We start from the raw sequence: 60,713 nt of genomic DNA, 5'->3' as shown, positions 1-60,713 counted from the left end.
GGTTTGATAGAAATGATACTTAAGCGCCGAGTTTGTGTCTGGTGAAACATCTGGCTACATTCTTAATAGAACAATTGTATAACAGTGCTATTGTTTCACTTTCATGGGATCTGAAAAAAGTATGGCGCTCAGTGACATCTGTAATCATCTGTGAAATGATCTTCACGGGTTATTACTCTGTGAGAACATCAGAACATGAGAATTACGGAAAATGCAGAAAGCCTATATTGGCGTGGAAGGATGAATGGAAGAGAAGGATGTGGCGGAGGCAGACTCCATACACAGTTTCAAATGTAGGTTTGATAGAGCCCAGTTGACTCAAGAATCTGTACACCGGTAGATTGACAGTCGAGAGGCGGGACCGAAGAGCCAAAGCTCAACCCCCACAAGCATAAATAGGTGAGTACACACAAAAACACTCTCTCTCACTCACCCCCATACACACACACACACACACACACACACACACACACACACACACACACACACACACACACACACACACACACACACTCTCTCTCACTCATACACACACACACACACACACACACACACACACACACACACACACACACACACACACACACACACACACACACACACACACACACTCTCTCTCACTCATACACACACACACACACACACACACACACACACACACACACACACACACACACACACACACACACACACACACACACACACACACACACACAGCCAATTCAATAACACCGTCGTCCATTTGAGGAAGTTAAATAATGTTTCCTCACCTGCTCGTTGACAACTGGGCGCAGAGTTACGTTTTTGCTGTCAATGAAAACTTTAGACGAACACATTGTCTCCTGGAACTTGTTTTTACTGCATGACGCGTTAAGGCAGCGCCAGGCTATCATACCTAGAGATTACTTTATTATACACGGGACTGGACAAGAAGCAAAGTGGTTGTAGTGTGATGGTTGTCGCATGATGATTACAGTATGATGGTGGCTTCGTGATGACTGCAGTGTGATGGTCGCTTCATGATGACTGCAGTGTGATGGTTGCCTCATGATGACTGCAGTGTGATGGTTGCCTCATGATGACTGCAGTGTGATGGTTGCCTCATGATGACTGCAGTGTGATGGTTGCCTCATGATGACTGTAATGTGATGGTTGCCTCATTATGACTGTAGTGTGATGGTTGCCTCATGATGACTGTAGTGTGATGGTTGCCTCATGATGACTGTAGTGTGATGGTCGCTTCATGATGACTGTAGTGTGATGGTTGCCTCATGATGACTGCAGTGTGATGGTTGCCTCATGATGACTGTAGTGTGATGGTTGCCTCATGATGACTGTAGTGTGATGGTCGCTTCATGATGACTGTAGTGTGATGGTTGCCTCATGATGACTGCAGTGTGATGGTTGCCTCATGATGACTGTAGTGTGATGGTCGCTTCATGATGACTGTAGTGTGATGGTTGCCTCATGATGACTGCAGTGTGATGGTTGCCTCATGATGACTGCAGTGTGATGGTCGCCTCATGATGACTGTAGTGTGATGGTTGCCTCATGATGACTGTAATGTGATGGTTGCCTCATTATGACTGTAGTGTGATGGTCGCTTCATGATGACTGTAGTGTGATGGTTGCCTCATGATGACTGCAGTGTGATGGTTGCCTCATGATGACTGCAGTGTGATGGTCGCCTCATGATGACTGTAGTGTGATGGTTGCCTCATGATGACTGTAGTGTGATGGTCGCTTCATGATGACTGTAGTGTGATGGTTGCCTCATGATGACTGTAGTGTGATGGTCGCCTCATGATGACTGTAGTGTGATGGTTGCCTCATGATGACTGTAGTGTGATGGTTGCCTCATGATGACTGCAGTGTGATAATATTCATATGAGTAATAATCTTCCGTCAGCAAGTTCTGCCAAGTTGGATTGACCTTTATATATGCCGGAATAGAAATTCTGAACCAGGAGGGTTCTAGACCAGACACTAGACCAGGAGGGTTCTAGATCACAGACACTAGACCAGGGAGGGTTTAGACCACAGACACTAGACCAGGAGGGTTCTAGACCACAGACACTAGACCAGGGAGGGTTTAGACCACAGACACTAGACCAAAGAGGTTCTAGACCACAGAGACACTAGATGACAGGCTCTAGACCTGGGTGTCTCTGGGGATTATAATTCAGTATTTGCAAAAAAAAAAGGTATTGACCAGAAACTCTTGATTTACTTGGGATTCTAGACCAAAAGGACTCTGACCTGAAAGGTTTTGATAAGTCAGACGTATTTTGATGAGGAGGGGGGGGGGGGGCTGAGAGGCTTTTGATCGTGGGGAGGGGTGGTCTTGGGGCTTTAATGTGGGGGGATCTGCAGGCTTTTGACCAGGGCCCGGCACTGGACTTGACCAGAGCCCGGCACTGGACTTTACCAGGGCCCGGCACTGGACTTGACCAGGGCCCGGCACTGGACTTGACCAGGGCCCGGCACTGGACTTGACCAGGGCCCGGCACTGGACTTGACCAGGCCCCGGCACTGGACTTGACCAGGGCCCGGCACTGGACTTGACCAGGGCCCGGCACTGGACTTGACCAGGGCCCGGCACTGGACTTGACCAGGGCCCGGCACTGGACTTGACCAGGGCCCGGCACTGGACTTGACCAGGGCCCGGCACTGGACTTGACCAGGGCCCGGCACTGGACTTGACCAGGCCCCGGCACTGGACTTGACCAGGCCCCGGCATTGGACTTTTAACTTCCAGGAAGGTTTGTTCTTGGCAACTCTGGACAAAATAATAATTATTTATTATAAAAGATAATTATTAAAGATATCTTTCCCAAGACTCTTGAGAGAAAGATGTTTGAGAGTATGTGGTTGTGTATGTAAGGCGCTCCATCAAAGTGGGGTTATATGTGGTTGTATATTTAAGGCTCTCAATCAGAGTAGAGTTCTTAACCTTACGAACTCCTCACGTTGTGGATTCAGAATACATCATCATAAGTTACAAGGAATGGTAACTTTACATTCTGTATCGCAAACCACCCTGTAATAAAATTAATACGAAGTGCCAACTCGACTGGAATACTAATGCCATTTTGAGAAGGAGAGACAAGCTATTGAAAATTAGTCCTGATGAGTTCAAAGAAGAAAATTGTTGTTAAAGTTCAAATGAAAATGAGTTAAAGATGGAAAATGTTCTTGGGCGAATCTTCGGTATTTTGTTACTTTGATGTTAAAGTATTTTATTTGTATTTCGGTAATATTAGTGAACTAAGGTTATATATGTTAATACTTACGGAGTTTGGAAGATTATACACCGAATAGCCGGAGCAGTTATTATATCTTTATTGACAAAATTAATATATAATTTAGCTTAATCTGGAACAGTCACCTCAACATGCTTGCAATGAAAGTTGTCAGAGAAAACGAAGAGAAAATATGACACAGAGAAAGCGGGGTACTTAGAGGGCGGACCCATTTAAACTGGGTAAGAGTGAACCAAGCGTACGTAAATATTATTATTATTATTATTTATAAATATACAAGAGTTTTTACATTCTTATAAAGCCACATAGCGTTTCAGCCAGGTCCTTAGTCTTGCTTTTCCCCATGAATACGATCCGCCAAATCGTTTTAACACCCATTCACTACAGGGTGAACAGAGACGTTCAGTTAAGGATTGGCACCTATTCAATCCTCCCCCGGCCAGGATGCGAACCCTGGCCAAATCGCTCGCGAAGCGCGTGTCTTACCACTGCGAGAACCATCTCTAGACAGATGCTTTGCGTCAGGAAACTATTTCCTATTGCCTTAACTGATATTTGTGATATATAAACGGTATACAGTATATCACAAGATTTAAATATAGCCCACCGTACAGAATCGATGAGACACGAATCGATAACATTGGCTTATATTGGTCATACGTGAGCCTATGGCACTGTTGTTGCTGCCCAGACCACACACTAGAAGGTGAAGGGACGACGACATTTCAGGCCGTCCTGGACAGAAACGATTGTCAATCGATTGACATCGATTGTCAATCAATCGACTTGAGAATGGTCCAGGACGGACCGAAACGTCGTCGTCCCTTCACCTTCTAATGTGTGGTCTGGTCAACTTACTTTAGCCGCGTTATTGTGACTCATCGCCTGCACTGTTGTTGTTTTTGGGTCACGATGGTACAAGTGCCAGACGTGTCCCGGCGTTCCCATGTAGAGTAAACGGTAAAGCATTTCCGCTGTAGACACGTCGCCTGTCGCCGGAAAGCAACTTCGCCTTTGGGCAAATAAACACACTGTTAGGCGTTGGGTAACCCTGGAGTCCTCTCGGGAAGGTGAGTGCCAAACACACTTTCGCACGAAGCCAGCAGGAAGACGAACAAATCCACAAGGGCCATGACGAGGATTCGAACCTGCGACCGAGAGCATCCCAGACGCTGCCTTAATTGACTGAGCTACGACATGGTAAAAGAATTGCAACCAGAAATTTAACTTAATTTACTTGGATCCTGCTTTCAGTTGAATTTCTGGTTGCAATTCTTTTACCATGTCGTAGTTCAGTCGATTAAGGCAGCGTCTGGGATGCTCTCGGTCGCAGGTTCGAATCCTCGTCACGGCCCTTGTGGAGTTGTTCATTTGATGCATCACGCTATTGTGATTTATGTGTGCAGCAGGAAGACTATATCGACACACAGTGACCAGCAGTAAGGCGTCAGGCATCCTGTGAATTTCTGAGTATCGAGCAAAGTCGCAACCAAACGGCAGAATCGCAATGGCCCCTTAAAAATGTTGATCCTAATTGGGCAAAAACTTAAAAATGTCTTCCAGTGACCTCCAGCAGAGGAAGAGCCACATGCCCACCATGCTCCGAGGGCACACCAGAAGGGCCACCAAGATCCGGCAACTCTTGGCATCTCTTTGTCAAGCCGGCGCCGGACACCGTCTTTCCGCCCGAAGTCCCAGAGGAAATCTATCCACTTCCCCCAGTGACCCCCAGACGACAGGGGCACCAGACGTCGTCGTATCAATCCGGGCCGTTGAAGTGGAACGCCTGACGTCAGTATCGAGGCTAAATGGTCACACACTCACATCACGCGGTCCGGGCCGGGCAAGTTTAGACTTCCGTCCAGTCGTCGTCATCAAGACTGGGCCCTGCACAAGTCCGCCAACCCTGCTAATGTTTACCATAGTCGGGAGACAGAGGCCTGTGAAAGGTTTATCAAGTTCCTCCTAGGCCATTTATCGTCCTGGTCTCTATTTCTTGCTAGATGAACAGAGGAATGTGGTGTGAGTGAACATTCCCAAGTGTCACGTCCTTCCCAAGGATCGAACTCTGTATTCGTTGCCTTGTTGGGTTGAATGTTATACACAGTAGGCACTTCTGTAGTTTTATTGATTAAGACAACAAGGTGTATAACTGGCCAACCGAGGTCCTAACCTACTCTGGGTCTGAGAGAGAACTGAGTCTGCTGCAAGCATGGCTGGTGCTCCTCTGCCTGGCGTGACGTCAGAGGCCTACTCCCCTGTGATTGGTTATGTCTCAACCGCCATATTATTTGAGTATAACATCTGGCTCAGTCGGTTGTGAGAAGATTGTGTTGACTGACTGTTGTTGTTTCAGATTTAGCTACTCAGAACGAAGTGTCTATGTAGCACGGACTATGGTGAGCCCGTAAATTGACTGACTGAAATGTATGGTGTATATCGGCCTCACCCTTGACGGTGTTCACAGTCAAGGTGGTGTAGGGGCCGGCCGGCCGAGTGGACAGCACGCTGTACATGTGATCCTGTGGTCCCTGGTTCGATCCCGGCGCCGGCGAGAAACAATGGGCAGAGTTTCTTTCACCCTACGCCCCTGTTACCTAGCAGTAAATAGATACCTGGGAGTTAGTCAGCTGTCACGGGCTGCTGCTGGGGTGTGTGTGTGTGTGAAATGTGAAAAAAATAGTAGTAGTAGTAGTTAGAAGCAGTTGATTGACAGTTGAGAGACGGGCCGAAAGAGCAGAGCTCAACCCCCGCAAGTACAACTAGTTGAATACAGTCCACGGCCTTGACGGTGACCCCAAAGATGGTGACCCAATAGTTCAACTCTAACCACAGCCAAACAACCGGCCTTAACCGCAGCTGTAAAATAATCAAGGAAAAGAACACTTACCATAACAAGCGAGGAAGCTGCCTGTTGTAACTTGTAGTGCTGGGAAGTGTTGCAGTGCACATCATCTTATCCACAATAATAGTACCACAACTTTCCGCAGTAATAGTACCACAACTTTCCGCAGTAATAGTACCACAACTTTCCACAGTAATAATACCACAACTTTCCACTGTAATAGCGCCACAACCGAGCTTTATACAACACACATTTAGCATGATAATCTCTCAGCAGTAACCTGGGGATTAATTAGGAGTCCCACACCGGGTCTCCTCACCCCTGAAGCTCCCCCAGGAAGATATCTACGGGTACACACCTGGGGCCAGATTCACGAAAGCACTTACGAACCTGTACATCTTTTCTCAATCTTTGTCGGCTTTGTTTCCAATTATTAAACAGTTAATGAGCTCCGAAGCACCAGGAGGCTGTTTATAACAATAACAACAGTTGAATGGGAAGTTTTCATGCTTGTAAACTGTTTAATAAATGTAACAAAAGCCGTCAAAGATTGAGGAAAGATGTACACGTTCGTAAGTGCTTGCGTAACTGCTTCGTGAATCTGGCCCCTGACCCCTTAACGCCTCCCTGGCCCCAGGGTGAGGGAGGGGGGGGGGGGGGTAGAACAAGAGGGGGGGTTCTGGGGGTTATAAGGGGTTGTTGTATAGTCTTTACCTGACTCTTATAGTTACCCCTGACGTTATGCACTCTTATACACAGAGGCGCGACCTGTCCACTCTTTCCAGTCGTAATATATTTGTTACTTTTAGTATATATTTTGTACTTTTAAGAAGAACAAAGTTTAGGGAACAGTTTAATGGTTTAATGGTCCCCGGCGGAGGTCTCGTCTCGCCCTCCAGCACCATTGTTTACATACTTCTAATTGTCGTTGGTTTATGCATCAATATTTGAATTGGGGGAAGTTATTGGAACATGGGATTTCCAACAGAAGTAGTAGGCTTAGTTGATCGTGTAAGATTTTAGCATTTCTCAAGGCGCATCCTGAAGTATTGCAAATAGTATAGTGTAACTGTGGTGTAGTGGCGTAGAGGTAGAGGAGATCAAGGGCGTGTGGTGGCGTGGAGGTAGAGGAGATCAAGGGCGTGTGGTGGCGTGGAGGTAGAGGAGATCAAGGGCGTGTGGTGGCGTGGAGGTAGAGGAGATCAAGGGCGTGTGGTGGCGTGGAGGTAGAGGAGATCAAGGGCGTGTGGTGGCGTAGAGGTAGAGGAGATCAAGGGCGTGTGGTGGCGTGGAGGTAGAGGAGATCAAGGGCGTGTGGTGGCGTGGAGGTAGAGGAGATCAAGGGCGTGTGGTGGCGTGGAGGTAGAGGAGATCAAGGGCGTGTGGTGGCGTGGAGGTAGAGGAGATCAAGGGCGTGTGGTGGCGTGGAGGTAGAGGAGATCAAGGGCGTGTGGTGGCGTGGAGGTAGAGGAGATCAAGGGCGTGTGGTGGCGTGGAGGTAGAGGAGATCAAGGGCGTGTGGTGGCGTGGAGGTAGAGGAGATCAAGGGCGTGTGGTGGCTTGGAGGTAGAGGAGATCAAGGGCGTGTGGTGGCGTGGAGGTAGAAGAGATCAAGGGCGTGTGGTGGCGTGGAGGTAGAGGAGATCAAGGGCGTGTGGTGGCGTGGAGGTAGAGGAGATCAAGGGCGTGTGGTGGCGTGGAGGTAGAGGAGATCAAGGGCGTGTGGTGGCGTGGAGGTAGAGGAGATCAAGGGCGTGTGGTGGCTTGGAGGTAGAGGAGATCAAGGGCGTGTGGTGGCGTGGAGGTAGAAGAGATCAAGGGCGTGTGGTGGCGTGGAGGTAGAGGAGATCAAGGGCGTGTGGTGGCGTGGAGGTAGAAGAGATCAAGGGCGTGTGGTGGCTTGGAGGTAGAGGAGATCAAGGGCGTGTGGTGGCGTGGAGGTAGAGGAGATCAAGGGCGTGTGGTGGCGTGGAGGTAGAGGAGATCAAGGGCGTGTGGTGGCGTGGAGGTAGAGGAGATCAAGGGCGTGTGGTGGCGTGGAGGTAGAGGAGATCAAGGGCGTGTGGTGGCGTGGAGGTAGAGGAGATCAAGGGCGTGTGGTGGCGTGGAGGTAGAGGAGATCAAGGGCGTGTGGTGGCGTGGAGGTAGAGGAGATCAAGGGCGTGTGGTGGCGTGGAGGTAGAGGAGATCAAGGGCGTGTGGTGGCGTGGAGGTAGAGGAGATCAAGGGCGTGTGGTGGCGTGGAGGTAGAGGAGATCAAGGGCGTGTGGTGGCTTGGAGGTAGAGGAGATCAAGGGCGTGTGGTGGCGTGGAGGTAGAGGAGATCAAGGGCGTGTGGTGGCGTGGAGGTAGAGGAGATCAAGGGCGTGTGGTGGCGTGGAGGTAGAGGAGATCAAGGGCGTGTGGTGGCGTGGAGGTAGAGGAGATCAAGGGCGTGTAGTTGCGAGGAAGATCGGAGCCAGCATCACATCACCCACCATGACCTTGACTCTTCTACATATATATATATATATATATGCACTAGTAATCTGGAGAGTTTATACATATGAATAGCGACAATCTTATATATACCTCTTTTCATCACTTCCTATACAATCGTCATGGAATTCAAAAAGTAATACAATACAGGCAATACACAACACATTGCAAATACGTACAATACACCAATGCTGTATAATTCACATGTATTCCTGTATAAATCACGCGCTAAGGAGAACTATATATAACTTTCATCAATAACAACTAATTGACAGAGGTTACTGTACGTCATAACTCTGTTTCCATTACTCAGAGCAGTTGTTATGAATATGTAAATATCGCGTATATAAACTGTTTTTTTTATGTCTCTTGTACCGTCAGGGGATGGTGAACACTGTCAGGGGATGGTGAACACCGTCAGGGGATGGTGAACACCGTCAGGGGATGGTGAACACTGTCAGGGGATGGTGAACACCGTCAGGGGATGGTGAACACCGTCAGGGGATGGTGAACACCGTCAGGGGATGGTGAACACTGTCAGGGGATGGTGAACACCGTCAGGGGATGGTGAACACCGTCAGGGGATGGTGAACACCGTCAGGGGATGGTGAACACCGTCAGGGGATGGTGAACACCGTCAGGGGATGATGAACACCGTCAGGGGATGGTGAACACTGTCAGGGGATGGTGAACACTGTCAGGGGATGGTGAACACCGTCAGGGGATGGTGAATACTGTCAAGGGATGGTGAACACCGTCAGGGGATGGTGAACACCGTCAGGGGATAGTGAACACCGTCAGGGGATGGTGAACACTGTCATGGGATGGTGAACACTGTCAGGGGATGGTGAGGGAGGCGTTAAGGGGTCATGTGTGTACCCGTAGATATCTTCCTGGGGGAGCTTCAGGGGTGAGGAGACCCGGTGTGGGACGCCTAATTAATCCCCAGGTTACTGCTGAGAGATTATCATGCTAAATGTGTGTTGTATAAGGCTCGGTTGTGGTGCTATTACTGTGGAAAGTTGTGGTACTATTACTGCGGAAAGTTGTGGTATTATTACTGTGGATAAGATGATGTGCAGCGCAACACTTCCCAGCACTACAAGTTACAACAGGCAGCTTCCTCGCTTGTTATGGTAAGTGTTCTTTTCCTTGATTATTTTACAGCCGCGGTTAAGGCCGGTTGTTTGGCTGTGGTCTCTTGTCATCAACAGCTGGAGTCTCAACACTCATCACCATATGAGTACAGCGGTGTCATTATCGAGGTCACAGTCGTCACCCTCGTGGGGGGGGGGGGAAGGGTTCACAGTCGTCACAGTTGCTCCTGCACAGTCCCAAGGTCATTCAGGGTAAACGACATAACTGTACTGAGCTGGTGTGAGGCTTCGAGACTGAGAGCAGAATGTGTTGTCTCTCGTCATTGTTGACACTTGAAGGAAGTGTTCAGATACTCTTGAGAGGGTGTGTAGGTGGACAGTCACCCCCCCCCCCCCCTCCCTCCTTGGATAGGTGGGTGTTGTACCTATTTCGTCCCTTCCCTCTGGACGGAGGTGTTTCTCTCCTCTTTTGTTGTTTAAGATTCAGCTATTAGGAACAAAAAGTTCCAAGTAGCACGGGCTATGGTGACCCCGTAGCGGGCTTACCTGGCACAGGAGCAGGGATGTCTCCCCTCTCTCCTCACCTCTTGTTAGAGAGATCAGGGCTCCTCCACTTCCCCCCCCCCGTGTGTATTGGGCATTCTGTATTTGTCTAGCTTTGCAACAAATGTTAATATCACAGTGGTGCTCCTGTGGTGTCAGCGTGGTGCTCCTGTGGTGTCAGCGTGGCGCTCCTGTGGTGTCAGCGTGGTGCTCCTGTGGTGTCAGCGTGGTGCTCCTGTGGTGTCAGCGTGGTGCTCCTGTGGTGTCAGCGTGGTGCTCCTGTGGTGTCAGCGTGGCGCTCCTGTGGTGTCAGCGTGGTGCTCCTGTGGTGTCAGCGTGGCGCTCCTGTGGTGTCAGCGTGGTGCTCCTGTGGTGTCAGCGTGGTGCTCCTGTGGTGTCAGCGTGGTGCTCCTGTGGTGTCAGCGCGGGCCGCTCCTGTGGTGTCACACCAGAGGAAGACCAGCCATTGTTCTCGTACATCAACGTTCTGGAGTTTCTTTTGATATAGTATCCGTTTGTGGTGTTTCAATTGTGTGGTATGTTGTTAGTTAGAGCCAGGATGGTCTGATGCCACAGTGTGGGCGGGGTGAGGGGGAGCCAGCTGCCACAGTGTGGGCGGGGTGAGGGGGAGCCAGTTGCCACAGTGTGGGCGGGGTGAGGGCGAGCCAGCTGCCACAGTGTGGGCGGGGTGAGGGGGAGCCAGTTGCCACAGTGTGGGCGGGGTGAGGGCGAGCCAGCTGCCACAGTGTGGGCGGGGTGAGGGGGAGCCAGTTGCCACAGTGTGGGCGGGGTGAGGGCGAGCCAGCTGCCACAGTGTGGGCGGGGTGAGGAGGAGCCAGCTGCCACAGTGTGGACGGGGTGAGGGGGAGCCAGCTGCCATAGTGCAGACGGGGTGAGGGGGAGCCAAGGCAGCCGCCAAGGCAGTGTATTGTGGAGGTAAACATACTCTTCCAGTGAGAGAAACTAACACAAACCTGTACATACAGTGAGGGGCTGAGTAAACATACTCAAGTTAGTTCCAAAAAATTCTTTATTATCTTAGTTTCAACTATATATACATATATGAGAGAGAGAGAGAAGATACACGTGGAAACACACAAAATATTCTAAAAATATATTATATGTGACTGAAAAAATTCACAAGAGACAGGCACCAACATATCATGGTTCCCGGTCATAAATAAGATCAAAGTCTATTAATAACATTAACTGCAACCCGTAAAGAGGCGAAGATGACATGAAAAGCTCACCTTAATTGAGAAATGACTGATAGTTCCTAAGTGCCATTGGAAAGTGACCCTAATGCAACATTTGCAACAGTATCGTAATCCCTCCCCCCCCCAGCCACAGTTGTTGCAGTCTCTCCTAACAACGTTGTCCATCTAGCCGCTACAGTTGAACGCTAGTTTAAGTTATGTCCAACACCACAATTGCACTCATTCGCACCATTGGTTTCATGAAGCCTCTATCCCTGCACTGCATAACATCAAATTGTATTATACATCGATACAGTCCCGACTTCAGAATCTGTTCTTCTAACAGAACAATTTATCTTGATTATTGCAATGTTCCCTGCATAACTGCTAAATATACAGCGACATCTAGTTGATAATTACAAGTATTATCTAGGACTGGAAGTGTTTTCACCGTAGACTAAACTGGCACAGGTGGCGGCCCGTCAACTGTTTTATCACCCATGGACGAGGCCCATCCTAAGCACTAGCACAGAGGTGAGAAAGCTCGCAGGGTTTACAAAAATACCAAAAACTAAGATAACGAACAATGTACATCCTATTTACACCCATCAGACATCTTGTACTTCACCGGAAGATACCACCAGAGCGCCGTCTTGGTCCACTACCAGCTGTTACGCATCAACAGCTTCTAATATACCCTTCGCTGCGGGAGGAGACTGCAACACTACCTGTTGACAGGTGTGTTGCGCCGTCCTTCGACGCCAAATAACCAAGGAACCACCAGCTCTTTGGTCTCTTACTCCAGAGCCCCAGACATCAGGCTGAGGATTTCCAGATCTTGGTTCCAGATCCTGGGTTTTAGCTGTAGGTGGTGAGGGTCTCAGCTCTGAGGTAAATATCATTGGTTGGTGGTTATTGTAAATATAAAATATATATAATATATATGTATATGTATCACTTACAATTTGGAGCACCATTCATATCTAATGCCCACAAGTTACATTTAGAGATCATCACAACATACTTGAACACAGCAGCTTGCTTTATTTTTTTTTTAATTTTAAAATAATTTTACAAGTCCAAAATTAAGACAAAAGTTTGGTGGTAAAGTATGAAGGAAGGAGAGAGGAGGTGGACAGCACTTATACCGAAGCATCACGTAAGTGCAGGACAAGTCATTGGTTCAGCAATATCTTAACATCTATATTGCAACGAATCCACATATATTCTGAGCGCTTGTAGCGCCATATAGTAATTATGTCATATAACTGCCCTTATCGCCAGCATATTCTGCTTCATACAGCCTGCGCACATGCTTGACTTCACAATAAATCTTATCATATGCACACGAATTGCATATTTAAGAACACTATAATCTTTTTCTATTATGGAAATATATATTTTATATACTTAAAATATAATGCCTTTAATTTTTATATTTAGCTAAGTATAAAAATACGTAACACACGTAAGCTAACGAGGTCAATCTGTGTTTGCGTGGTGTAGAGCCGGGACCAGGAACTGGTCCACACGGCAGCCATGAGCAGTGCCAGGTTCATCTCTCGCACTGGTGACAGTGACAAGCGCGAGCGCACTGCACAGGGTACCGGTGACCAAGGCGGCTCCGTGCAGGGCAGCCCACACCGTAACAACAGAAATCGCAGGACTTCACCATCGTCTTACAACGTACAGCTAGCAAGGACATCTTCGTCCGTTATTAGCGCACATCTCTACGTTTGACTCATGAGAAGAACGTTCGTGAAATTGGAGTTGTTGAACTTGAAATGCCTCTTGTCGTAGAATTTGAGTAGTGCGGGGCTGTAAGGGTGGTTGTCCTTGAGGTGAAGATAGTGGCACTCGGGCTCCCCAGTGGTGTGGCCACACTCCTCGCACACATACACCTTGGACCTGCGCTCCTTGTAGGCGTAGCTATGCTGAACGCCGTGCACCTTCAGACAGTGGGACTCTAGGGAACAACGTTGGGTGAACGACTTCTCACACAGGTTGCATTTGTACGGCCGCACACCTGCCAACAATGAACACTTTGCATTAGAACTTTCATATAACCTAATTGATTATTTGTAAACATTGTTTTTGTTTATATTAATGTGTAGTGCCTCCGCAAGCGAGGGCAAACACTGGTAAGTTTTATAATGACTTTAAACACATTAGACATAATTTAGACGAAAATAATCTTAGGCTAGCGTTGAGGTGAAGGCCGGGACCTTACCTGTATGTGTACGAGTGTGGCGCTTGAGATCAAAGGTGTCATTAAATCCTTTTCCGCAGAAGGTGCAAAGGTATCGCTTGACGTCCGAGTGGCACTTCATGTGGCGATTAAGAAGTCGCTGCAGACTGAAAGCTTTGGAACAGACGCGACATACGAACTTGCTGCTGTCGTCTTCCATAACTGCAATACCGACAAGATCACTAATGAGTTGGTTGTAGAATAGTGATAATGACATTCAAGTTCAAGTTCAAGTAAGTTTATTGAGACAAGAAAAAAAAATACATCTCAAAGGGATAGAGTAGCTTTGGCTATTTCTACCCCTCTAAATGACATGCAGGCGTCGGAACGCATGATAATATTTCGCCCTACATGCTCTTCAAATAATTTCAATAGATCACCACAAAGTTATGTACAGTTAACCGTTACAAAAAAACACGAATAAAAAGTTTCCGGAGAAAGGACCCACCTGGAGGCGGCGCCTGCAACTTCTCGGAAACCTCCGGGCGCGGCGAGTCAAGGTTCGGGGCCAGCGGGTTCTTGATGCCGTGACCACCATTGACGAATTCCAGGGGCGTGTCCTCGGGTAGGCCCAGCCGCTGCTGCAGGATGGACACCCGCACTTGTAGGGGCACCTCGCGCTGCCAAAGACAGGGATGCTTAATTAAAACTCACGTTGACCCATCAAATATTATGAAATAAACATTAACAAATTTTAACGTCTGGATATCTACTTAAAAATTATGAACCTACTCAGACTGATAAATTCATAAGCAGATTGAGGTCATATTTTATAATCTTGTATTCAGGCCCAGCGATGTCATTAAATATTGACAGACTATATTGAAGTTATTATTACGAGAACAAAACGTCAGTCGTACCTGGAGATCGTGCAACGGCGGGGAAGAGGCGTCCATTATAGAGCTGCCCCCAGGAGAGGGCCTGCTGGGGTAGCTGGTCTGCATGTACTGAGGAGACATGGGCGAGCGCTCACACCACCCAGTCTGTAGGTCAGTGGACGACACCAGAGGAACCTGCACCACATAAACCTGGTTAGTAACTGCTACAGCTTCGGCAAGACACAGCAAGGAGTGCGATGCTGCCACATGATCAGGAATTATAAGATATTCAATATTGTATAAATTATAACAGTTGTAATTTACGAGTTTTGTCTCTGTTGTAAAGACTGGTGACTGACCTGTGTTTGAGTAGTGAGGGGCTCGAAGGTCTGTGCCTCTGGTGGGGACCTGAGGATGGTGGTGCCGCTGGTGAGAGGCGAGGAAGAGCAGCTGAGCGGCGGCGACACAGGTAGCGGTGAGGGCGACAGTGGCGGTATTGTGTACTGAGGCTGTGTTTGCTGCTGCTGGAGCTGCTGCGTCTGGAAGTGGGTTTGGTGCGTCTGCTGTGGTTGCTGGAGTTGGTGTTGTGGCTGTATGTGTTGAAGGTGTTTCTCCCTGAAGTGCGCGGGTGCTGGGAATGCCTGAGAGGTGTCACTGGCAGTGAGGGGGATGCTGCGGCAGTGTTCGGGGAGGGAATATACATGGGGCTCAATGGGTGCTGGGATTGGCGGTGGCAGTGACGTCGTCTCCACGTTAGGCATCCCTCCGGAGGGGTTCTGACCCCCTCCCCCACCTCCGTCAGCGCCACCAACTCCGCCTTTGTCACCACCAAGGCCAATTGAACCAAAGAATGAGAGGGATGTCTGCGACGAGTCAACGTAGCCGCCATTGTTGCTGCTGCCGTGTTGACTGGGAGGTGGGCCGCCGCCGTTGCCTTGACCACCACCGTCCTCGGCGCTGGTGACCTGCGTTAGATGCATTGAGGCAAGCACCGGTGGCAGCGACTGTGGCGACACGCTGCGGGGAGACCGTGCACGACGAGTTGTCAAGTCGTAAGGCAATATGGAGTCGTCATGGTAGCGGGATGGTCGATGTTCGTAGTCCATTGGTGATGGTGCTCGTTGGTGTCGTCGCACGTCACAGAAGGGCGGCAGACGCGGGGATGCAGCCCGTCGGGGTACATGGCAGTCTAGTGGCGTTTCCTGCGGCGGCAGCAACATGTCTGCAGGAGGCAGGGCTGGGGAGCGGGAGCGGACCAGGAGGGCTGGGCGGGGCAGCAGGCGACTGATGGGCGGCAGGCTGCGGCGGGTGCGGTCTGAGGGGTCGAGGCGGCTTGGGCTGCGGGCACGGGCATCCTCCCGCCAATACCCACTGTCGTCATCTGCAGGATACAACAATAAGCCTTTAGAGTCCGTGTTCGTCCACACAGTGTAAGGATTCTAAGATTAACGAGCATAATGCATTATTAAATATTGCAGTCTAATTTTACATGACAAAAATAATGAGACTGCAACAGACCTTTGGGCCTATGCTACACACTTTTTTTACCCCATAAGTCGTTATCAGTATTTAGTAAAATAAAAATTGGAATCAAAATTGTTGTAATGTTTAGTTCTAAGACGATTTAGATTTTTTGATAAATTTTTTAGCCTATTTAGAATTTCAGGATTTAATATTATAACTAATATATTACTTGTTCGTCAAGACTCTAGTAATACCGCTCCTTACTAAAGGCTTTCAGAAAGAATATATTTAGAAACATTTTAGGAAATCTTCAACAAATGGTATGAACATTTGGTGATTATAATTTGTTGCCATTTACAAGACATTGTACGTCGTTTATAATCCCCGATGACCAATACCGGAGACTGCAAGAGGCGGTCCCAGGCCAGGATTAATTATCACAGGATCATTGTATTACTAAATTACAGCGTTAATTATTACTAAATTACTGGGTTAATTATTAGTTACAGGATTAATAACTGGATTAAGTATTACTAAATAACAGGATTAAATATTACTAAATTACAGGATTAAGTATTTTACTAAATTACAGGATTAATGTATTACTAACGCTTCTGTTGAAATCCTAGTAGCCTGTGTATTGTTTTTTTGCTTCAAGATCAAGTAAGTATATTGAGATGTTAAGGTATATCGCAAGAGGTTAGAAATCTCCCGCTTGGACCATCTGTCTGTCACTGTTGGACTTCGTATTTTATGTTGTTCAGGGCGGTGTTAGGCTTAGAGGCGGAGCTCTAGGGGTGCTAGGCTTACAGGCAGAGCTCTGGGGGCGCTAGGCTTGCGACTGTTGTACACTTAGTCTGTTTAAATTCAGCTATGTTAAATTCGCCTATGGTGCTGCAACTATGCCCTGAGTCAGTGTAAGATAACACATTTTAACACACAATAACACACACGTCTATATTGACTTTGATGAGGAACACCACCAAAAAACTAGCCTACTGTTGTCGAGTAAATGATATCGTATTCTACACCATTGTTTATAACTCTCTTTTGTCCGTTTTAAACATAACTTATCAGTTATTCATTACTCCTTTGAATTGCCGTGTTGTGAGCAGTGTATAGAAATTTATGAGTACGTAACAAATGCTTTTTGTACACGACTTAGTTTGTTAGTTTTAAACCCGTGATCTATCCGAGGCTTTTTAAGAATGGTCCTTAATTCTTCACAAATCTGGCATTCTGATCAATCTGATCATTGATTAAATTTCCTATATGTACCCTTAAGAAGGGAAGGTTAGAGTATAACAAGGTAAACAAATTTTGTGCCGATATTTGGCACCTTAATAATAACTCAAAATAATGGATACAAATTGATTGAGTTTAAATTCAGTAACGAGCAGAGTAAATACTAGAGATAGTGATGCTGTTGTCTTATGGACCAGCATTCCTGGAAGCATAAGATGTGGACACCAAACCACACACTAGAAAGTGAAGGGACGACGACGTTTCGGTCCGGCCTGGACCATTCTCAAGTCGATTGTGGCATTCTAGCATTCTTTGGGCCGAGCACAATCGACTTGAGAATGGTCCAGGACGGACCGAAACGTCGTCGTCCCTTCACTTTCTAGTGTGTGGTTTGGTCAACATACATCAGCCACGTTATTGTGACTCCTCGTCTGCATAAAATGTGGAATCACTGGATTTTTTTCCAGCGTAAGTTTGGTTAGATATTAGGTGGGCGCTGCTATGCATGTTGCCTCATATGCGGTTTCATGTATTCTTATGTTCAAATTTCGTCGCTGTGGGAGACTATTTGTCTTCATTTATCTCTCCGTACTTCATTTCCACTCACTATGGCTATTTATTTAATATATTTTCTCTCTAAATTGGTGCTTAACGTTAAAAGCGCAAACTGCAAGATAAATTACTTTTATATTTTTGTGGATTAACTATTCAATTGAATTTGTATTTATTTCTGAATGTGAGTTTTTAAAAAAACGACTTGACAAATTATATAATCTCACAAAGTTTTAAATTAAATGCCTTTAGTATAGTATTTTTCTCTTGTAAAGACCTAAATTAAATTCAAAATTTACAATTGACTAGCGAGAATTATTGTAAAGATATTTTTTATAATGCTTGTACAAATTCAGCAAAATTCTATCCATACAGAGGGATAAAGAGAAATATTCAACTACCGATTTCCTGTGATTTTGGTTGGATTAACAAGGACAGGCTGAGAGGCTTTACAGATTAAAATGCGCGGCTTGGAAGGTAGCTGGTCTCTTGGGGACGATGAGGTCAAGTGAGGTCTCGAAGCCAGCCGCGGGCGAGGGGCGGGAATGGTAGTTTATACTTGTTGGTCAACTCCCCCCTAGTATTGGGAGGGAGTTGATCCGGCTTAAAACCGTGTTATTGCAACCTTGGCCACCGTCGATCATAGTTTTCCTCCGAATTTATGTTAAATTAAATATTGAAAATGAAATTGGGAAAACCCATATGTTTCAAGGAGTTGGTGAGGTCAAGCAGTATTGTTGCACACTTTCTCATGACCCACCTACCCCCTGATGACCCAAATCTGACCTGACCTTCAGTTCTTTCTCATCTCACTGGAGATCGCCAGGACCAACCCATAGTACCAGCCGCCCTACGATCTTAAACCTCACACCTTTCACTCTTCTTCAGTTGGAAACCCGTTTTCTCTCTATTACAATGTCACAAGCGAAAACTAGTATGTGTGTGTGAATGAGCAGTGATGACTAGAATACCCAGGTGGTAGGTAGGTGTGGTCTCTTGGGGCACTACATCGGTGGTTTAGAGGCTGTGTCCCCAGGGAGTCCAACAGCCGCTGCCCGACGACAATCGCTCAGGTTCCTCAAGGATGATTAGTGATAGCTGGGAAGGCGGGGCCCGTGGACCATAGCTCGCCTCCCCACACTCCCCTAGGGACTCGCTCTCTGCATGTTACTCCCCCCACCGGGGATTATACCACCTGAACCCCCATTAGTTTACAGATTTACAAGTTCCCGCCATGTACGCTCATACTGTGTGTAAATGTCTGTGTCATTTACACATAGATATATGATACATGTGTGTCATACAGTGGAACCTTTTAATACATCTTGCATGCATATCATGCAACACAGATACAAACAGTGATGATGTTCATTGAGACAGACATGGATGTCAGTGGGAATGTTGGTAGCGTACAGGCACAAGATTTCATGTGGACAATACGAGCAAGACATGTTAGGCATGTAGACAAGGTGAGCAGCGTGAAGACTGGCGGGGCTACAAGACTACCTTTACTCCCAGCACGGGTTGGCTCCTCACATGGTGAGGCATTGTAAAATATTGATACATTTACGACCGCCTCCATCCTCCCAGTCTCCTGCTTTCTCCCTGCTTGGTTCCTGCCCCTCCCCCCTGCTTGGTTCCTGCCTTTCCCCTCTGCTTGGTTCCTGCCCTTCCCCTCTGCTTCGTTTCTGCCCCTCCCCCCTGCTTGGTTCCTGCCTACCTATAACCCCCAGCACACGAGGTGATAGGGGTTATATACGCGTACTAAACAGACATAGTGGATATATACTAGTACGAACCACGGATGATTATACCAAAATCAAACTTACAGAATTTTCAGTGGAGGGATGCGACCGGCGTCTGACACAGCTGACGGATGTTCGCGGAGGGGACATGAGGAGGAATGACACGACACCCATCAACATATCCGGGGAGCTGACTTCCGTGTGCGCCACCAGAGGAAGTGACACGCCACCACAGACCAATACTTTAACTGTTCCACGAGATTTAATCTACGTTGTTCCTCCACGAAGGTGCGGGGGTGAAGTCCTTCCAGCCCTAGAGCGACCTTAGCTTCACTGGGCTGGGAATGGTTGTATCAAGACGCAGGACTGGTTGAGGCCGTCTGGTTGGAGGGCAGGACTGGTTGAGGGTAGTATAGTGGTCGTGGCTGTGGTGGTCGTGGCTGTGGTGGTCGTGGCTGTGGTGGTCGTGGCTGTGGTGGTCGTGGCTGTGGTGGTCGTGGCTGTGGTGGTCGTGCTGTGTATTTGTCGTATCACAGCATGTGTGTACTGTGTCCAGCACGGCTCACATGCTGGACACACACGCACACACATGTGTCTCTGTACTAAGATGACTGCCGCCGCCATCTTAGTACAGACACAAGTGGTTAGCGCGATCCAGTCCGCATCTCCCAAGGTGGCCTCCCCACCCTCGCACAGCTTAGTATGGAGGACGTCATTATCAGTACAGTTATTTTAAGTACAGTTTATTTAATGTCCTTTACTGCAGTCGACTCACAGTCGAATGGTGCCGCATTCAGTTCCTTACACCTGATGCCTCTGTTCACCTAGCAGGACACGTGTACCTGGAAGTTAGGCAACTGTTGGGGTGGCATCCTGCGGAGATAAGTACTTAATCTAGGTGGTCTCGATAAGCATATCAGGCTTCCTGTCCCCGACAGTCAGTGGGGAGCCATAGACGCAGGGGAGGAGGGAGATGAGACAAGGTTTAGGATGCTATGAGGCAGAGTGACCTGGGGAGGGCAGCGGCACGCTCGCTGGTAGTGTTTAATCCTTAGTGTCCCATGGTGGCGGCTTACCTCACTTGGGTCCCGGTCACTGAATTACCACTCACGGGTTTCCTGTGAGGTGGAGCAGTGAGCGTGCCGGACCTCGCTGGTGTGAGGTGGAGCAGTGAGCGTGCCGGACCTCGCTGGTGTGAGGTGGAGCAATGAGCGTGCCGGACCTCGCTGGTGTGAGGTGGAGCAGTGAGCGTGCCGGACCCCTCGGTACCTCAGGGGTCACAACTTGTCATGGTTTTGCATAATAAGAGACATGTCGGGAGCAAGACGCCCGGGATCGGAAATTTGCCATATAGTTTAAGCATTAGCCACTGCCATGAGCACAGTGTTGTCGCTGCTCGTGTGCGGTTGAACAGCATCGCGAACTCCGTGTAACTCCAACAATCCTTACCGCAGATGGGTTGAGGTTCTTTTTACCAACTGTATACTAATCGTGGCCAGACTATGACCAACGACGAAGGCCGCCACCCGCGACGGAGGCTGCCATCAACATTAAGGAACGACCCTTCACAGCCAACCACCCTTGCCAACCCCACGCCCTTGAACTCTGCTGGCCGTGATGCTGCCGTTGTAGGAGACTGTGAGGCCGCTCGCTATGTGAGAGATGGGAATGGGGAACGGCCCGAATGTGGGAGATGAGTAGCGGGGGCATCCCATGTGGGGGAAATAGGAAAGGGAGCGAGACATTAAGCAAAGGCATGGAGGAAGAGACGCCAGCAGACAACCGGCGCGACTCCCTCTTCCCGACCAAGGTCAGCTTGATCACCGTAGACCGTCGTGTACTCTCCGTGACAGGGAAGGGAGAAAGTGGCCTTGTGGAGTGGTAGCAGCTGCGTTAGGTCTCAGTTTCCTGTGTGTGGGTGAAGCAGGGTGACGAGGGCCGGGTTCTTGGCGGCAACACACAGGACGTGCTGGTCAGGGGTGCAACACCGTGGGGGCTGGGAGGGGCGCACAGGGAACAAGACAACCATATACTGCCATCTGTTACCACCAAGAGTTAATGGCATGTTTGCTACTGTGGCCGGCGGAACTAATTGGAAAAATATTGAAATATTTAAATTTAAAAAAATATTGCAATATACACACTAAATAAAGCCACTACTACCGGAGGTACTCAGGTCCTCTTCCTTACGTTTTTTTTTGCAGCATTTACACATACACACCCGCACGCAAGCACTCAAGCAAGCTAGCTAGCAAACCATGTACTCGCGCGGGTGTGAAGGGAAACGAATAAGTGGGTGTGAGGAAGAATTAAAGTATATTTTGAGGGAGGCGAATGAGGGGTTGGGTGGGGAGGAGAGTTTGTTAAGGTGTATGCGTGTGAGGAAGTGGGGAGGGGGGGTCATGAGTGCGTGGGAGGGAGGGGGGAATGAGTGCGTGGGAGGGAGGGGAAAATGCGTGCATGGGAGGGGCTGTGCATGTGTTTCGTGTGAGAGGGCGGTGCATGTGTGCGTGGGAAGGACTGCAAATGTGCATGGGGTTGTATGCGTGTGTGGGAGGGAGGTGCGTGGGAGGGGACATATGTAGTACATGGGTGATAATGGGGAGTTGTGCAGGAACCCTGAATTTTACACAGGGGGTTCCAAATATGTGCTATGTGAATAAAAAATATTGAAATGTACATAATATTAAATAAAGCCATTAATACGCAAAGCTAACACGTGGAGCTCACTAGAGAGACCGCACTGAAAACATCCAGTCGTCCTAAGTATAATTGGAAGCTCTTTGGGTTATCACAATACCATTATGTGAGAGATCCGTTGAACTGAGAGGGAGGTGTGTGTGTGCAGTTTCGCTCGGCAGGCAATTGAAGCACATGCCCTGGTAACCAAGATTCGTACTTGTCACGCGTTGAAATTTCCACTTTGGCCGATTTTGCACTGTTATGTGGTTTAAAAAGGGCTTAATTAATTGGTTCAGAGCAATATACTAATTCATTGGTAATCTCTTAGGTGACTTGAACAAATCCACAAGGGCCGTGACGAGGATTCGAACCTGCGTCCGAGAGCATCCCAGACGCTGCCTTAATCGACTGAGCTACGGCATGGTCAAACTCTTAGGTGGCTGTGTTGTTTAGTGCGGACCAACTGGAGCAACCAACGGCCACCATCGCTGCTTCAGAGGTCCCTCCCACCATCTCCACCTGCTCCCTTGAGCTTATTCTACTAGTGATTACCGCTCGATAACTTAAGCATTCTCTATCACAGGCAGAGGAAGTTGGTATGCGGTTGGTGGTTGGAGAGGTCAAGGTTCCCTGATATTCATGGTCGCAGCCTGCCCTTAGGCAACCATGATGTTTCTGAAGCGTCTCGGCCAATTTACCGTCACCGATAAACCCAAACAAACCAGCGGGGCGCCCCGCTGGAAACACTGTTACTGCTGGAAACTGGCGGGAATCATAAGAACACTGACTTCGTCCAAAAGCCCCCGAGGCGAGCCGTGAAGGTCACCTTGGGGAACACCTGAACGAAACATTATGAACGACTGCAGCGGTTTACCAGGCTTCTCTAAGAGGAGGAAACTGTCTCACAAGCGTTCGTGTCCCTTTCATTCTGCTCGTACAAAGCAGGATTGAAAGTTTATTGTATGTTAGAAAAATATTGTGTTTACCCTGTTTTTCTAGGGCGACGCACGTCACTGATTTCCAAAAGATCGGGAAATTTATCGCTAACACAAACGAATATGAAAGGGACGAAGAACCGGTGAGGGAAAGCAAAAGTATTCAGTCTTTGTCCGAAAAGATTTTAAGCAACGTGTAAATCCAATGGTTAAATCTGTTTTCTTCGCTCACTATCTACTTGCAGAGTTAATCTGATCCAAGCACAAGGAATAGATGGGAATGACCGAGGAATTCGTTCACTATATGAATCATTTTGAATCTGTGTATCATCACCAACCCAGAGTTTCAATTTTTGTGTTCATCGTCCCGTTTTACTGCGCAGTCAGGCATTTATTTTTCCGTAGGTGCACCTGTTGTTCACACAAGCTACCGGTATCTGGGAGGAAGTTGTCGAGCTTACGGTTCTGAGCGCGCGTGTGGCGATATATCGCAGAGCATACCCTCCGTATACACAACTTTGATGGTTATATAGCTGATATATCCGGGGGAGGTGAGTGTGTAAGGACTCCAGCAGCTGGTGGTTTAGGTACACTGCGTTGAAGACTCCAGGCTATTGAATGAGCTGAAGGGGATGTCATCCTGTGTATTGTTTGCTGTTGAAACCAAACTGTGAGGATGAGAAGGCAGAGGTGGTGGCCTAGAGAGAACCAGAAAGGGGTGAGTGGGTATTGGTTGAGATCAGTAATGAACGGAAGATGAACGGGAGAGGGGGTGGGGGGGGGGGGGGGGGTGGAGAGGGCAGTAAGGTGGAGAGGAAGGAAGTAGGAGCGACTTCCCTCTCCCGTGGCACTGAGGAAGTCTTCCTTGACGGATGATTGATAAAGATTAAGCCACCCAAGAGGTGGCACGGGCATGAATAGCCCGTAAGAGAGGAGGGCAGATTTGTTCTTATACAGCGTGGCGGGAGTGTCGCTATGTTATGTGGAAGTTTTGGAGACCTCCAACCGGGAGGGGTCTCCCCCCCCCCCCCCCGGCCGCCACGGCCACACCACCTCCCCCGTTTGCCCTTATTGACTTCTCCGTACAAATAATGTCTCCAGGTTGGGGGGAAATGCTTAGCGGAGAGTTGGGGAAGCTGGTGTGGGGTGAGGAAGACCTTCACCAGGTGGTCTCCCTAGATCATGTCATGGTAAGGCTTGGATGCTCTGCCTGAACACTGCCGTCCACGGCAAGAGTCCACTTCGGGCTTGAGTGCAACTCACAAGTTTGGTGCGTGCAATAAAACACTTCTTGTGTAACAGTTGCGCCCGAAGGCTCCACAGAGCAGAGGCGCTCTGCCTCACTACCTCCCACTCCCCTGCTTTCCCTCCCCTGCTTTCCCTCCCCTGCGTCCCCTCCCCTGCGTCCCCTCCCCTGCTTCCCCTCCCTTGCCTCTCCCTCCCCTGCCTCCTGCACCTCCTGCTTTCCCTCCCACCATTCACTGCAAGCCTAGTACGGCGTGTAACAGCCATCACTGAGAGGCTAAGCACCAGCGCCAAGCTTGTTCTGGTTTTGTACGTGATGTAATGTATGGCGTCGTGGGGCGGGAGGGGGGGGGGGTAGCCTTGACCCGTGTGCCCAACCGGTGACTCGTCCAGAGAACACTCTGGTCGACAGGTTCCTCGGAGTGCCCTTGGTAGTGCTGTACACCATCTTGGGCTAATGCAGGCCACGGCACCTGACTAGGAGGCTTCATTGGCTCGTCTGAGTCGTGGGATGGACGACCTACAACCTCACTTGTCGCCAGTGAGTGCGCGCGCGCGTGTGTGTACGTGTGTGTGTACTCACCTATTTGTGTCTGCAGGATCGAGCATTGACTCTTGGATCCCGCCTTTCTAGCCATCGGTTGTTTACAGCAATGACTCCGGTCCTGTTTCCTTATCATATCTAGTTTTAAAATTATGAATAGAGTTTGCTTCCACAACCTGTTCCTTAAGTGCATTCCATTTTCCCACTACTCTCACGCTAAAGGAAAACTTCCTAACATCTCTCTGACTCATCTGAGTTTCCAGCTTCTACGTGTGTGTTTACTATTTGTGTCCGCAGAATCGAGCTATTAGCTCTTGGACCCCGCCTTTTTATCCAATCTATTTTTCCTCTTATCATATCTGCTACATACATTTATCTAACACACGCGCGCACATATCCCCAGGAAGCAGCCCGTAGCAGGTGTCTAACTTCCAGGTACCTATTTAGTGCTAGGTGAACAGAGGCATCAGGGTGAAATAAACGCTGCCCATTTGCTTCTGCCTTTGCCGGGGATCGAACCCGGACCTTTTAGGACTTCGACCCCAGAGCGCTGTCCACTCAGCCGCGAGGCCCCACGGACTTGCACGTGTGTGTGTGTGTGTGTGTGTGTGTGTGTGTGTGTGTGTGTGTGTGTGTGTGTGTGTGTGTGTGTGTGTGTGCGTGCGGGTGCTTGCACCCTTCAGGAGCGTGCGTGTAGGAGTTCCTGTCAGTGAGTGTGTTAACAGTGCCTTTCATCATCTCCGCCACGCCACTTTTGCCATCTGCGCCACACCAACACTTCCCCGTCACTCCGTCAGCGGCACCAGTATTGCCACCACCACCACCACGGGCGAAGGGAAGAAGAGCTGGCAACATCAGCTCGGTAGTTTACAGATAAATAAACACATGCCCCCACAACGCGGCTGTGATCTCCGTCCAACCACCGCGGCCCATCAGCTCCGCCCTCACCACCCATTGAAAGCAACACGTATTGTTGATTTTTTCAATGTACGCAGCTCCGTAACTGGAGCCGAGTCAAGGGCACAGCGGACGAACTTCCGCTTACCTGAGAGTAGACCGTTGATTCTAGTTCCGCTTGGGAACTTGCCGGCGCTGGGAGGCGCGGGGCGGCGGGTGCCGGCGCTGGGAGGCGCGGGGCGGCAGGTGCCGGCGCTGGGAGGCGCGGGGCGGCAGTTGCCGGCGCTGGGAGGCGCGGGGCGGCAGTTGCCGGCGCTGGGAGGCGCGGGGCGGCAGGTGCCGGCGCTGGGAGGCGCGGGGCGGCAGTTGCCGGAACTGGGAGGCGCGGGGCGGCAGTTGCCGGCGCTGGGAGGCGCGGGGCGGCAGGTGCCGGCGCTGGGAGGCGCTGGGAGGCGCGGGGCGGCAGTTGCCGGCGCTGGGAGGCGCGGGGCGGCAGGTGCCGGCGCTGGGAGGCGCGGGGCGGCAGGTGCCGGCGCTGGGAGGCGCGGGGCGGCAGGTGCCGGCGCTGGGAGGCGCGGGGCGGCAGGTGCCGGCGCTGGGAGGCGCGGGGCGGCAGGTGCCGGCGCTAGGAGGCGCGGGGCGGCAGGTGCCGGCGCTGGGAGGCGCGGGGCGGCAGGTGCCGGCGCTGGGAGGCGCGGGGCGGCAGGTGCCGGCGCTGAGAGGCGCGGGGCGGCAGGTGCCGGCGCTGAGAGGCGCGGGGCGGCAGGTGCCGGCGCTGGGAGGCGCGGGGTGGCAGGTGCCGGCGCTGGGAGGCGCGGGGCGGCAGGTGCCGGCGCTGGGAGGCGCGGGGCGGCAGGTGCCGGCGCTGGGAGTCACAGGACGACAGCAACACGTTCAGGAGGTGGGGTTATAGCGGACTGCGCCTCCCCGCGTCTCATTAGACGGAGGATTTAATAACATGACCTCCCACTACAGCATTACTACGGGCTATTCATGCCCGTGCCACCTCTTGGGTGGCTTAATCTTTAATCAATCAATCAATCTGTAGCATCAGTTATGGGTCATGTCTCTCCCAGGCCCCGGGGGCTGACGGTGTGAGGGAGCGAGGTGTTATATATGGACGATCAAGAGAAAGGTGTGTTACGGGCTCACCATAGCCCGTGCTACATGGACACTTTTTTTTGAGTAGCTAAATCTAAAACAACAACAACAACGAAAGGTGTGAGGAGTGCTGTCATTTGTTCACTCATCCGTGAGTAGGTGAGTCAGTGGTGAGGTGGGTTGATCTTACGTCACCTGTTGCACAGGTGGGGCACCTGTGCAACAGGTGTGCTCTGGGGCACTGGCCGGAGGATTGGGGGTGTTAGTGTGGGGGAGCAGGGAGGGGGTTAATAATGAATCTGGGGGTTGGTGGTCAGATAAATGTTGAGAATGGGTGGCGGTGGTAGCGGTGGTGGGGAGGGGGGGGGGAGATTAGTGATGGTGAGAGTGGGAGATGACTTGTTCGGAAACGGTAGATAATGGGGGGAGGGTTAAGGGGGACTAACTGGGGGGTTCAGTGATGGCGTAGTGGGCGATGGTGGGGGTGGGGGGGGGGGAGTTGACCTGATCCATGGTGGCGTGGGTGAGGTGGCTGGAGCCACCCCCCCCCCCCTTACCCCCCTCTCCACTATGGCCACACACGCACCCCGGACCACAAACCTGTTACCCATGGCAGGCTGCCCAACCTCAAGTCCGTTCTCTGTTGGCCGCTTCTTAAGATTGTGAGGTGTTTTGCTTTTTCCTATCCTCGTCTTCCTCGTTTCTCGAGGTGTGGCCTGGGAGAGCGGTATAGCGAGGATGGACCAGGAAGCAGGGGGGGGGGGTGAAAGGGGTGGGGCGTGAGGTAGCAGGATGGGGGTGGGGGGGGGAGGGGGTGAGGTAACAGGATGGGGTGCCAGCTAGGCCACAAGGGTGTGCCGCCGCCGCTACCATCCTACACCGCTTGGGCTGCTGGTCGACCTTGACAATGAAAATGACGCAGTAGTGAACCAGGTAGGCTTCCCCCCAGCCTAACAGCCTCTCTCTACCTGCTCTCATTCACTGTCATCTGCTCCTTCTCGCCCTTCCTTCCTTCCATTGTCTCACTGCGTTGGTCTATGCCACACTATCTTGTTCTATGGCACAACAGCTTCTCAACTACTCTGCCCTAAACTGAATTACATTTCGCCTGCACTCTTCACTTCACAAGGTAAGAATGTCCACAGCCCCGCTCCTGTGCCAGGTAAGTCCACTACGGGCTCACCTTAGCCCGAGCTACTTGGAAATTTGTTCCCAGGAGCTGAATCTTAAACAACGTGAGAATGTCTGCAGGAAAGAACAGTTCGCCACCACGAACATCCACCACCAGATGGTGGTGGATGTTTGTGGTGGCGGGTGTGGCGGTGTTGAAGAAGGCGGTGTGTGTGTGTGTGTGTGTGTGTGTGTGTGTGTGTGTGTGTGTGTGTGTGTGTGTGTGTGTGTGTGTGTGTGTGTGTGTGTGTGTGTGTGTGTGTGTGTGTGTGTGTGTGTGTGTGTGTGTGTACGCGATTTGCGACGGTAGAGCAAGAACTCTGTGGGAGACAGATGGATCAACCATTTCTTAGTAAAGCCTGTGAAGATGGTCGACATTTCGAAACCAAGAGGTCAGAGTCAATCTCACCACCTTGCCCCATCTTGCGACCTGTTTGTTCCCTCTTCCCTCCCTGTCGATCACTACTTCCCTCTCCCCTTGTCGATCACTTCCCTCTCCCTCTGACGATCACTTCTCTCTCCCTCTGTCGATTACGTCCCCCCCCCGTCGTCCAGCTTTGCTGCCTCTCCAATCGACCAACTTTGCTCCCTCCCCTGCCTGTCGACCAGATTTGCCCTCATTGTCGAACTTCAGATTGGTCCTCCTCGACCATTTTGCCTCCGTTTCTCCCCAATCTCCCCTCTCACCCCGCCTCACTTCCATCGCAGCACCCTCAGCGTTTCCACAAGGACCTAGCTGCTACCCCCTTGTCTTGACATTCCAGCCGTAAGGTGAGCTGCCTGCAGGAGAGGTCGGTGAGGTGCGCTGCCTGCAGGAGAGGTCGGTGAGGTGCGCTGCCTGCAGGAGAGGTCGGTGAGGTGCGCTGCCTGCAGGAGAGGCATGTGAGGTACGCTGCCTGCAGGAGAGGCCGGCGAGGGTGCGTACGCCAGGCACTCTGGTCTGGCTCCTCCTTCGCCGGCTCGTAGCAAGCAGATCTTAAAATGACTCTTAATGCCACCGCCATGGGAAACTGGCCCTTGATCCGCCGTGCCTGAGAGTCGAGGGTTGCAGAGGAAGGCGTTGGCGTGTTCCACTTGGTTCCACATGAAGAGTCGTGGAAGTCTGGCGGGTCTCTACCCTCCGCTACAAGCAGTTGCCTCCGCGTGAGTCAGTCGTATATATCAAGCAGATGTCAGTTGTGCGGAAGGCATATCTGTATTACGTACTCGTGAGGCTATACCACAAGTACTAGGCTATAGGAAGAGGGGTATATCCGTGCTGAGAAGTCATGTATGGGGAAGGTATATACTCATTTTGACTACTAGTCTATGGAAAGTAATGTTAATTTAGACAAATTATGAATACGAGTCTGTGGGACTATTTTTTCTGTCTGTGGTTCTGGTTGAGTGTCTGGGTTAAATATATCGTCTTGCGAGTTGTCTTCGGGCGTCTTAGTCTTTCCTTACTACCGCTTATTGTTTTGTTTTCTGCACAAGGGAGGTGGAAGATGTGGCTTGGCTTTCCTGAGACATAAAGGCTTCTTTTGTCGCACCTCGAAGAAGATACTCGCCTTTACGTCCATATATTTGAAAATGTTTTCTGTTATCTGTTTATTATTTTTGCGTTTGAGATAAGAGATTGGGGGTGGTGATGGGTGATTGTGTGGATGGAAGATGGGGCTGAGGATGGTTGAAGCGGTGGTTGGGTTGCTCCCATGCAACAGAAAGATCGACCGAAAACGCAACAGGTGGTGGTGGAGGCGGCAACACTGTGGCATTGAAGTTGTTCGTTGCTCTTTGCCTACCAGGCACTTTGTAGCCAAGGCTACGCAGCGACTCGCTAGGTTCCTAGTGGGGGAGGTGGGGGGGGGGGGGGGGGCGTTAATGACGGCCGTTAACAGTCTTCCAACAGGGGACGCTATTGGTAGTGGGGGGGGGGGGACTTTTTAGCAACGGTTTGTCCTTTCATAAACTGTTCAGTCCAGGAGAGAGGCGTTCATCACGGCAGTGTGTTTTACACTACATCACCGGTGCACCAAGCCCCCAGGGCAGCCGGTGCACCAAGCCCCCAGGGCAGCCGGTGCACCAAGCCCCCAGGGCAGCCGGTGCACCAAGCTGAGAACGTTGTGTTGAGAGGTGGTAATTGTGATTATATAGGATTGGAAGTGCTGGTTATGTTACGGTACAGCCCAAACGCCGCCCATCTCGCGCAAGCCGCCCATCTCGCGCACACTCGCGTCTCGCCTTGGAATACAACGGCGTGATTGCTTACTCAGACTTCCCGGACAACAGTTCAGTACGGCTTGTGAAGCCCATCTTCTGGCCGAAGGACACTGGCATAGAGCATTCAATTCTCCAGGAAAAAACTCCATTGTTCTCGTCCTGTTGGGCTACACAGTCCTATGTCCGCCTTCTTCTCGTCGTATTGGGGGAAAGTCGATCCGAAATTTGTGAGCCTAAGATAGGTAGTAAAGCATATTTTGTTTATACTGCGCTCTTGTCCGTTTTTTTTTTTTGTAAGCAGCCAGATGAATTATTGGGCTGTCATGGGACGCTTTGGTGGTTATATATGTGTATATGTGTCACGGATATACACCACATAAGAGAGGCTCCGAGTCTACTTGTGCCACGGAGGGTTGGGGACCGCCCCCTGCCACGGAGGGTTGGGGACCGCCCCCTGCCACGGAGGGTCGGGGGACCGCCCCCTGCCACGGAGGGTTGGGGACCGCCCCCTGCCACGGAGGGTCGGGGACCGCCCCCTGCCACGGAGGGTCGGGGGACCGGCCCCTGCCACGGAGGGTCGGGGGACCGCCCCCTGCCACGGAGGGTCGGGGGACCGCCCCCTGCCACGGAGGGTCGGGGGACCGCCCTATGCCACGGAGGGTCGGGGGACCGCCCCCTGCCACGGAGGGTCGGGGACCGCTCCCTGCCACGGAGGGTCGGGGGACCGCCCCCTGCCACGGAGGGTCGGGGACCGCCCCCTGCCACGGAGGGTCGGGGGACCGCCCCCTGCCACGGAGGGTCGGGGGACCGCCCCCTGCCACGGAGGGTCGGGGGACCGCCCCCTGCCACGGAGGGTCGGGGGACCGCCCCCTGCCACGGAGGGTCGGGGGACCGCCCCCTGCCACGGAGGGTCGGGGACCGCCCCCTGCCACGGAGGGTCGGGGACCGCCCCCTGCCACGGAGGGTCGGGGGACCGCCCCCTGCCACGGAGGGTCGGGGACCGTCCCCTGCCACGGAGGGTCGGGGGACCGCCCCCTGCCACGGAGGGTTGGGGGACCGCCCCCTGCCACGGAGGGTCGGGGGACCGCCCCCTGCCACGGAGGGTCGGAGACCGCCCCCTGCCACGGAGGGTCGGGGACCGCCCCTGCACATGAGTAACATTCTGGAGGGAAGCTTGAGGGCCACTTGACCTTGGCCTTGCCTAGAATGTTCAGACAGCCAGACCGTTCCTAGACGCATCGGCACGGGCTTCGTCGTCGCACCAGGGGCCACTGTGAATACCGTCGACGCACCAGGGACCACTGTGAACACCGTCGACGCACCAGATCACTGTGAACACCGTCGTCGCACCAGGCGTCACTGTGAACACCGTCGACGTACCAGGGGCCACTGTGAACACCGTCGACGTACCAGGGGCCACTGTGAATACCGTCGTCGCACCAGGGACCACTGTGAATACCGTCGACGCACCAGGGATCACTGTGAACACCGTCGTCGCACCAGGCGTCACTGTGAACACCGTCGACGTACCAGGGGCCACTGTGAACACCGTCGTTGCTACAACTACAAAAGAATATGCTGTAATGAAAGCTATTAAGAGTACAAGTGCGCGCTCGGGCGTACTAACTCGTAACAGCACGGTGAAGTTAAACAATAATTCCGAAGCGCTCATGTATTGACCCATTGCCCAAGGAATAACTTATCACACGGAAGCGCTCGGAATTATTCCCTCATTTTCCACAGGGGTTATTTTCCCGCGTAATTGAGCCACGTGTTTTTGTTGTGATTTCTGTTTTTTTTTTGGTATGTGTGTGAGAATTAAGCTTACTGACCACCTGTTGCGGCTTCGTCTTTGCGTCACTGTTGTTGACAAATACATAGTTAATTTTTTGCAGCTGGATTGTGGTTGAGAGGGAAGCCGGATGCACACGGGGGGCCCGGCCGGATGCGCACGGGGGGCGGGGACGGGGGGGGGGGGGGTTCTCTTTGATACAAGTGTTGCTAGATGAACCTGTATGTTACTACAATTACTTGCGTTATGTTCAGTATGTTCCACCTGCCAGTATCCTTAACCCCCCCCTCTCCTCTCCCCATCCCCACCTCTCTCCCCCACCACCGCCCCCATCTCTCCTCCGCCACCATCACCGCACCACACTCCCCCTATCTCTCCTCCGCCACCCCTCACCTCCTCCCCCCGCCTAGCGTTCATTCACCGTTACTCACAACCTTGAAAAACAGGGTTGCCAAGTCTGAACTCTTCCCCCCCCCCCCCCACACACTTCGCATGCTCCCCCCTACCCCGTCCGGTCCACACTAACAACGACTGTGTCGGTATTGGCGTCCTCCGAGACTAACGAAGCTGTATGTGATCGTAGTATAGTAGGTAGGTATGGGACAAGGGTAGATTATAAAAGGGGGGGGGGGAGGGGTTGTACAGGTGGGTGATCCCGGTAGGATTGTACCTGGCGGCCGGCTGGAGCGCCAAGGACAAGCCTAGCCTGCGGTCAGGCCGGCCTTACGGTCCTGTCACGTTTCTTGCACTCGGACGATTGCTAATCTATGCCAAAGCAGGCTCATTGTTCCATTTTCGGCTGACGTATGGAGTGTGTTTTGGGTATGCAAGAGACGCGCGGGGTTGCGATATGGGGTTTAGTGTCAGTGCGAAGGGGGGAAGCGGGGGGCTGCTCTTGGCGCTCCACGGAGCTCATTGGTATTCCGTCCACGAAGGAGCCACCAGGCCACCACGCTAACATTTCCCGGACACCGCACACGTAGCGTAACCCTTTTGGTATTCCAATTCTTAACCGCTAATGCCAGTCTCATTTGGCCGGTAGACGGTGATGTGAAGGCTACCGAGAAGCGAGGAGGAGAGTCGGGAAGGAGAGGGCCGGCAAGGCAGAGGAAGGGAGAGGAAAGGGTTGTAGGTTAGTGAGGAGAGACAGTAAGCAGGACCGTTTCTTGGCAGCGACGCCTCAAGCATACGTAATGAGCGAGTTTCACAATGATTGGTAGAGTCCCACAGGATTACAGCCTCAGTTGCACACGGTACTCAATTGGAGCAGAGATGTGGAGTAGCGTTTTTTGTATGTTTTGTTGAAGCATGCAGGGGCTGATAGCGAAGACCGTCCAAGGTGAAGGAACCTTTAGCCTCGTACAGTCCTTCTCAGACTCTTAACACTGAGAGGCTTCTCCAACTCACTCACTTTATGGCAAGAATAAAAAGCACAATACAATTATCTTGTTGACCTCTGCACAGAACATTTCCTTCTGCAATAGCTCTTCCAGGACGACTGGCAAGTTCTCCGTGCACCCAGTGCGTGCGTGGATGAGTCGGCGCACCTGTGTTTATGGGGAGCGAGATCTAGCTCTTGGAACCCGCTTCTTACCTACTGTACTTGGTGCTTTTATATTTCACGACATTCTCATACTCCTTATGTATCAAGTAATGTATCGAGACAGTATTCAGGGCATCTATTTAAAGCGTGTATGCGCCCTCGTGCGTGCTTGTGTTTACAGTCATATGCGGTGGTAGATACGAATGTATGTGTGTGTGTGTGCATACTGGGTGCGCTTCCATTATCTCTAGGATCCAATTCTCTTATATTTGATCATGAAGTTCTGGGTGAAAGTGATATCCACGACTTTAAGAGCCAAACAGCGTATATTAGTAATATAAAAAAATACGAAAAAGGCAAAAAAGGTGTGGTATAGAGAGGTAGATTTCTCTCCCGCCGAAGTCATTGTTAGGTAAGAATGCACACCATTCTGGGTACGTGTGTTGCCTGAAGTTTTGTGACACGCAGTTAAAAGAGGCTGTCTGTTTCCCTCGGAATTTTCTACGTTGTGATCATATCCTTTTTAGAGTTTCCCTTTCATATAGTTGTTAGATAGAACTCGCTTGACCTGACCTCGTCGCTACAAGACCCTATAATTCGTGCATTAGCCTACTCTTAAGGCTTTTCAAGTCTCTCTCTCTGTGCTGTTTTGATTTTAAAACACCGTTCATACTTTTGCCAGCCTCCCAGGGGCTATTGATGCTATCCTCTTTGTGTGCTTATGGTATTCTGGAATTTTATTTTCTCAAATATTTTTAGCTTTCCGGTTTCTGCAGTTTCTCCAGTAGGCCCTGTTGTTACCTGGTACTTCTATACATGTTGCACCCAGTTACTTCAGGCGTTCTCCTGCCTCTTCAACGAGTACTGTCCAGTGTTGCTTCTGCTGTCCGGTCTCAACTTAGTACAGTATTTTTATAGTCAATAATTACGCGCAGTGTTTCGAGCATATCAATGAACTGGAACGTCTCATCGAGTTCATATCACACACTGTTGTTTTATGCTAGGACTTCCTCATCTTATCTCGGCTTCATTGCACGATCTTGTAACTGTCGTTATCGTCGTTGCAGGCCTTTACAGCAGCTTTGAGCTGGTTCTTTGCACTCCCCGCTGTCATTAGTAGTGTGTTTTGTATCTTCTGAGGCACAGACGCACTGATATGTGTGCGAGCTTGAGCAAGTCTTGTATACATGCCAAGGAAAAGACACAAAGCAACGCCAGAATTTTTTTTTTTTTCGAGAGTAGGGGGAGAGGAGTGAGAGGATGGGGACGGTGGCAGTACCCAGGGATAGGTTGCTGGGTGCCGGCGGTAAGGGGAGAGGGAAGGGGCGAGTGAGGGTTAGGGAGGCGGGGATATGAGGGGTAGGGGGTTGGGGTAAGGGGGAGTGAGAGGGGCAGAAGATGAAAGGTGTGGGGGAGGGTTGTCTGTGTTTATGTCGGTTTGTGTCTGCTTGTCTGCTTGAATGGCCCACCACTCGCCCGCCCAGCCACGCCCACCACTCGCCAGCCCAGCCCCGCCCACCATTCGCCCACCCAGCCCCGCCCACCACTCGCCCGCCCAGCCCCGCCCACCACTCGCCCACCCAGCTCCGCCCACCACTCGCCCGCCACTCGCCCGCCCAGCCTCGCCCGGGTTAGAGGTCTCCGTGTGCTCCAAGACACCGGTGCACGCGTTGTTGTTGTTGCTATAGATTCAGCTACTCAGAACACGTTCCAAGTAGCACGGGCTATGGTGAGCCCGTAGTGGACTTACCTGCCACAGGAGCGGGGCTCGTGTGGTGCACGCGTCTCTCGCGTGTACCCATATCTTTGCCGGACCACCTGTTCCCCCTACATTAGGTACAAAGGTGATTGTGGGACTTTTGTTGGTGAGTGGGGAGAGGGGGGGGGGGTGCATGTTGGGGAGTGGGAGGGGGTGCATTCTGGGGTGAAAGAGGTGAATGCCGAGGTGTGTGGACTGTGAAGGGGGAAGGGTGTAACACAGACAGACAACAAGTGGTAATTCCATTTTGATATGTTTTTTCTCATCTCCATGGCTGCCTTCCACTTGCTCCCTCCTGTTCGTTCACTCTTTTTCCGCTCGGTAATCATTTCCTGACAGCAAACCAAGGTGAAAGTCTTCCGCGTCTGTGGTCCCTGAGGTGGGACCAAAGAGCCAGAGCTCAACCCCCGCAAGCACAACTAGTTCAGTACACAGACTTGAGGCACAGCGCCAGGTAATATCAAACCCATCCTAATTCTCCGATCATAAGCTATATCTTGAGATGATTTCGGGGCTTTAGTGTCCCCGCGGCCCGGTCCTCGACCAGGCCTCCACCCCCAGGAAGCAACCCGTGACTGCTGACTAACACCCAGGTACCTATTTTACTGCTAGGTAACAAGGGCATAGGGTGAAAGAAATTGTTTCTCGCCGGCGCCATTGTTTTTCTTGTTGCCCATTGTTTCTCGCCGGCGCCCGGGATCGAACCCGGGACCACAGGATCACAAGTCCAGCGTGCTGTCCGCTCGGCCGACCGGCTCACTAACTCTATCCGGGTCATCTTAAAAGAAATTCTAATTGATCAGCGTAGGCCTATATCCAAGTAGATAAAACAGGTTTGGGTTGGTGTAGAGATGTTCAATGGTTGAATTCCCGAGTTCAATACCTTTCCAGATATCGCTTAGGGAAGGCGAAGACACCTCGCGCGTGAATGTAAAGAATAAGGATAACACAGTAAACGGAGCAAGAGGAGGAGAAGGGTGACGATGCCTCCCACAGGAGGCCGGGTGTGTCACCGTCTGTGGGAGGGCTGGCGGGATAGGCCAGCGGGAGGGCTGGCGGGATAGGCCAGCGGGAGGGCTGGCGGGATAGGCCAGCGGGAGGGCTGGCGGGATAGGCCGCCTGCAACTTCACTGTGTTGCTTGGGCAGTGCTGACGTCACCAGGACTGGAATGTATTGCCTCAATCTCGCCTGATTCCCCAGCTGGACCTGAGAAAATATGTAGGGTGGGAGGAGGGGTAACGTGGGAGGGGGATACAGCGACATGGGAGAGGATACAGCGAGGTAACCTGACTCGAGGGAGAGGAGCTAGCACGGGAGGCTGATTCTAGGTACGTCTTAATTCCTGACCCTGAAACTTTGGGAGTTAATGATTTCAAACCTCTAAAGAGGCACTCGAGCAGCGCCAGGCTTCAGGAGGCAGAAATTGGCCTGCTGGACAACTGGCCTGCTGGACAAGGTGAAGGACGAAGGTATATTGAAGGAGGGAAGGGGTTATCTGTAGGAAGACATCTGGTGGAGACAGCTGTAGGTGTAGTGAGCTGAGAGGCGCTGCAGAACTGACCAATGGCAGAAAGATGCCTGATCATCCTGCAACTGGCACTACACAGCCCTCACCTGTGCCTCCAGAAGGCACAAAGGCCAGATGCGTGCGTGTGTGTGTGTGTGTGAAGGCACAGAAGTCGACAGCGCCAAAGAGATTAGCAAGATACTCGACTTTTTGAGACGCATTGTATGTCAAGGGCGCAAAAGTAAGAGAAAAAGTGGCATAGCCAGACTGTCGGTGTCTAGAAAGTTAGGGAACGACCCTGCACGAAGGCCGCCTAACTGTCTCCTGTTCTCCTGTTGTGTGGGGCTGCTACCCTGGCCAAGTGGAGCGCTCCACACACCGTCCAGTTTTTGTGTTTCGTTTTGGGCCATTTTGGCGTCAAGAGTTGGAGGGATATGGTGACCTAAGTGATGTGTGTGGCGCGCTGGGGCCGTCCAGGAAGCACATGGCTGCTCTCGGCAACGTTAGTATGGGATCTCCCGTGTGTTTGATTTCTAGTAATAGGCCAAGGTGCCGGACCTGTTGGTCAAGTTTATTTGAACCCTATGAATAAATTTAGTGAGTATGTATGTATTATACATGCATATTAACGCGTTCGACAAGGGTGTGTGTGTGTGTGTGTGTGTGTGTGTGTGTGTGTGTGCACACGCGTGTGCATGCGTACATGGCCCTCAACCGTCCACCACTTGTGACGCTCTGAAAGCTTCACCAAGATCAAGTGCGCCGAAGCCGGCCATATCAAGGGAAAGTGTGCCAGGTGCCAGGTGCCAGACTGCTTAATGTGCGAGTACAAATATGAACGGTGTCAAGTGTACACGAGTGTCATCTGTACACACGCCAAGGTTACGTTACATATGACTGCCAAAATGTCTCATCATATACCAAAGCGTCAAAGGTTTTAGTGTTGCAAGATGTGTGCCAGTGCCACATTGCAGCGCTCTAAGCGGTAGAGTAGCAAATGTCAGTGTGCCAAGTTTGTTTGCTGTCCAGTTCAAAGGTCAGATGTGTTGGGGGGGGGGGGAGGATGCAAGTGCAAGCACTGGGCATACAAATAGTAGTGCCAGGTTCAGACTTGTAAGCTTGGCACGCATCAGAGTGCCGAATGTGTGCGTACGAAACGCGAACGTTGAGTGTCCAGGCGTGATTTACCTCTTGGGGCAGGAAGGTGCGTGTCTGCCTCCCCCCTCAGGAGATGGACGTCGGGGTTTCAGACACCACTCCACCTTCAGACCAGTGTCTACTCAGACACTCCACCTTCAGACACCACAGTTTCTTCTGATAACCTTGCCTCGGTCCCTCCTCACGCACACACGTAGGGCTAGGAACAGTCTTGTGAAAAGTTTCTAGACTAACCCCCGCAGGGATGGGCTGGCCCCTCCCCTACTCCAGTGTGGTGTTGACGGTGTAAGTTGGGGGCTAACGGGAAGCACAACTCCGCTACAGAGCAAGTCCGGCCAGCGATTGTTTGCCTAGAAGCGTTGTGGAGCTGGCACTTGGAGGCGGAGGTGTGTGACGAGCCATCAATTCTCTCACGTCTTGGTGAGCAGCACAAGAGTCAGAGAGAGAGAGAGAGAGAGAGAGAGAGAGAGAGAGAGAGAGAGAGAGAGAGAGAGAGAGAGTGAGTGAGTGAGAGGGTAGAGAGAGAGAGTGATGGGGATAGAGAGTAAGAGAGTAAGAGTGAGTGGTGATAGAAAGAACACCACCATCACACATCCCATGCCCAGTCCCACATCCCCTGAAGACTATAAGCATCTAATTGAGCGGTGAAGATTCCCCTCCCCCAACCCCACGCTGCAGGAGGACGAGGGGACGACCCAACTACACCATCCTCAGGAGACACTGACACGGAAGATAATGGTGATCTTAGATTCAGCAATAACAAAAAGTGGGCACACATGACTGGGGGAACCATGTGTGTTCTCGTGAGGCAATGGGTAGTATCTAAGAGATGTGCTCAGGTGGAATAATCTAGGCCGGTGAAATAGATGAGGCGAACTCCATACAGGATAGGATATGGAAGCCCCAGACATTCGCTACAGCCCCAGACATAAATACACAGGGAGGCTCGACTGGGCACAGATCTGATCACCCTGGGGGTGGAGGCCTGGTCGAGGACCGGGCCGCGGGGACACTAAAGCCCCGAAATCATCTCAAGATAACCTCAAGATAACCTCAAGAAAACCCTGTTCACCATTCCTCTGATAGACTTAAGAGATCCTCTCTGGCGTTCTGGCTAAGATAACGTGGTGATCGATGCTCTGTAATTGTTGTCACGGGCTGTGAATGACGGGTAAGGGGGATGTGGTGGGGAATAGGGAGTCGGGGACGAGGTTGGGCGTGTTGGGGGATGTGGTAGGAGTTGGGGTTTGGGGAGCGACTGGGGAAGGTGGTGGCGGTGATGTTGTCACGTAATAGTCACCTTTGCCACGATCACCTGAGATTAGCAAGGGACGTGAGGTCCTAGACATACTGTGGAAGTCGTATCCCGTCCGCGACTCCTGGAGCGAGCTAGCGAGTGGGTGGGTGTGTAAGAGTCAGCGAGAGCGAGTGAGCGAGCTGGAGAGTCAACGAGAGCGAGTTTGCGAGCTGGAGAGTCAACGAGAGCGAGTGAGCGAGCTGGAGAGTCAACGAGAGCGAGTGAGCGAGTTAGGCTAAGAGCGAGAGTGCAAGCAGGTGGGGTAACAGTGAGCCAGGTTTCTGTGGTTGAGAGCTGGCGAGCAGATATAGGAATAGATTTGAGATCCGATAAGTGGATAGGTGCGTAGGGATGAGAGAGCTAGGTAGTGGGTAAGTGGGTGTAGGGGAGAGCTAGGGAGTGGGTAAGTGGGTGTAGGTAAGAGCTAGGGAGTGGGTAAGTGGGTGTAGGGGAGAGCTAGGGAGTGGGTAAGTGGGTGTAGGGGAGAGCTAGGGAGTGGGTAAGTGGGTGTAGGGGAGAGCTAGGGAGTGGGTAAGTGGGTGTAGGTGGGAGCTAGGGAGTGGGTAAGTGGGTGTAGGTAAGAGCTAGGAAGTGGGTAGGTTGTGTTAACTTAGGGAAATGCGACATTTTAAAGACAAAATGACGACTTGACTCTCCCGGACCATTATGAAAAAAATAAACATTTTCTTTGTTTACCGCTAACTGGGCATAAACATTTTCATTGTTTTCCCTAACAAAACCTAAGCGTTTTCTTTGTTAACCCTTCACAGGACGTAAACGTTTTCTTTGTTTATCCCTAAATGGACGTAAACGTTTTCTTTGTTTATCCCTAAATGGATGTAAACGTTTTCTTTGTTTATCCCTAAATGGGTGTAAACGTTTTCCTTGTTTATCCCTAAATGGGCATAAACGTTTTCTTTGTTTTCACCTCACAACAAATAAAGTATTGAGAAGTGAAGTACTATTAACTTAGTGTAATTCGATTATATAATATAGAAGCCTTAAAGATCAATATCACTTCAGTTAGTTAATTAACGTTCAAGTTTACCTTAACAAAAGTGGAAATAAGTCATTACCAAGCCTAGTAAAGGCTTGGAAGTTAATGTAAGGATTGGTATTTAACGGACCTGCATAAATAATGCCCAGAACACAGGGTATAATTCGTAATATGATCCCAACTAATGTTTGCCTGATGACGTCTGATGCCCTAACTTGTCAGCGAAGTGGACAGCATGCCAGGCAAGTCAGCCGTGTGGACCAGTTACTTATAAAGCTTTTACTGAATGCTAAAGCAAGTGTATTTTAAATGATTCAGCTACTGTCGCAGAGAAAACAAATTGGATTGCTAAGCGATTTGGCAAATACGGAGACTGATTCGTAGGGTGCTACGAGCATTTTGGTCCAGGGTTCGACACTCGAGGATGTGGTCCTGGTCTGTTGAGGCCATAGTAGCGATACCGGACGGTGGTCTAGGATGGTTGGTCCGGGAGTAATGGCTGGCCAAGTGGTCCGAGAGTGGTGAACCCGAGGTAGTGGTCCCCGTGAGAACCTGTTTGTGAGGTGGCTTGAGACCTGGCACTCATCAGGTCCTTTCGAAAGACTTTTCTAAAGTCCCGTTGGGCGTCCCTGCGCCGCCAGGGTCAACAAGTTGTAGGAGGCGTGTTGCAGCATCACTTCCTCCTCCCAGCCTCCTGCAGGATGCTTTACCACCACCACCTGCAGCTCCTTCTTTCACACAAGTTAGAAGCAGCCCAGGGTCTCTCAGCCCACACAATGACCTCCTCCATAACACAGCCACAGAAGGAAGTGTTCGACGCAGCTCAGTTATGTAAAATGTGCTCTTGAAATGTTGACCACACCACACACTAGAAGGTGAAGGGAAGACGACGTTTCGGTCCGTCCTGGACCATTCTTAAGTCGATTGTCTCACAATCGACTTGAGAATGGTCCAGGACGGACTGAAACGTCGTCGTCCCTTCACCTTCTAGTGTGTAGTCTGGTCAACATACTTTAGCCACGTTATTGTGACTCATCGCCTGCTCTTGAAATGCAATAGATCAATTGCAGCTCACAATTCATGGTGATATAATAGTGATAAAATGAACCGTTACATTTTAGTAATAACTGGAGAAGTAAAGACACCTCACTCTACTTCCTTAGACCCCGCGAGCACCCAAGGACACCAGCCACTAACATCACTGGAAGCCTCCCTCGCTGGACTGACTCATTGGGCTGCTCTGGATGGCTGCATTTGTTATTTATGGTAAAAGACCTAAATTGGAAACAATAGAAGCGTTTTAATGTGTCGGAGCCCTGTTCTCCTCCTTCGTCAGACCACCACCACCTCCTCCCCCTTCCGTCGCACAGTGCCAAGCGAGGCACTTGGCACTGTCCGACAAGACACTCCATCAAAACTGATTGCTCGAAAACAATAACAGGCGATGTTTCTAATTAAGGAACAAGCAAGCCAGTTACGAACTGAAACTTAAGCACCAGTGCGTTATAAATAGGAAGAATGGAGTGACTTTAGAAACAATAGTTATTGCAAAACCGCCCTTTGAGCTGAGGGGAATAGAAACATCATTCTGCACTACGTGTCGGTCTTACCTCGGTCTCTGATGGTGAGGGACAGCGGCTGGTCATCAGGCTGGCCCTCGAGCCGGCTAGAAGGAGAGTATCTTGGGATCCGGCTGCTGGGACTCGGGCATCGCTCCGAACATCTTCCTCCCATACGTAAATCCAGGGAGCTGTCCCTGTCTAGGTCCAGGTGGGCGTCACGGGTCAAGTCGAAGTGGCTGTCTCGTGGTAGCTCGAGACGGTTATCTCGTGATAGGTCGAGACGGTTATCTCGTGACAGCTCGAGACGGTTATCTCGTGATAGCTCGAGACGGTTATCTCGTGACAGGTCGAGACGGTTATCTCGTGACAACTCGAGACGGTTATCTCGTGACAACTCGAGACGGTTATCTCGTGACAACTCGAGACGGTTATCTCGTGACAACTCGAGACGGTTATCTCGTGACAGGTCGAGACGGTTATCTCGTGACAACTCAAGACGGTTATCTCTTGACAACTCGAGACGGTTATCTCTTGACAACTCGAGACGGTTATCTCGTGACAACTCGAGACGGTTATCTCGTGACAGGTCGAGACGGCTATCTCGTGACAGGTCCATTCGACTGTCCCTTGAAAAATCAAGGTGACTGTTCCTTCCTAAGTGAGCTAGACTGTCTTTCCTGAGGGCGACTGGTGGCGAAGTGTCCATTTGAGATATCCTGGATCTCTCCCTCCGCAAGTCGAGGGTGGAGCTGGAGAAGGGCGAGCCGTGAACGTCTCCATGTCTGCTGCGATCGTCGTCTTGGAGTGTCCCTGCCTTCTGCGCCTCCAGCAGCTTGGCTTGCTGCTGTTGCAAGCGGTCCTTGATTAAGAAAATCTTCGGCATCTTAAGAACACTTTGTTTACACCACACAAAAATATAGATCTGGGAATTGCTTTCCTCTTCGTCTCAAGTCGCTGCCATTCACTGCATTTCAGCGCATCGAGTCAACACTGTCACTTAAATAGTCAGCACAAGTCCGCACTCGAGCACTAACTAACGGCATGGAGCAGCTGCAGGAGCTTATGTCTGGTCGAGGAGGTGCGCTCGTGGGTGGGGCTGAGGGAGCACCACACAGCACCAGCGGCCGGTAGTGTGGCCCAGGCAGTGTTGACAAGCCTGCTGCTGCTGCTGCTCCGCGCGGCTCCAGAGACTTGTACGCTACGCAAGTAGTGAGCCGCGAGTGTAGTATAGTGAAAGTGGCTGCTAGCACCTCCCCGCTTTGCGCCGCGCATGCGCACGCTGCCAGCCCCCTACCTGTCGCCATTGTCTGTTCATTTTATTGTTTTTCATCTCCTTTTGTGTCTTCTCCGTTCGAATTTGTCTTGAACTATGTAATAGTTTGCTGAATATTCAGTTGACAGGTGCTATACTCTGAGAGGGGCCAGGGGAAGGGCCAGTTAATAATCTTACCCGAGCACATCTGACACCACAGCCCACATAACTGTCCTGTGGGGAGCCAAATAAATGAATTATATACATAGTTCTGCGACATATGTGACTGTCGGTATATTTCCTTTCATAACGAGTTGATGGGTGTATCGTGTCTGAGGTACTAAGGTGTTGGGGGCGTAATATTAGGGGCATTAAAAAGACGAAGCGGGAAACTTTAGCGGCACTTGGCACCTATTCTCAGGACCCGTTCCTTTTGCCCTCCCCCAATCCCCCTCTCCTTCCACCCCCTCCTCGAATCACCTTCCTCGTCCCCCCCGGCCTCCCCCACCCTCCCCATTCCCCCCCCCCCACTCGCCTCAGTTCCTGTATTTAATGATCAAGCCGCGAGACATTTCCTCTGTACTAAACGAGTTTCGTCTGTGACTTTAGCGGTGAGTGTCGGTTTCAGGGAATATGACTCGCGTGTCCGGCCATCTTCCACGTCGGAGCCTGGCGACGTGTATTCCGGTCTGTAGTGCCGTCGCTCGTCGTCCTGCGACGTGTGTGTGTGAGAGACGCACGTCGGCTGCGTCAGGCGTGGCTGTGAGATGCACTTCGATTTGATTACGGCTGAAGACTTTCGCGGTCAGCCAGCAGCCGATGTGATGCCTGCACGGCCCCTCCTGTGGTCTCCCATGCCAGGCCCCTCCTGTGGTCTCCCACGCCAGGCTCCTCTTGTGGTCTCCCATGCCAGGCCCCTCCTGTGGTCTCCCATGCCAGGCCCCTCCTGTGGTCTCCCACGCCAGGCCTCTCCTGTGGTCTCCCACGCCAGGCTCCTCTTGTGGTCTCCCATGCCAGGCCCCTCCTGTGGTCTCCCATGCCAGGCCCCTCCTGTGGTCTCCCACGCCAGGCCTCTCCTGTGGTCTCCCACGCCAGGCTCCTCTTGTGGTCTCCCATGCCAGGCCCCTCCTGTGGTCTCCCACGCCAGGCCTCTCCTGTGGTCTCCCACGCCAGGCCCCTCCTGTGGTCTCCCACGCCAGGCCCCTCCTGTGGTCTCCCACGCCAGGCTCCTCCTGTGGTCTCCCACGCCAGGCCCCTCCTGTGGTCTCCCACGCCAGGCCTCTCCTGTGGTCTCCCACGCCAGGCCCCTCCTGTGGTCTCCCACGCCAGGCCCCTCCTGTGGTCTCCCACGCTAGGCCTCTCCTGTGGTCTCCCACGCCAGGCCCCTCCTGTGGTCTCCCACGCCAGGCCCCTCCTGTGGTCTCCCACGCCAGGCCTCTCCTGTGGTCTCCCACGCCAGGCCTCTCCTGTGGTCTCCCACGCCAGGCCCCTCCTGTGGTCTCCCACGCCAGGCCCCTCCTGTGGTCTCCCACGCCAGGCCCCTCCTGTGGTCTCCCACACCAGGCCCCTCCTGTGGTCTCCCACGCCAGGCCTCTCCTGTGGTCTCCCACGCCAGGCCCCTCCTGTGGTCTCCCCACACACTGCCCCCCCCCATCCAGTACCCTCCCACGCAGGGAAGGAAGGAAACTATCAGGAAGAAACGCCAAGCCATTACGACTGTATAGCACTGGGAAGGGGTCAGGATTTGGGATGGGACGGGGAAACGGAATGGTACCCAACCACTTGGATGGTAAGGGATTGAACGCCGACCTGCAGGAAGCACTTGTTGCCCCCCCCTCCCCCCCCTTCCTCGCCTGTAGTCTTACTTTAGAGAACTCGACTTGGGTGTAAAGGGAAGAAAACAACACCTTATCAAAAGATGTTTTCGAGAACATTTCTTCGTTATGGAGTAGGAGGAGAGAACACGACCGGTGTATCAAGGTGACTGTTACAGCAGAGTGCTCTAAGATACAGGGTGTGAACTGACGATTTAAGAGACGAAGAAACCCGACGCCGGAGAGGACGAACAAACCCGACGCCAGAGAAGACGAACAAACAAACCCGACGCCGGAGAAGACGAACAAACCCGACGCCAGAGAAGACGAACAAACAAACCCGACGCCGGAGAAGACGAACAAACCCGACGCCAGAGAAGACGAACAAACAAACCCGACGCCAGAGAAGACGAACAAACCCGACGCCAGAGAAGACGAACAAACCCGACGCCAGAGAAGACGAACAAACAAACCCGACGCCAGAGAAGACGAACAAACAAACCCGACGCCAGAGAAGACGAACAAACAAACCCGACGCCAGAGAAGACGAACAAACCCGACGCCAGAGAGGACGAACAAACAAACCCGACGCCAGAGAAGACGAACAAACCCGACGCCAGAGAGGACGAACAAACAAACCCGACGCCAGAGAAGACGAACAAACCCGACGCCAGAGAGGACGAACAAACAAACCCGACGCCAGAGAAGACGAACAAACCCGACGCCAGAGAAGACGAACAAACCCGACGCCAGAGAAGACGAACAAACCCGACGCCAGAGAAGACGAACAAACCCGACGCCAGAGAAGACGAACAAACCCGACGCCAGAGAAGACGTTACCGACCCCAAGCCCCACCGACAAAGGACATCCGTGGCATGTCTAGCCTCAGTGTCGACCCGGAAGAGTACTAGAGAACATGTTGAAACCTCGCGACATTCCTTGGCCGCCACGTCCCCTATGCAAGCATCTCCAGTTGCATAACACCACGTGTTCTGGACGTTACAGAAGAGCGTGGGTATGACATTCTTCGTGGCCTGGGTGACCAGTTTAGAGGCGTTCGGAGCCGCTGCCACATTCCCCCCCCCCCCCCCGGGGGAGCGTTGCCACACGCGGGAGGGAAACCTTGAACCTGAAAATGACAGCCGCTAGCTTGATTGGTCATCCGCCTTGCATCACGCTGCGCATCACGCTGCGCCTCGCTCTTACTGCGCCGTTACCTTTTGCTTGGTTATATTGCCTGCTTGTCGTCTCTCTCTCCTGCCTAGGAACCTGCTGCTCGTCTCCCTCTCCTGCACAGGAACCTGCTTCTCGTCTCCCTCTCCTGCTCAGGAACCTGCTTCTCGTCTCCCTCTCCTGCACAGGAACCTGCTTCTCGTCTCCCTCTCCTGCACAGGAACCTGCTGCTCCTGATCTTGCCACCACGTTCCAGGGTTGGCATACTCAGAAATCTGTCTCGTGTCTGTCCAACACGGTATAATAAGAGTGTTTATCTGGCGGTGGGTGTTCCTTGGAGGGTGCTCCTTGGAGGGTGCTCCTTGGAGGGTGCTCCTTGGAGGATGCTCCTTGGAGAATGTTCCTCGAGGGTGTTCCTTGAGGGTGTTCCTTGGAGCGTGTTCCTTGGAGGGTGTTCCCATGTGCTCACCAGACGACCCCTCGTCTCGTAAGATCTTACAGGTGCTGCAGCTCTGGGTTGCTGGCTGGCGCGCCCCTTCAGTCTGTTGTACTCATGTCAGGTGTCCTGATTGCCACCCCACACGCCCACCTTATCTACCACGCCCATCTTGTCCCCCCCCCCTACGCCCCACAGCCACACCTCCCACGCCCCCACCCGTACCTCTCATGCCTCCCCGACCCATCCCCACCTTACCCCTCCTCCCTCTCTTCACTGAAGGTGTACCTATTTAAACACTAGTAAGCTCCTAGTGCATTACGGGCTATTCATGCCCGTGCCACCTCTTGGGTGACTCAATCTTTATCAATCAATCAATCCTAATGTAGGTGATGCTTGGAATGCAGGTCCGCCACTGGCCTATAAACAGCTCAGATCCACCCTCTCAGGCCACGGGAGACATCTCCCGTCACGCAGGGTGCAGTCGCACCTCCACAGATCTCCAGTATCATCTATTGATACTGGAAATGGCTCAAAAGGGCCACCACTTATGGGCTATTCATGCCCAAGCCACTTTTTGGGTGGCTTAATCTTCTCTCTCTCTCTCTCTCTCTCTCCTCTCAGGCCTCGGAACTGCACCACTCCTGTGCCAGGTAAGTTACGGGCTCACCATAGCCCGTGCTACTTGCCCCGCTCCTGTGCCAGGTAAGTTACGGGCTCACCATAGCCCGTGCTACTTGGAACTTGTTCCGAGTAGCTGAATCTATAACAACAACCTCTCAGGACTTCTGGAGATCCGTCTGTTTGTATGTGTTTAGTAAGAGAGACGGTTTCGCTTCATGCAGGTCGGCGTTCAATCCCCGACCGTCCAAGTGGTTGGGCACCATTTCTTTCCCACCGTCCCTTCCCAAATCCTTATCCCTTCCCAGTGCTATATAGTCATTACGGGCTCACCATAGCCCGTGCTACTTGGAACTTGTTCTTAGTAGCTGAATCTATAACAACAACAGCTATATAATCGTAATGGCTTGGCGCTTTTCCTTGATAATTCCCTTCCCTCCGGTCCACGGGAGAGCCAGTTTGGCACTGCCTGTGTCCCTCTGAGGTTTCTGTTATGGAGCAATATTCTCAAGCTATTGTCCAACCACTTGGACTGGTCGGTAGAGCGATGGCTATGCATCTTGTAGATTTGGCGTTCGATCTCCGATGGTCCATGTGATTGGGCACGGTTCCTTCTTTCACCTCCCGTCCTCATATCCCAGTTCCTTTGTGCTCTTATCCCAGTTCCATGACCTTGTATCCCAGTTCCATGACCTCGTATCCCAGTTCTTTGTCTTCATATCCATTTCAAGTGATATACAGTCATGCTGTATTTTATTTGAAAGGCGCTCAATATAATTGGCGCTCTCTCCTGGTAATTACTTTACAGACAAACTGCTTTGTTCGTTATCACACGTGGTCGCCCACCAGGCGAGGACTGACCTACAGTGTTTGGCCCTGACCTACAGTGTTTGGCCCTGACCTGCAGTGTTTGGCCTGACCTACAGTGTTTGGCCCTGACCTGCAGTGTTTGGCAGGACCTACAGTGTTTGGCCCTGACCTGCAGTGTTTGGCCCTGACCTACAGTGTTTGGCCCTGACCTACAGTGTTTGGCCTGACCTACAGTGTTTGGCCCTGACCTGCAGTGTTTGGCCCTGACCTACAGTGTTTGGCCTGACCTACAGTCTTAGGCCTGACCTACAGTGTTTGGCCTGACCTACAGTGTTTGGCCCTGACCTACAGTGTTTGGCCCTGACCTACAGTGTTTGGCCTGTCCTACAGTGTTTGGCCCTGACCTACAGTGTTTGGCCGGACCTACAGTGTTTGGCCCAGACCTACAGTGTTTGGCCTGACCTACAGTGTTTGGCCCTGACCTGCAGTGTTTGGCCCTGACCTACAGTGTTTGGCCTGACCTACAGTGTTTGGCCCTGACCTACAGTGTTTGGCCCTGACCTGCAGTGTTTGGCCCTGACCTACAGTGTTTGGCCTGACCTACAGTGTTTGGCCTGACCTACAGTGTTTGGCCTGACCTACAGTGTTTGGCAGGACCTACAGTGTTTGGCCCTGACCTGCAGTGTTTGGCGTGACCTACAGTGTTTGGCCTGACCTACAGTGTTTGGCCTGACCTGCAGTGTTTGGCCCTGACCTACAGTGTTTGGCCCTGACCTGCAGTGTTTGGCCCTGACCTGCAGTGTTTGGCCCTGACCTGCAGTGTTTGGCCCTGACCTACAGTGTTTGGCCTGACCTACAGTGTTTGGCCCTGACCTGCAGTGTTTGGCCCTGACCTGCAGTGTTTGGCCCTGACCTACAGTGTTTGGCCCTGACCTGCAGTGTTTGGCCCTGACCTGCAGTGTTTGGCCCTGACCTACAGTGTTTGGCAGGACCTACAGTGTTTGGCCTGACCTACAGTGTTTGGCCTGACCTACAGTGTTTGGCCTGACCTACAGTGTTTGGCCTGACCTACAGTGTTTGGCCTGACCTACAGTGTTTGGCCTGACCTGCAGTGTTTGGCCCTGACCTGCAGTGTTTGGCCTGACCTGCAGTGTTTGGCCTGACCTGCAGTGTTTGGCCTGACCTGCAGTGTTTGGCCTGACCTGCAGTGTTTGGCCTGACCTACAGTGTTTGGCCTGACCTACAGTGTTTGGCCCTGACCTACAGTGTTTGGCCTGACCTACAGTGTTTGGCCTGACCTACAGTGTTTGGCCCTGACCTACAGTGTTTGGCCTGACCTGCAGTGTTTGGCCTGACCTACAGTGTTTGGCAGGACCTACAGTGTTTGGCAGGACCTACAGTGTTTGGCAGGACCTACAGTGTTTGGCAGGACCTACAGTGTTTGGCCTGACCTACAGTGTTTGGCCTGACCTACAGTGTTTGGCCTGACCTACAGTGTTTGGCCTGACCTACAGTGTTTGGCCTGACCTACAGTGTTTGGCCTGACCTACAGTGTTTGGCCTGACCTACAGTGTTTGGCCTGACCTACAGTGTTTGGCCCTGACCTGCAGTGTTTGGCCTGACCTGCAGTGTTTGGCCTGACCTGCAGTGTTTGGCCCTGACCTACAGTGTTTGGCCTGACCTGCAGTGTTTGGCCCTGACCTGCAGTGTTTGGCCTGACCTACAGTGTTTGGCCTGACCTACAGTGTTTGGCCTGACCTGCAGTGTTTGGCCTGACCTGCAGTGTTTGGCCTGACCTGCAGTGTTTGGCCTGACCTGCAGTGTTTGGCCTGACCTGCAGTGTTTGGCCTGACCTACAGTGTTTGGCCTGACCTGCAGTGTTTGGCCTGACCTACAGTGTTTGGCCTGACCTGCAGTGTTTGGCCTGACCTGCAGTGTTTGGCCTGACCTGCAGTGTTTGGCCTGACCTGCAGTGTTTGGCCTGACCTGCAGTGTTTGGCCTGACCTGCAGTGTTTGGCCTGACCTGCAGTGTTTGGCCTGACCTACAGTGTTTGGCCTGACCTACAGTGTTTGGCCTGACCTGCAGTGTTTGGCCTGACCTGCAGTGTTTGGCCTGACCTGCAGTGTTTGGCCTGACCTGCAGTGTTTGGCCTGACCTGCAGTGTTTGGCCTGACCTGCAGTGTTTGGCCCTGACCTGCAGTGTTTGGCCTGACCTACAGTGTTTGGCAGGACCTACAGTGTTTGGCCTGACCTACAGTGTTTGGCCTGACCTACAGTGTTTGGCCTGACCTACAGTGTTTGGCAGGACCTACAGTGTTTGGCCTGACCTACAGTGTTTGGCCCTGACCTGCAGTGTTTGGCCTGACCTACAGTGTTTGGCCTGACCTACAGTGTTTGGCCCTGACCTGCAGTGTTTGGCCCTGACCTGCAGTGTTTGGCAGGACCTACAGTGTTTGGCAGGACCTACAGTGTTTGGCAGGACCTACAGTGTTTGGCCCTGACCTACAGTGTTTGGCCTGACCTACAGTGTTTGGCCTGACCTGCAGTGTTTGGCCTGACCTGCAGTGTTTGGCCTGACCTGCAGTGTTTGGCCTGACCTACAGTGTTTGGCCTGACCTGCAGTGTTTGGCCTGACCTGCAGTGTTTGGCCTGACCTACAGTGTTTGGCCTGACCTGCAGTGTTTGGCCTGACCTACAGTGTTTGGCCTGACCTACAGTGTTTGGCCCTGACCTGCAGTGTTTGGCCTGACCTACAGTGTTTGGCCTGACCTGCAGTGTTTGGCAGGACCTGCAGTGTTTGGCCTGACCTACAGTGTTTGGCCTGACCTACAGTGTTTGGCCCTGACCTGCAGTGTTTGGCCTGACCTGCAGTGTTTGGCCCTGACCTGCAGTGTTTGGCCCTGACCTGCAGTGTTTGGCCCTGACCTGCAGTGTTTGGCCCTGACCTGCAGTGTTTGGCCCTGACCTGCAGTGTTTGGCCTGACCTACAGTGTTTGGCCTGACCTGCAGTGTTTGGCAGGACCTGCAGTGTTTGGCCTGACCTGCAGTGTTTGGCCTGACCTACAGTGTTTGGCCCTGACCTGCAGTGTTTGGCAGGACCTGCAGTGTTTGGCCTGACCTACAGTGTTTGGCCTGACCTACAGTGTTTGGCCCTGACCTGCAGTGTTTGGCCTGACCTACAGTGTTTGGCCTGACCTGCAGTGTTTGGCAGGACCTGCAGTGTTTGGCCTGACCTACAGTGTTTGGCCTGACCTACAGTGTTTGGCCCTGACCTGCAGTGTTTGGCAGGACCTACAGTGTTTGGCCTGACCTGCAGTGTTTGGCCTGACCTACAGTGTTTGGCCCTGACCTACAGTGTTTGGCCTGACCTGCAGTGTTTGGCCTGACCTGCAGTGTTTGGCCTGACCTACAGTGTTTGGCCCTGACCTACAGTGTTTGGCCTGACCTGCAGTGTTTGGCCCTGACCTGCAGTGTTTGGCCTGACCTACAGTGTTTGGCCTGACCTGCAGTGTTTGGCCTGACCTGCAGTGTTTGGCCTGACCTACAGTGTTTGGCCCTGACCTGCAGTGTTTGGCAGGACCTACAGTGTTTGGCCTGACCTGCAGTGTTTGGCCTGACCTACAGTGTTTGGCCCTGACCTACAGTGTTTGGCCTGACCTGCAGTGTTTGGCCCTGACCTACAGTGTTTGGCCTGACCTACAGTGTTTGGCCTGACCTGCAGTGTTTGGCCTGACCTACAGTGTTTGGCCTGACCTGCAGTGTTTGGCCTGACCTGCAGTGTTTGGCCTGACCTACAGTGTTTGGCCCTGACCTACAGTGTTTGGCCTGACCTGCAGTGTTTGGCCCTGACCTACAGTGTTTGGCCTGACCTACAGTGTTTGGCCTGACCTACAGTGTTTGGCCCTGACCTGCAGTGTTTGGCCCTGACCTGCAGTGTTTGGCCTGACCTGCAGTGTTTGGCCTGACCTACAGTGTTTGGCAGGACCTACAGTGTTTGGCCTGACCTACAGTGTTTGGCCTGACCTACAGTGTTTGGCCTGACCTGCAGTGTTTGGCCCTGACCTACAGTGTTTGGCAGGACCTACAGTGTTTGGCAGGACCTACAGTGTTTGGCCTGACCTGCAGTGTTTGGCCTGACCTACAGTGTTTGGCAGGACCTACAGTGTTTGGCCTGACCTACAGTGTTTGGCCTGACCTGCAGTGTTTGGCCTGACCTACAGTGTTTGGCCTGACCTGCAGTGTTTGGCAGGACCTACAGTGTTTGGCCTGACCTACAGTGTTTGGCAGGACCTACAGTGTTTGGCAGGACCTACAGTGTTTGGCCTGACCTACAGTGTTTGGCCTGACCTACAGTGTTTGGCCTGACCTACAGTGTTTGGCCTGACCTACAGTGTTTGGCCTGACCTACAGTGTTTGGCCTGTCCTACAGTGTTTGGCCTGACCTACAGTGTTTGGCCCTGACCTACAGTGTTTGGCCCTGACCTGCAGTGTTTGGCCCTGACCTACAGTGTTTGGCCTGACCTACAGTGTTTGGCAGGACCTGCAGTGTTTGGCCCTGACCTACAGTGTTTGGCCCTGACCTGCAGTGTTTGGCCTGACCTACAGTGTTTGGCCTGACCTACAGTGTTTGGCAGGACCTACAGTGTTTGGCCCTGACCTACAGTGTTTGGCCCTGACCTGCAGTGTTTGGCCCTGACCTACAGTGTTTGGCCTGACCTACAGTGTTTGGCCTGACCTACAGTGTTTGGCCCTGACCTGCAGTGTTTGGCCCTGACCTACAGTGTTTGGCCTGACCTACAGTGTTTGGCCCTGACCTGCAGTGTTTGGCCCTGACCTACAGTGTTTGGCAGGACCTGCAGTGTTTGGCCTGACCTACAGTGTTTGGCAGGACCTGCAGTGTTTGGACTGACCTACAGTGTTTGGCCTGACCTACAGTGTTTGGCCCTGACCTACAGTGTTTGGCAGGACCTGCAGTGTTTGGACTGACCTACAGTGTTTGGCAGGACCTGCAGTGTTTGGCCTGACCTACAGTGTTTGGCAGGACCTGCAGTGTTTGGACTGACCTACAGTGTTTGGCCTGACCTACAGTGTTTGGCCCTGACCTACAGTGTTTGGCAGGACCTGCAGTGTTTGGACTGACCTACAGTGTTTGGCCTGACCTACAGTGTTTGGCAGGACCTGCAGTGTTTGGACTGACCTACAGTGTTTGGCCTGACCTACAGTGTTTGGCAGGACCTGCAGTGTTTGGCCCTGACCTACAGTGTTTGGCCCTGACCTGCAGTGTTTGGCCTGACCTACAGTGTTTGGCCTGACCTACAGTGTTTGGCAGGACCTACAGTGTTTGGCCTGACCTACAGTGTTTGGCCTGACCTGCAGTGTTTGGCCCTGACCTACAGTGTTTGGCCTGACCTACAGTGTTTGGCCTGACCTACAGTGTTTGGCCCTGACCTACAGTGTTTGGCCCTGACCTACAGTGTTTGGCCCTGACCTACAGTGTTTGGCCTGACCTACAGTGTTTGGCCTGACCTACAGTGTTTGGCAGGACCTACAGTGTTTGGCCTGACCTACAGTGTTTGGCCTGACCTACAGTGTTTGGCCCTGACCTGCAGTGTTTGGCCCTGACCTACAGTGTTTGGCCTGACCTACAGTGTTTGGCCTGACCTACAGTGTTTGGCCCTGACCTGCAGTGTTTGGCCCTGACCTACAGTGTTTGGCCTGACCTACAGTGTTTGGCCCTGACCTGCAGTGTTTGGCCCTGACCTACAGTGTTTGGCAGGACCTGCAGTGTTTGGCCTGACCTACAGTGTTTGGCAGGACCTGCAGTGTTTGGACTGACCTACAGTGTTTGGCAGGACCTGCAGTGTTTGGCCCTGACCTACAGTGTTTGGCCTGACCTACAGTGTTTGGCCCTGACCTGCAGTGTTTGGCCCTGACCTACAGTGTTTGGCCCTGACCTGCAGTGTTTGGCCCTGACCTGCAGTGTTTGGCCCTGACCTACAGTGTTTGGCAGGACCTACAGTGTTTGGCCCTGACCTACAGTGTTTGGCCCTGACCTACAGTGTTTGGCAGGACCTACAGTGTTTGGCCTGACCTACAGTGTTTGGCCTGACCTACAGTGTTTGGTCTGACCTGCAGTGTTTGGCCCTGACCTACAGTGTTTGGCAGGACCTGCAGTGTTTGGCCCTGACCTACAGTGTTTGGCCTGACCTGCAGTGTTTGGCCCTGACCTACAGTGTTTGGCCCTGACCTACAGTGTTTGGCCCTGACCTACAGTGTTTGGCCCTGACCTACAGTGTTTGGCCCTGACCTACAGTGTTTGGCCCTGACCTACAGTGTTTGGCCTGACCTACAGTGTTTGGCCCTGACCTACAGTGTTTGGCCCTGACCTACAGTGTGTTCTTTATTCTCACGTTAATATGTAGGAATGACGGGATCGGCAGAAGCACCTTTGGACCCATACGGTGCAGCTCCTATTTAGACTCACCCAAACGCATCCATTTGTATAACCTACGCTTGAAACAATCCACGTCTATTATGCTATCCAGTAATTTGTTCCGTAAATTGCACCTGTTGATAGTATCGTTGATAAGATTAGTTGAGACATGAGCAATTGCACATGTTGATGAGGTGACCTTGGGGGGGGGGAGCAGGGGGGGGGGGTTACAGGAGATAATTGAAGTGAGTTTAGTACACAAATGAGTGATGGTGTTTCTCTTTCTTCGTCAGCAAGTCAAGGTTGTAGTCATTTTATAACAGTTTTATTTTTCACTCTTATTTTTGTTTAGCAGATCTTCACGATCGCTAAACTATCGTTTGATATCGGTGTATCGAACGATTGTCTATATCATGCCAGAATAATATTTTAAGATTACGTAACGATAATTCTCATATATATATATATATATATATATATATATATATATATATATATATATATATATATATATATATATATATATATATATATATATATATATATACATTCCATTCCATTCTATCAGACATCATCTATGGACTTTTTTTTTTATTTCTGTCGTGCATTTGTGCTTCACGTAGATGCGGACTTCACCCTTTTTTGCTCTACAGCAGTTTTTGGTATACATTTCTGGTATACATTGTTGGTATACATTGTGGAGGATGTATTGGGAGTACAGAGCTACAGTGTCTTTTGTCAACCCTGGTGTTACGAAGCCCTGTGATACGAAATTGATGGATTTGATCATTTACTCTTTCTGCAATCGAATTATCAGTGGTTGTTCAAATGTAATATTATATAACAAAGAATGTACCAGGCTTCAGGAGAAGGAATCATTACCTCTGTGAACACGAGGTAATGATTGTTTATATATAATGCCTCCTGAAAATGAAAAGATAATGCTTCTTGAAACTGGGCAAAATAGGATAAAAAACACACATTATAAAAAATAACGTGGACATAAGCATGAATTTTACCTATTAGGACATAACTCCCTGTTGTCTATTGAGGAGAAAGGAAAGTGGGCCACTTGTGTAGAAAATGTATTAATTACACTGAATAGTAGAGAGGATAGAGACTACAGATCTCACTTGACATCTCTCTGCTGTGAGCTGGATGCCCCCTTGCTGTGAGCGGGTGTTGGACCTATCTCTTTGTACTCACCTAGTTGTTGGTAAGCACAACTAGGTGTGTGTGGGGGGGGGAGGTGAGAAGCAGTCCCCCCCCCTTCCCACAGACATTGCAGTTTGGAGGGGGGGGGGGTAGATGACAATAGGTGCTAAGGTTTATATCGAGCGAAGGGTCACTCCTGCTTCAGATTGCGAAAAGAATCAGTGGTTATAATTGTATGTATTTAGAGTCAAAAATCAATGCATAAATGATCGAAATAAGGCAAATAGGACACTGGGATTTATGTTGACCAGACCAGACACTAGAAGTGAAGGGACGATGATGTTTCGGTCCGTCCTGGATCATTCTCACAATAGACTTGAGAATGGTCCAGGACGGACCGAAACGTCGTCGTCCCTTCAATTTCTAGTGTGTGGTCTGGTCAACATACTTTAGCCACGTTATTGTGGCTAAAGTATGGCTAAAAATCATCTGCACTGGGATTTATTTATCGAAGTGTTAGCAATAAAACAGCTGGTGTTATTCTTCAGCTTTATCTTGCTCTGGTTAGGCCCCATTTACATTATGCACTTCAGTTTTGGTCGCCGTACTGTAGAATGGACATAAATTCACTAGGACGCATCCAGCATAGGATGACAGTTAATCAACATGAACAAATCCACAAGGGCCGTGACGCGGATTCGAACCCTCGTCACGGCCCTTGTGGATTAGTTCATTTGACGCATCACGCTATTGTAATTCCTGTGTGTATTGACAGTTAATCCCACAAATTAGAAACCTTTCATATGAAGAGATGGAAAAAAAAGCTTGATTTACATTCTCTTGAAAAGCATAGCAAGGGATGACATGACTGAAGTGTTCAAGTAGATGAATGGGCGTAACACATGGGATATTAATAAGGGATGAAATATATATCAACACAAAGCACTAAACAATGGATACAAATTGGATAAATCCCAATTCAGGAAAGACCTGGATAAATACTGGTTTGGAAACGGTTTGGATTTGTGTTGACTCTGAGGTTCCTTATTCAGCAGTGTTGTGTACGCTGCTGACTCCTCTAACCAAGACCATGACGTAACTCTCCCACCACCTTGAAAACATTAGAGTCATCAGTTACACTCCACTTGGTCCGTGCAGCCACTCGCCGGGTGTGGAGTGTAGTGTAAGTGTGGTAACGTGAGGTGCACCGCTCACAATGTCACTGCTGCTTAGTTTGGTGGAGAGAAAGCTGCTGGTTGATTGGTGCACTGGTAGTTCTAGCCTAAAAGTATTATATTTGGCCCGAAAGGCAAGTTTAGTGGGCAGCGTCACTCATCCTGTGAGTGGACACACCGCCATAGTGACAGTATTGGGCAGCGTCACTCATCCTGTGAGTGGACACACCGCCATAGTGACAGTATTGGGCAGCGCCACTCATCCTGTTAGTGGACACACCGCCATAGTGACAGTATTGGACAGCGCCACTCATCCTATGAGTGGACACACCGCCATAGTGACAGTATTGGGCAGCGCCACTCATCCTGTGAGTGGACACACCGCCATAGTGACAGTATTGGGCAGCGCCACTCATCCTGTGAGTGGACACACCGCCATAGTGACAGTATTGGGCAGCGCCGCTCATCCTGTGAGTGGACACACCGCCATAGTGACAGTATTGGGCAGCGCCACTCATCCTGTGAGTGGACACACCGCCATAGTGACAGTATTGGGCAGCGCCACTCATCCTGTGAGTGGACACACCGCCATAGTGACAGTATTGGGCAGCGCCACTCATCCTGTGAGTGGACACACCGCCATAGTGACAGTATTGGGCAGCGCCACTCATCCTGTGAGTGGACACACCGCCATAGTGACAGTATTGGGCAGCGCCGCTCATCCTGTGAGTGGACACAACGCCATAGTGACAGTATTGGGCAGCGCCACTCATCCTGTGAGTGGACACACCGCCATAGTGACAGTATTGGGCAGCGCCACTCGTCCTGTGAGTGGACACACCGCCATAGCTACGTGTACAATGTTTACCAGTAGGAAGAAACCCTACTAGGATGTTTTTTTGTTGTGTGTACCCAGACGTAGAGTTATAACGCCGTGGAGTTTTCTTTTGAGAATTGCTTTCTTGTACCCATACCCACCTAGCACGCGCTTGACCACCTCAAGTGAACAATCAAAGGAAGGAGTAACATTTACAACCCTCAAGCGTGCGTCAGTATGTGGGTGCAACGTGAAGGTATTTATTTTAAGGAGAGTGCTTCCCCGACTCCTAAAATGTCGGATTAATCACACTGCGCATGTTTCAGATGTGTTTTAGGTTATCTTGAGGTTATCTTGAGATGATTTTGGGGCTTTAGTGTCCCCGCGGCCCGGTCCTCGACCAGGCCTCCACCCCTAGGAAGCAGCCCGTGACAGCTGACTAACACCCAGGTACCTATTTTACTGCTAGGTAACAGGGGCATAGGGTGAAAGAAACTCTGCCCATTGTTTCTCGCCGGCGCCTGGGATCGAACCCAGGACCACAGGATCACAAGTCCAGCGTGCTGTCCTCTCGGCCGACACTCTCCCTAGGTGGCCACAAGCTCTCGTGTACAGCCGTGTTGGTCCAGCGTGGGGATTCACTATCCTGCTCTTCTATACGTCCTTCTGCGGGTACCTTGTGACGGTGCTGTCCACTGGCACACCGTCCTTCATCCCCGTCAATTCCAACAGGAGAGGATGTTGATATTGCTCCTGTTCAGGAACAGGAGAGAGAATTGACCTGTGTATCTGTACTCACTGAATTTGTGCGCCCCTTGAGGGACTAGCCATAGAAGGGGGTAGAAATTGCCTAAGCTACTCTATCCCTTTGAGATGTATTTTTTCTTGTCTCAATAAACATACTTGAACTTGAGAGGATCCACAGGCACTTGATCACCCTTCCCAGATGGTTGAGCATTTTCACAACTCTCCACAAAGTCAGCGATCGTCCCTTTGTTTACTGCCCGCTAACTTGTTTTTTTGTTTTTTTGAGATATATACAAGAGTTGTTACATTCTTGTACAGTCACTAGTACGCGTAGCGTTTCGGGCAGGTCCCTGGAATACGATCCCCGCCGCGAAGAATCGTTGTTACAACCAAGTACACATTTTACTGTTGAGTTAAACAGACGCTACAGTTAAAGATTTGCGCCCAGTAAATCCTCCCCGGCCAGGATACGAACCCATGACATAGCGATCGCGGAACGCCAGGCGAGTGTCTTACCACTACATCACGGGGACTGTAAACTTGTTTTGTTTCGATTTGTGGCCGTTAAGTCGGAGCAGATCACTGCTCCCGCCTGAGCTTCCTTGCAGATACCTACCTCATATAGAATGGGTATCAGCTACCTGTCCTGGGTATCAGCTACCTGTCCTGGGTATCAGATACCCAGGACAATGCCAGCGAGCTCAGCAGGCGTGGCGCTCCCAGTCTCTGCTGTTTTGTTCATTTTCTTTCCTGGAAACTAATCTTCCAGGACCCGTTCTGGTCTGGTAAACTGACCAGCAGCCCCGTAATGACGCCGACCACTAACTGACTCCTGCCTTAAAAGTTAATAAGAATGAGGATTTGAGCGAGTGTGAATATCTGGTGTGGGTGGAGGATGGGGCACGGCAGCAGGACGGGAGAGGGTACGTAAGGCAAGAGTACGTAAGGAGGGTACGGAAGGCGAAGGTACGTAAGGAGGGTACGGAAGGCGAAGGTACGTAAGGAGGGTACGTAAGGAGAGGGGTATTAGGCTAGGGTACGTAAGGAGAGGGTACGTAAGGAGTGGGTACATAAGGAGAGGAGGAGGGTGCAGAAGGAGGTGGAGAGGGGGTGCCGCAAGTGATCAGGGGGTTCAGGAGGAGTGGGGGGAGAGATCCAACGTGGAGGAGGGGGGGTGCCGCAGGAAGGGAGGAGGTGCCGCAGGAATGGGGGAGGTGCCGCAGGAAGGGGAAGGGGGGGGGATGGTGATACTGCAGGAGAAGGGTAGGGGGGGGGGGTGCAACTGGGGGGATGGGAAGGGGGGTTGGGGGGGCTGTTGTGTTGATTCTGGCGTCATGAGTCAGTTGTGTTGGTGCGCCCTGTCCGCTTACTCCTACACTCGACCCATTCACCAAGCTCTCTCCCCCTTCAACCCCATCCCACCCACCTTGGGAGAATCTCCTCAACCTCTCTCCCTCGTACCAGAAACATCTTATCTCTGTAAACCCGAAAAAAAGCATTAGTCAAGATACCGGGAACACATCTATAAAGATCAGAGGGGAGCGATTTCGAGCAACAAATGCAGGAAATCGGACGTGGGATGTTGGCGAACGACAGGTGGGAGCGGACCCAAAAGCAAACACAGTTCGTACAGTTCGCCGGCGGACGTAAGTTTGGGCCCAGAGCCAAACTTGGATGACGCTCGACAACGGTCCAGAGAAGCATAGCGGTCTCTCTTCTCTCCCCGTTAAGGCACTGTACCGCCCAGCCACGGGCAGGTGGGGCCTAGTGCACGTTGGTACGCTCTTGTTGATGTTTTACAGTCAGCTACAAGGAACAAAACGTTGCAAGTAGCACGGGCTATGGTGAGCCCGTAGTGGACTCACCTGGCACAGGAGCGGGGTTGTAACTGGTTGGTACGCACTTACAGCGCTCTTATGGTCAGTCTGCAGAGGATAGGCAGTGGTAGAGGAATAGGGAGAGGGGGCAGGAACAGAGGGGGTGGGAGAAGCAGGCAAGGTAAGGAGGGGGTCAGACTGGAAAGGGTACTTGGAGTGGGATAGACGAAGACACAGGGATAGTCAAGATGACATGTATATGTCGACTACCCCACTAGATCTCATCCCTGATACCCATGCTTCCCCTGACTCATCATTTACCCTTCATAATTACCAGCACATTTCCACTGCCCAGATCATCACTCATCACTAACATACGGTACTGTACCCGGGGTAGGCTGATACAGGCCGCAGGTCACACCTACAGGGATCTGGGATAAGTTAGTACAATCGTAGGTCATGTATAGAATTCCTAGCAAACGTTTTCGAAGATAATTAAATAGAACAGACACGACAAACTTGGTGTTTAGAAATAGAAAGAAGAAACTCGGTGTTCAACGATATAGTAGTTATC

At 51.4% G+C, this 60,713-nt stretch overlaps 3 protein-coding genes across 3 annotated transcripts in view; 1 reads left to right on the top strand and 2 right to left on the bottom strand.

Moving 5' to 3' along the window:
* The window catches only part of LOC138359515 (involucrin-like), a 39,434-nt gene extending 35,202 nt beyond the window's left edge, over positions 1 to 4,232 (bottom strand). Inside the window, exons 1-2 of the mRNA XM_069318854.1 lie at positions 4,122 to 4,232; positions 2,429 to 2,779 (exon numbers count right to left, since the gene is read on the bottom strand). Coding sequence (XP_069174955.1) covers positions 2,429 to 2,779; positions 4,122 to 4,232 — 462 coding nt within the window. The remainder of the gene's footprint in view (positions 1 to 2,428; positions 2,780 to 4,121) is intronic.
* Positions 4,233 to 11,238: 7,006 nt separating this feature from the next.
* On the bottom strand, positions 11,239 to 43,102 carry LOC123759593 (uncharacterized). The gene is made up of 6 exons (XM_045744708.2): positions 41,935 to 43,102; positions 14,848 to 15,869; positions 14,531 to 14,683; positions 14,119 to 14,290; positions 13,653 to 13,832; positions 11,239 to 13,448 (listed from the first exon to the last, which is right to left on the bottom strand). The coding sequence occupies exons 1-6, from the start codon at positions 42,767 to 42,769 to the stop codon at positions 13,153 to 13,155; spliced, it is 2,658 nt and encodes an 885-aa protein (XP_045600664.2). The 5' UTR covers positions 42,770 to 43,102; the 3' UTR covers positions 11,239 to 13,152.
* LOC123759780 (serine/arginine repetitive matrix protein 1-like) lies at positions 42,928 to 45,864 on the top strand. The gene is made up of 2 exons (XM_069318847.1): positions 42,928 to 42,964; positions 45,173 to 45,864. Exons 1-2 carry the CDS (start codon positions 42,928 to 42,930, stop codon positions 45,862 to 45,864), a joined length of 729 nt encoding a protein of 242 aa, XP_069174948.1.
* The last annotated feature ends 14,849 nt before the right edge of the window (positions 45,865 to 60,713 follow it).

This window comes from Procambarus clarkii, chromosome 8 (assembly GCF_040958095.1).
Source record: "Procambarus clarkii isolate CNS0578487 chromosome 8, FALCON_Pclarkii_2.0, whole genome shotgun sequence".
NCBI lineage: Eukaryota > Metazoa > Arthropoda > Malacostraca > Decapoda > Cambaridae > Procambarus > Procambarus clarkii.
The sequence above is the reverse complement of the archived record's forward strand: the minus strand, read 5'-3'. Positions and strand labels throughout refer to the sequence as shown.

Bases quoted from the DNA above. Each gene is read 5' to 3' on its own strand.
- LOC123759780 (XM_069318847.1), top strand. From the start codon at position 42,928: ATGGAGCAGCTGCAGGAGCTTATGTCTGGTCGAGGAG. The intron at 42,965-45,172 runs GTGCGCTCGTGG...TGACGATTTAAG, and splicing joins GCTTATGTCTGGTCGAGGAG to AGACGAAGAAACCCGACGCC.
- LOC123759593 (XM_045744708.2), bottom strand. From the start codon at position 42,769: ATGCCGAAGATTTTCTTAATCAAGGACCGCTTGCAACAGCAGCAAGCC. The intron at 15,870-41,934 runs GTAAGACCGACA...TGTATCCTGCAG, and splicing joins CCTCACCATCAGAGACCGAG to ATGACGACAGTGGGTATTGG. The intron at 14,291-14,530 runs GTACGACTGACG...TGTCTTTGGCAG, and splicing joins CGCCGTTGCACGATCTCCAG to CGCGAGGTGCCCCTACAAGT.